General features: G+C 35.8%; 5 protein-coding genes and 1 pseudogene across 5 annotated transcripts; 5 read left to right on the forward strand and 1 right to left on the reverse strand.

Moving 5' to 3' along the window:
- Positions 1-4,182: 4,182 nt before the first annotated feature.
- Positions 4,183-5,112, reverse strand: LOC111149739 (olfactory receptor 4C46-like). The gene has a single exon (XM_022506982.1). It carries the CDS (start codon positions 5,110-5,112, stop codon positions 4,183-4,185), a length of 930 nt encoding a protein of 309 aa, XP_022362690.1.
- Positions 5,113-18,781: 13,669 nt separating this feature from the next.
- LOC111149890 (olfactory receptor 4P4-like) lies at positions 18,782-19,720 on the forward strand. The gene has a single exon (XM_022507188.1). It carries the CDS (start codon positions 18,782-18,784, stop codon positions 19,718-19,720), a length of 939 nt encoding a protein of 312 aa, XP_022362896.1.
- A 13,652-nt stretch (positions 19,721-33,372) lies between these two features.
- Positions 33,373-34,329, forward strand: LOC111149891 (olfactory receptor 4P4-like). Its single transcript, XM_022507189.1, has one exon. The coding sequence runs from the start codon at positions 33,373-33,375 to the stop codon at positions 34,327-34,329; it is 957 nt and encodes a 318-aa protein (XP_022362897.1).
- Positions 34,330-41,751: 7,422 nt separating this feature from the next.
- On the forward strand, positions 41,752-42,586 carry LOC111149892 (annotated as a pseudogene).
- Positions 42,587-46,240: 3,654 nt separating this feature from the next.
- LOC111149894 (olfactory receptor 4P4-like) lies at positions 46,241-47,233 on the forward strand. The gene is given in 1 exon segment (XM_022507190.1): positions 46,241-47,233. A coding segment is annotated over 1 exon segment (993 nt).
- Positions 47,234-59,399: 12,166 nt separating this feature from the next.
- On the forward strand, positions 59,400-60,335 carry LOC111150051 (olfactory receptor 4P4-like). The gene has a single exon (XM_022507377.1). It carries the CDS (start codon positions 59,400-59,402, stop codon positions 60,333-60,335), a length of 936 nt encoding a protein of 311 aa, XP_022363085.1.
- Positions 60,336-66,381: the final 6,046 nt, after the last annotated feature.

Here is a 66,381-nt window from a genome sequence, read left to right on the forward strand (position 1 = left end):
TGAGTCATTCAGAGCAATGTATCTAATGACAATGCAGATAAGGTATGAAACAATAATAAGGGGGTAACTTTCAATTGCAAATATATGCTAGTTTAGAAACATTGTTAATAAAAAGTAAAAGGAAATCAAAATAGAAATTAGAGAATAATTAAAAATAAAGTTAATACAAACACTATTTATCAAAAAAATATGCCAATGCTTAAAGGTAAATCCTTAGCTTGTGTTCAAACACAAAATACATTATTACATCAATAGAACATTTGTTACCATCTAATTGTTACTGCACTTGAGATTAGCCAGAGCAAGAGGTGTTGAATATCAGTGCTAGATCATTAAATTCTCCACCTGAAACTAATATTACACTGCATGTTAACTAACTAGAATTTTAATAAAAACTTGAAAAAAAACACTTAACTTTAAAAATGCTGAAAATATTCCCTATAAATAAATAAATAAATAAATAATAAATACATTTTTAAAAAGTGACTGAAATGTCAGTTGTTGAGGTTGCGGAGAAATGGGATCATACATTGCTGGTGGAAATGTAACATAGCACCATTATTTTTGAAAACCCTTTGTCAGTTTCCTAAAATGCTAGCATACACTTATCTTGTAACACAGCAATTCCACTCCTAGGTATCAAGCCAAGAGAAATGATAATTTATGTCTACCGTACGTCTTCTACATGAGTGTTCACAGCAGCATAATTCACTGTGGTCCTTACGTGGACACAATTCAAATGTCCATCAGCTAGTGAATAAGTATACAAAAATGTGGTAGACCCATACAGTGGGATACTATTCTTTCTAAGGGGGAACAAACTACTAATAATACAATGTGATAAACCTCTAAAACAGTGCAGTAAAGGAAGAAGATAGTATCATCTCTTTAAAATATTGTTTTTAAAAGTCTATTTCTCTCCTGGTTATGTTATGTGGTATCATAAATGGATCAATGAAAAATTGAGGTGTCCTTGAGATTCCCTAGATCTCTGACCAAAACTCTGCAGATTCATTATGTCCCAACAGTAGCTGTCAATGTGCATAATACCCAGAAATGAAAATTTTCATGGTAAATGTATCAATTTCCACTCAACTCAGCTGTTTACCCTCCATTTTTATTTTATTTATTTTTTAAAAATATGTATTTATTTTATAATATAAAATATACATAAAATAAATAAATATAAAATAATAATTTTTAATAATATAAATATAATTAATTAATATAAAATAATAATTAATAATAATATAAATATACAAGTAAATAAAATATATGAAATATAAAATAAATACGTATAAAATATGTATTTATTTATATAAAATATATATTTATGTATTTATTTGTCAGCAAGAGAGACAGCAAGAGAGAGGACTCAAGCAGGGGAAGTGGGAGAGGAAGAAGCAGGCTTCTGGCCAAGCAGGGAGCCCAATGCAAGGCTTGATCCCAGGACGCTGGGATCATGACTTGAGCCAAAGGCAAACCCTTAATGATTGAGTCACCCAGGTCCCCTTACCCAACATTTTTAATCTCATCCCCTCTACTTCTTCTTCCCTTAGTAGCTGTCCAGTCTCTTCAGAGATGATTCTGTATTCCATCTTTGCTACCTTATCACGTAGGAAGATGTGATTGTTATGTCACTTCTTCCCACCCACAAAACTGGCATTCACATTTCTCTCTGAATGGTAATAGGTTTACTTGTGAAATGTGAGTCCTTAGACTTGAAGATCAAAAGAAACAGTATTCTAACAGACAATTCTGATTCCATTACTCACACCTCAGTAACTTTGGGTAATGACCCAGTGTCCTTGGAATCATCTAACTTTACGTAAGCATTTGTTGTATGTAGAATTCATCATAAATTGACCAGAGACACTTTTTTGATTTTAGAATTCACAGTGATAGATGGGACTCCATATCTTTATGTCAGGTCAAACATGCAAGCCATAGATTCTGAACCTGTCATATTTTGATTTTGAGGTTTATACCAATTGGCTTCAAGTCCACGGGCCTTCTTGAATTACTTAATCTGAACATTTTTAATAAGAAAATGACTCAAAGGAGGTTTTTTAGCAATACATCCATTAGGATGGCCAAAATATGGGACATCATCACCAACAGATGCTGGTGAGGATGTGGAACAAGAACTCATATTTATTGCTGATGGGAAAGCAAAATGGTGCCGCCGTTAGGATAACACTTTGTCAGTTTTTTTTATAGAACTTAAAGAATTTAGCAATCCCACTCCTTGGCATTTACCCAAAGAAGTTAAAAACTTATATCTACAAAAATCCCTGCACACACGTGTTTAACAGCATCTTTATTCACAATTGTCCATACAACTGAGAACAGCCAAGATGTCCTTCAGTAGATGAGGATAGATAAACTGCAACATCAGACAGTAGGGTATTATTCATTGACAAGAGAAATGAGCTACAGGCCATGAAAAGGTATGAAGACCCTTCGAATGTGTTCCCTATGATACTTGGCATTCAGCTCTATCACAGATATGAGACTTTTCTTGATCTTCACTGTCACTAACTTTCTGGTCTCATGTCTTACTAAGTAGACTTTTAGGAGCTCAGGGTTCAGCTTATAACCCAACACATAGAAGAAGCTCAATAATTAATTACTGAATGAATAGAAGAGCCAATAGCCACAGCATATTGAAATGATTGTGTTTTCTGCATACTCTTTTTCACCCTTGGTCTTTGTTATGCAACAAAGGGAATATTCTCATCCTAACACATGTCTATTCACTCTCATGATTCTCTTTCCTCCTTTGTGCCCATTTTTGATGTTTTCATCTAGGAAATCTTTCTGACCCCCTGGTCTTTGTTGTGTGTCCCTCAAACATGCTTTCATTGTCCTCCTGTGCTGCCACTACCCTCCCATTTATAACATGGTCTTATCATATTCTGCTCCCCACTGGGTATCTCTCAGTGGATCTGAAGCTTTTTGATTGCAAGACCTTTGTTCTATTCTATTCAGCACTGAAAGCCCAGCAACCATCAATGTGTCTGATATATTTTCTGCTAGAAATATCTATTGATTAATGAATGGGGAATATTATACACACACACACACACACACACACACAGAGATATATAAATGGAATATATTTTTCCTAAAGTTGTTTTGTGTATAGATGGAACCACTTATTTTTTAAAACTTTTCATAATGAAATGTTACCTAGAAATAAGATAGTTAACAGAGAAAAATGGCATGAACAGCTCACATTCGTATGATGATGAAATCTTCCTGAAAGCAGGGAAAATATCAATGTAAGATATTTGCTCCTTCATTGAGAATCTCAGTTTCAATCTTTGTAAATACATAGTTTAATCAGGAGTTCAAAAAATTATCATTTCTCAAAGAAATCTCCCTCGAAATATGAGTCTGAATCAGATAAAAGCAGGAAAAAAAGTCCCTTGTCTCCACTAATAGGTCTTTGGTCTAAATTTTCTTGACGTTATTCAACTTCCTTCATGCCATTATTCACTCATTCAATATTTATTGTGCCCTAGACATTGTGCTGACTTGTAGAAATGATTCTTAACAAATACTCAAGTACTCTATGGAGTGTGACTTTATTTAATCGAAATTCCTCTCAGATAATAAGATGTTCATTAATTTGAGTCATGATTCATTGTAACGGGTTAGCAGCCTAAGATGGGTAACATGAACAATACAATATGACTCTGAAGTCTACAAGGGAGTTTGGAAAGTTGGGGTAATCTTCATTACCCCTCATAGGTTAAAGGGCTCTTCACTTTTACAATGCTATAGTCATTTTATACTCTAATTTTATAGGAAGCATGTCATCATCAATACTGTGATATAAAAATGAGCAGAATTCTTAATAAAATATGTTAGATTTTATAGATAGTGAATATATAGATAGTGAATATTCATAGTGAATATGAATATATATATGCCAATATTACATGCTGTATATATACATATCTATCTATCTATATGTATATATATGTGTATGTATATATGTAAAAAGCTATGGTAATTTTTTTCTTTCTTGCACACATTTCTGCTCTACTCAGTTCAGAAGTTAGCATTCATAATAGTTTATTATTTCTTTATTTGGTAGGGATTCCTTTCTGAGAACTTCCAAAATGTCCTTTTGACCTTTGTTTTCATTGAATCAGTGTTGAGCTCTAGGCATATTTATTTCTCACTTGAAATAGCTTTTCTACTACACAATATCCTAATGGCGTTTTTCATCTGGTCATTTCTTAAGGTATAGATTAAGGGGTTTAACATTGGTGTTATCATAGTGTAGAACACTGTGACTGCTTTATCAATAGATAAAGTAGTCACAGGTCTCATGTACTCAAAAATGCAAGGCACAAAGAATAGGATAACTACTGTGATGTGGGAGACACAGGTGGAGAGGGCTTTACGCTTTGCCTCCGAGCTGTGCTTCCTTAGGGAGTACAGAATGACCACATAGGAGATGACTAAGAGGAGGAAGAGGAAGACACAGATGAAACCACTGTTGGCAGCAACAAAGATCCCTAGAGTGTGGGTATCAGTGCAAGCAAGGTTGAGCAAAGGGTTCAGATCACACATAAAGTGATCTATGACATTAGGGCCACAGAAGGGTAAAGGGATGATAAAGAGGATCTGTATGGCTCCATGAAGAAAGCCTCCCACCCACACCCCTCCCATTAACAGGCCACACACATGCCGATTCATGATGGTCGTGTAGTGCAATGGCTTGCAGATGGCCACATAGCGGTCATAGGCCATCACAGTAAGTAGGATGATATCAGCACCTCCAAAGAAATGTTCTCCAAAGATTTGGATTATACATGCATTGAATGTGGTGGTCTTCTTTTCACGGAGTGAATCTATGATCAGTTTAGGGGTAATAACAGAAGTATAACAGGCATCAATGAAAGAGAGATAGGCCAGGAAATAGTACATGGGAGACCCCAATAATGGGCTGGCAGTGATAGTGACCACGGTGAGCATATTTCCTACCTCAGAGATTATGTAAATCACCAAAAAGACAACAAATATGATTTTCTGCATCTTCGGATTCTCTGTGAGCCCCAGTAGAACAAACTCTGTCACGTTGTTTCTATTCTCCATTATTTCATATTATGAATAATTGCATTACCTGAAAAAAATTACTTGTTATTACTGTAACCTTGAACGTATTAAGCTTTTTCATCTAGTAAGTAATACATACCTAGATTCTATTGAATTGTGGATTCTCATGTGGTTTTCTGAGATAGAAAATAAATTATGAATTCTTTATGATTATGTAAATTATTTATTCATTGAAATTTCTGTTGAGTATGGCCATAGGGAGCTTTGTAAACACACAGGCAGGAGATCATTTGTGCACACTTCATCATCTGAGGTGATTAGTCATGTAATAGGAAGTAGTCAATTGAATACATTAAGTAAGAAAAGGGAGGTGGTTTATGATGTAAAAGCTTTGAGTGCAATGTTAGGAATTTTTCCTTTATCCTTAGGAAATGGGAAACCATGAGAAGACAGTGAGAATATACAAGGAAAAGTGAAGAGGAATTTGAGGAAGAGATAATAAGGGATAAATTTTTTTTAAGATTTTTTTATTTATTCATTTGACAGATAGAGATCACAAGTAGGTAGAGAGACAGGCAGAGAGAGAGGAGGAAGCAGGCTCCCCGCCGAGCAGAGAGCCCGATGCGGGGCTCGATCCCAGGACCCTGGGATCATGACCTGAGCCTAAGGCAGCGGCTTAACCCACTGAGCCACCCAGGTGCCCCATAAGGGATAAAATTTTAATAAAGATCTTCATGTGTCTTGGATGAAGTGGGGTAAGGTTCAGTAAGAGTTTGGAAGCCAGAGATAGAAACCCCGGTTAAGAGATTATTTATTATAGTTGACATAGTATTAACAGGGTGTTGATTGTCGGTATGTAAAGTATACAAAAGCTACTATAAAAATAATTAATAATGTTTATTTTTATATACAATAATATTATATTTGCTAATGATATATATATATATAGAGAGAGAGAGAGAGAGAAACGGAGAGAGAGTTTAATAATTGATTAATATGTTCGTGTATGATAGCAAATGTTGTATAGATAGGATCTCATTAAATACTGATAACATCCCATTTGTTTGGTATTATTCCATCCATTTTGAGATGAGGAATCAGTGTCAGAGAATTAGGTTGATGGTAAGAGTAACAATAACAATGTTTACTAAAAGTGAGTATTTAGTGGCCTTCAGTGTTTTTGCAGATGTTTATTGAATTAATCCCCACCACAAACCTGTAAGATAATTCCAGCTCTTGTTTTGAAAATTATTTTATATTTTAAGTATAGAAACATAGAGGAGGTAAAGATTCTGCCAAGATCAAGATGCTAATTAAGAGCAAGAACTAAGATTAGTTCAGAATATACTTCTTCATGGTTTTCTTCCAAATTATTACCCATGCCCTATATTGTTATAATTAACAACATTGAACCAATTATATTTTTCTTATATGACCACAATAATTGTAATCGCTTTATTACTACTTTGGAGGCCAGTGTCTATAACACAATTTCATTAGGAGACACACACACACACACACACACACACACACACACACACACACAGAAATGCTTGAACTCCCAACTATCAAGTACAAAAAAATAAAAAATGAAAAAGTCAAATAAAAATAAAAAACATGGTACTATGTTTATTGAAAGCTCTTTCTGTCTTGACTTCTCCCTCAGACTTAGTTCTCCCTATTATAATCCATCTCCAAAGCAAACCATCTGTTTTTTTTTTTTTTTTTGGTTTTAGGTTTTGGGTTTTTGGGTGTTTATTTTTAGTTTTCTGTCAAGCTTTCAAACCATCTGTTAAATGTTGTAAAGGATTTCCACTGTGGTTAAGTGTTTTGGTTTGAAAATCAAAAAGACAAGATTAGAATTTGGATTTTTCCACTTGCATCTTCTTTTATCTGGAGTACCTTCCTAGCACATTACATCCTTGTTTCCTCATGTATAAAGCAAGATTAATCATATCCACATGAAAGATTTTCATGAGAATTGTTTAAGGAGACCTACTTGAACAAATCACCACCGTGTTGTATGCACAGAGAACTTTCATCTATTTTGTAACTGTGTAGGCACCTAGGATATAGGGATTATTGACATTTTGAGTGATAATTATGCAATCACTTAACTGTGCAAGAAGTTCAGGAAGAATCCTCTCCAATTTTACTTTTAAAGAAGGTACACAGACTCAATTATCTGTAGCCTTTGTTACAAAAAAGAATTCTCCATTCATGCTTGGATAACACAGCTGATGCTATGTGTCCTTTATTATTCATACTATGCCTCTTCTATGTGAGAAGTGTATTTCCATTGTGTTTTCACACTCATGATTCATCTAGATTATTAAACTAGCTGTCTCATTACAAAAGCATGCTGTTTGGTGACAAAGAGCAGGGTCCAATAATTGGCTTCAATTCCTTGAGTATCAAATTTTTTTCTGTCAGTTTAGGTGAATGATATTTACCAACCATCCTTTGAAGAAATGGGGTGTGGATGGAGTACTTGAATACTATATTTGAAGGGACTGAAACAATGATTAATATATATGGGAGGCAACAATATTTAAGATGCATCAGCCATTTTGAACACTTACCTTACAGACTTAGAAGATCTTAATGATGTTTGGAGGTGTTCAGAAATAATCCCATCTTCAAAGTGACCTCCTCTCAGATAGGTAACTTTCAATATGAAAGATAAGACACACCCAGTAAGAGACTCGTCAAATAATTTGATACCAAATCAAGTTTTTAAGAATGTGTTTTTATCAATCAAAAGCTTCCCTTCTAGCCTAAAGCCTCAAAAAGTTTTTACAGAACACTTGGGATTTCAATTTAGAACGGATTATTTTAGAAAAAATATGGAGACGTCATCCACAAATGGCTCTGGTCCCATAGGCAAGAAGCAAGATATATGGAGTAAGCACATTCAAATGAGTCATTCTGAGCATATGAATCTTGCTCTGCAAATGGAATCAACAAAAATCATATTCACCTTACAGTGCATGCATATTTAAAGAGTTTTCCATAGGTTCAAGGACCTTGTCATGGTGTTGTTACTTTTTCCCCCAGGAATTAATTATCTCCTTTGACAGAAATGATTTGTCTTAGAAACCATGCTGAAGAGAGATGTTTAACAAACATCCAGTTTTGAATAGGGAGTTGCATGCCCCATACTTGGAATCCAAACACATAGGAATATCCTTTCTCTAAATGGACCTGAGCTTCTAAGAATGCAGAATGTTAGGCAAGTAGAAAAATGGCATAATTCCAGTGTGGTGACCTGTGATGTAGCTAACCTATTGATTCATGTCACAGAGAGAACTTCTGCCTCCTCAGCAATAACACAACTTCTCTGGAACCTGCTACAGATTGCTTGAGAGCTAGAGCAGTGAGGGCATGAAATCAATGGCTAGAATTCTAAGGTTCTTGACTCCAAAAGCTGTTTTTGTTTGTTTTCTCAATCACTAGAAGACACGAAGTAAAAACAAACTCTAAGAAGCTCCCAACTAGTTATCTTTGGGATTCATGGTTTGTTCAGCATGGAATACTAGGCACCATTAAAATTGTGGAGGCAGATCAAAACACAAGATGATTCCCAATTGTTCTACAACTTTGTCACTTAGTACTGTTGTTTCCTTTGAGTAATTCTAGGAGACCTGTGGTGATTGATGTATTGTTGTGGTTTTAATTTGCCTTCCCTGATGACTAATGGCGGTGAGATTTTGTTTTTCATCTTATTGTTAGACTTTTGTATACTTTTGTTCAAGTCCTTTGCATAATTTAAACGTAAGGGTTCTAGTTTTCTTATTACTAAGTTTTAAATGTTTTTTACATATAATACAGGTGTTTGTCATATAGATGTTACGTTTATCTACAAAACGTTCACCTAATCCGTGGATTGCCTCTTCATTTTTATTAATGGTGTTACCCGATAAGCACTGAATTTTAAAACTTTGACAAATTCCAATTTTAAATTTGTTCTTAAGGTTTATGATTATTTTGTATCTAATAAATATTGGTCTCCTCCCGAGGTCAAAAGATTTCTTTGGCAGTTTCTAAAGATTTAGCTTTAACATGTGACCTCACACTCATTTTGAGTTCATTTTTGTGTATGGTATGAGATGAGTTTGTGGTTTAGATTTTTTTTTTCCCCTCATAGATCTGGTATAATTTGTGGAAAAGTCTATATTTTCCCCATTGAATTACTTGACATCTTTGTAAAAATTCATGTATTTAGGCCTATTTCTGTGCATTCTATTGGTTTCAAGTCTCAGTGTTAAACTTTGTGCCAATGCCACACAGCATTGATTATGGGAGCTTAATAGCAATTCTTGAATTTCAATAGAGTAAGCATCCAAACTACATTTTGTGTGTGTGTGTGTGTGTGTGTGTGTGTGTGTGAATCTTTGAGATTCCTTTGAATTTGTGTGTTTCTATATAAATCCGAATGGAATTGTTAATTTCTTTAAAAAAATACTATTGAGATTGTTATTGGAATTGTATTGAAAACATAGAATGATGTGGTAAAAGTGGAATACTTTTTTAATTTCATCATTTATTAAAGTCTTTAAATCACAACTATCAATTGAAATTTATCAAATAATTTTACATTAATCCAAATAGACTTGTGATACTCCTTCATTCTGTTAACTTAGTGAATTACACTGATTTTTAAATGCTCAATCAGCCCTTTAGTCCTAGAATAAATTCCACATCACCATGGCCAATTATTTTTTAAGAAACATTGATGGGTTTTTTGTTTACTTGTATTCTGTGTAACATCTTTGAGTGTGGATTCAAAAGGGATATTTGACATATATATATGTATATATATATACATATATATGTATATTTTCTGCATATAATGTGACTTGGCATTTAGGCAATGCTGCCTTCATATAATTAATTGTGTAGTATTCTCTCAATTTTCTGGAAGACTTTGTGTAGAATTTGTATTATTTTTGTTCAGGGTTCCATGAAGTGCTATATAAACTTTAGGAACAACTTTCCCTCTAACAAAAATAAAAATGACACAAAACAAACAAAGAAACAAACAAAGGCTATTGATAGCTTCAAAGGGATTGCAGGGCATCTGTAGATCACTTGAGGAATATTGCCATCTTAATGATATTATAGTCCTCTAATCCATGAATATAAACTATGTTTCTCCTTCATTACGTCTTCCTTTATTTCATGTAAAAGTCTCTCATTCTTCCATTGCAGAATTATATATACAAAATCTAAGATATGGAAACAATCTTATTGTCCATCGATGGAGAATGAATAAAGAAAAAGCTCATTTACCATTCTGAAAAATCTGTGGCTCTTAAGAATTATGCTAAATCTACTTTGCTTATGTTCTCTAAGTAGAAGAGCAAAGGCTGTATGACAGCACATCTGTTTGCAACATGGTTTTCTGAATATTTTAAACCTACTCTTGGGACCTGATATTCAGGAAAAAAAAGAATATGCCTTTCCAAATATGACTGCTCATTAACAATGCACCTGGTCATCCAAGAGCTCTGATGGAGACATCCAAGATTTACATTTTCATGCCTGCAAACATAACGTCCATTTTTCAGCACATGGATCAAGGAGTAGTTTAGACTTTCAAATCTTATTATTTAAAAAATGTATTTTTGTAAGGCTGTAGCTACTATAAATAGGGGTTTCTTTGATGGATCTGGGCAAAGTAAACTGAAAACCTCAAAAGAATTCACCCCCTCAGATGCCATTAAGAACATTTGTAATTAAGATATTAAAATATTGATATTGATAAGAGTTTGGAAAGAAGTTGATTTTAACTCTCATGAATGACTGAGGGGTTCAAGAGTTCAGTTTTGTAAGTCACTACAGATGTGGTGGAAATAGCAAGAGAAGGAAAGCCAGAATGGAGCCTGAAGATGTGATTAAATTACCATAATCTCATGATCAAATTTTAACATATGAGGAGTTGCTTTTTATGGAAGAACAAAGAAAGTGGCTCTTGAGACAGAATCTACTCCTGGTAAACATGCTATGAAGATTGTTGAAATGACAATAAAGGATTTAGAATAGTGAATACAATTGATAGATAAAGCTCTAGCAGGTTTTAAGAGGATTGACTCCAGTTTTGAAAGAAGGTTCACTGTGTAAAATGCTATCAAACAGAATCTTTGTGAAAGGAAGACTCAATCAAACAAAACTCATTTGCAGTGAAACTCATTGTTATTTTAAGAAATTTCCACAGCCACCCCAACCTTCAGTAACCACTACCTTCATCATTCAGCAGCCATTAACATGATGGTGACAAACTCCACCAGCAATGATATTAAAACTCTCTGAATGCTCAAATGATGATTAGCAGTATTTAGCAATATAGAATTTTATATTAAAAAAACATTATATTTTAATCTGCTATTGCACACTTTATGGACTGCAGTATAGTGTAAATATAGCTTTGATATACACTGGGAAACCCAATATTTATTGATTCACTTTATTGTGATATTCACTTTATTGCAGTGGTCTGAAAATGAATCAGCAATACCTGAGGCAGGCCTGTGCTTTACCAGGCTCTTTAGAACTCTGCCTTAGCCTTCACTTCCTGCTTGCATGGAGCCTACAGGTCATGGAGTAGTGATCATCCTAGTGTCTCCTTGAACTCTTCTGAGTGTGCATCCAGCCTTGAGCTTGTACAGATGGTCCTCTAGATTCCCTGCTATATACACAGGTGGTTCTCGCAGCTGTTGTTCTCACATTATCTCCTTTCCAAGCCTCATTCTTTCCAGAGTTTTCAGTCTATCTGTCATTTTCATGATCTTATACCTTGCATCAGGCACCTGTGATGAGAGTATTTGCCTCAAATGAGTTTGGTAAAATCTACCCTGCAGACCTCCCTAGCCCTGGGAAGTCTTCCAGGCAGATAAAACAAAATCAAGCCAGTGAGGCAATTCTTGGTGGAGTCACCAAAAATGCAAAACATACCACCAGGATCATTTGAGATCAAGATCTGTACACCTCTGATACCAGCAAGCCCCATGAGGAATGTGGGCCACCATCCTCACGGCTGCCATTGCTGAGAAGTAGGAAATGGTGGGTAGGTTAAAATTCCACCATGTTTTCCCCCAAAATGTATCAGCTTCTTTCTTCATTAATCATTCCACTGGTTGTTGTCTCTTTTCCATTAGGCTTAATAGTTACTAAATTTTGGGAAATGGCTCAGCAGTAATTTAAATAGCTAAACAGACACCTAACATATGGCCCAGACACTCTACTGGTATTTGTGCAAGAGTAATAAAAGCACATGTACATACAAAGAGTTTACAAGAATGCTACCAACAGCTTTAATGTAATAGCCAAAAATTGTAAATCATCTCAAAGTTTACTGGTAGGTAAATGAGTGAGCAAATTGTGGCACGGCCAAGCAACAACACTACACAGCAAATTAAAGAAAATTTTGGTTACTTGATATTCCATTATCTAATACTAGCATAAATTATGTCTATTTTAATTATATATTTACTCAATATTGTAAATTATTCTCATGATCAGGCACTAAGCAGCTCTGCTATTTCTAATATCTATAGAATCTTTGGATTTTATATGTGAATGATCATGTTATCTGAAATTTTATCAGCTTTATTTCCTCCTGTCTAGTTCTTACAGATCAGATTTTTGTCTCATTGTACTGCACTGCAGGGTTATATAGAATTGGTGAAAAAGATCAGCAATTTGTCTCATTCTTGATGTTAAAGAGAATATATCTAATTTAATCCCTTTATGATAATGTTTAAGGAGGGCTTTTTTTTTAAAGATTTTATTTATTTATTTGACAGACAGAGATCACAGGTAGGTAGAGAGACAGGCAGGCAAAGAGAGGGAAGCAGGCTCCCCACCGAGCAGAAAACCCGATGCGGAGATCATTCCCAGGACCCTGGGATCACGACCTGAGCCGAAGGCAGAGGCTTTAACCCACTGAGCCACCCAGGCACACCTAAGTAGGGCTTTTAAGAAATATTATTTTTAGTGCTAAGCAAGTTCCTTTATATTTTAATATGTTCTTTAGTTTTGATGTTGGTAAACATTTATATAATGAACATATAAATTTATCACATACTTTTTCTGAGTCTATTGAAATAATTTTTTTTCACTTTTAATTTCCAGTTTGGTGGACATGTTCATCAGGTTTCTAATAATAAACTATTGAAGGATATCTGGGATAAAAATTGGTAATGGAATGTTAATTTTTATGCAAAATTAAAGTAATTTAATATTTTGTTAAGACGTTCTAGAGTCAATTTCAGAGAGGGAAGTTTCAGTGATTATATTTCCTTGTAATAATAGTCTAGCAAAATGAATTAATGATGGTTTGATTTTTACTCCTCTATGAGAAATTATAAAAGACTGGGAGAGTCTATTTTGGAAAACTTTGGTAAAATGTTTTAAATCCTCAGGTGCCTGGGTGGCTCAGTTGGTCAAATATCTGTCTTCAGCTCAGGTCATGATCCCAGGATCCTGAGATCAAGCCCCACATCTGGCTTCTTGCTAGGCAGGGGACAGACTCCCTGCTTTTCCCTCTCTCTTCACCCCTCCCCCAGCTTTGCTCACTCTCTCTCTCAAATAAATATAAAAAATCTTTTTAAAAAATGTTATGAATTCATTTGAAGCTCATATTTCTTTTACAGTGTTATTTTTAATTAATTCTAAGTTTACCAGCTATAGACTACTTATCTTTTGTAATTTTTCTGGAGTTCTGTATAGTATTTTGTAGAAACGTCTGTTTCAGCTTACACATTCAAAATTATTGGCATTTAGTTGTTGATAATATTTTATATTTTTCCTCTCCCTTTTCATCATTAGTTATATTATTATTCACTAATATTACATAATTATCTTTTTTTTCTTCTGTATTGACTCATATTGCCAAAACTTTGACTATTTTGAAAGGTTTCTCAAAGATCCAATGTGAAAATTAGTTGCTCTTTCTTTTTTATTTCTTGCTTCTTTTTAATTTTCATTTTGATTTACCTTATGTTTTCTCATATTACTTTTTGATGTGCTTCTGTCTTATAAAACTAAAATCCTTTTCAGATTTTCTTTTTTTCTAGTGAAAATATTAATGTTATCATTTTCTTTCAAAGTATCATTCTCCCTGTATCCTACAAACTCTGACAGGTAGTATGTTCCTTATATTTCAAGAATAGGTAGATTTTTAAATTTCTAGTATGATTTCTTAATGAATTAACTATGTTTCATAGAATAATTTTAATTTTTAATAATGTATCTGTGTATGTATTTATATTCATATCTACCTAGATCTAGATGTAGATCTACTTATAAATTTTACTGAGCTCAGATTTCTATAGAACATTACCTTTTTAAAAACATGGTGATGCTTTTTAAAATAATTTTTAGCTATTTTTATGTATACTCCTTCTATACATACAAAAATACATATTCCTTGTTAGATGTATGCTTTTATATGCACCTCCATAAACTTTTAATTTCTGTTGTTCAGATCTTTTATACCCTCTGGATTTAATGCCTTCTTTAGTCATCCATCATTGAAAAAGGAACATTGAAATCTTCCACTGTGAAGGTGGATTCATATTTTTCTTCATGTGGATTTATCTAAACTTTGGAGACTAGACTGCTAAGTGTATGCCTGAGGCATACTAAGGCATACACACTAAGTGTATGCCTCCATGTCTGCAGGGTCGTGCAGCAAGAAGACAGAGTCAAACATCATAATTTACAGATAGTATTGTAAGAGGGTTGTAAGATGTGGACAGTTGTAGGAAAATCACAAGAAATGTGTAATATCCTGGGGCTAGTGGAGCTGAGTCCAATCGAGTACAGTGGGTGCACAGTAGTGGGAAGCAGTAGTAGAAATGAGCAATGCAGAAAAAAAATTAAAGTAAAATTAGACTTACATGGACTTAGCACGGACCCAGGAGGATTGCTGCTATGAACGGAGGACTCCAATTTACTCAACCTGATTTACTCAAAGTAAAACAAAATCACACTAAAATAAGGAAAATAACTAATTATGCATTGTGGCATTTCCTAATTCTGAGACCCTTATATTCGATGTTACCTAGTGACAAAGAACAATGTATATGGCTTCTAAGATTCCAAGGGTTGTAATTAGCCATTGAGAATTATTTCAAAATCTTCATGCTAATGACAATGACTCTATGTTGATGAGTAAATATTAATACTTTTCTATACTTCCTTTGCATATTTAGCTCTTTACATGATGTGAGGAATTAAAAATATATGTGTATATATAATATACATCTCCAGTTTTTGAAGAAATTATTCTAGGAGAAGATGGAGAGAATAATACATGTTACATTACATCAGTGCTAGAGGAATACAAAAGTATTGAATCATTCAGCTAATCACCCTTAAGAGATACATCAAGGGGAGCCTGGGTGGCTCAGTCAGTTAAGCAACCAACTCTGAATTTCAGCTTGGGTCATGCTATCTGGGTCCTGGGATCCAGCTGGAGTTGGGTTCTGTGCTCAGCAGGGAGTCTGCTTCAGGATTCTCTTTCTGCTTCTGACTCTCCTCATGCTATTCCCGTCTCTCTCAGATAAAGCAATAAGCAAACAAACAAACAAATATATAAATCTTTAAAAATTATATAAATCAAATAAGCCTCAAGGCCACCTATACTACCACTATAATAATATGGGCTTTATTTTTCAAATTATAATCACACACACATTGGTTGATGTAAAATGCCTGTGGGAGGTTTTCCCTGAGGATGTGCACATGCTTTAATTCATGTTATTTCCAAAAATGTTTTCCTGAAATGTTCTTTGGATGAAAGATAAAAAGGAGGGTAAGAGGTGCTCCATGTCTGTTTACTATTACATAGTACATATACAAAAAGTAAAAGGAACCAACTGAAGGATCACCTTGATATAATATATACAAAAACATTTTATATATGTATGGATATATAGGATAAAGAGAAAATAATTGTAATTTCTATAGGTTTTCATTTTATACAGAATTTGATCTCCTAATTTAAATTTTTAAGTTTCTCTGTAATAATTGTGTTGGTAGATATTTTTAAGAGAAGGCATTCAGGAATATCTGGCATGCAATTGATGAAGGTTTTATGCCTTCATTTGTATTTGGGAAAAGGCATCTAAGCACAATGAAAAAAAAAAAAGTATGAGCTTGCAAATCGTATGGAATAAACTGGTGATTTAGATGTAGATCTTCCTCTTAGTACTTGTGCAACCTTGGATTCAAGATTCCTTATTTGCAAAACAAGGACAATAATACAGTAGTCCTTTTTATCCATGTTTCAAGTTGCATGGTTTCAGTTACCTGTTGTCAACCATGGAGCAGAAGCAGATGATCCCCATTTGATGTGTTGTGAGAAGGTCAACAGCAGCCCAAGCCTATTTCACAATGCCTGCCTCGTTCACCTCACTTCATCTCATCTTGTAGGCATTTTATCATCTCACATCATCAGAAGAAGATAGGTGAGTACAATAAGGGTGACTACACTGTGATATATTGAAAGAGAGGGGGGAAGGGGAAAAGCAAGGAAAAGGGAAAGAAAGAAAAGAGGAAAAGGGAGGTTTTATAGATTCCGTCCCCCCCAACGGAATTCCCAGAAGAAAGTTTATAGGAGCTGCTATAGATCTTTTTCTTTTTCTTTTTTTTTTTAAAGATTTTATTTATTTATTTGACAGAGAGAGATCACAAGCAGGCAGAGAGGCAGGCAGAGAGAGAGGAGGAAGCAGGCTCCCTGCTGAGCAGAGAGTCCGATGCAGGGCTCGATCCCAGGGCCCTGAGATCATGACCTGCACCGAAGGCAGAGGCCTTAACCCACTGAGCTACCCAGGCGCCCCTATAGATCTTTTTCCATATCAATTTTTATTTTCACAGCTTGTTTTTAAGCACTGTAGGTTGAACAGCAACCTACAGCAACCTACCTTACCACTAAGTGGTAAGAGATGTTCAGGCTTGCACCAGTGTTCAGAACACACTCTAAACCAAGAGTTGCATTTCCTACAGTTTAGATTCTCTAGTTTTTGTTCTCTGATTTTACTGAAAAGCTACCCTGGGATTTATATATGTCCTTTAACTGATCCTATTCTTCCACATAAAGTTTAGGCTTGGATCTTCTCAACTAATACATAAAGAAGTATTTTGCCAAGCTCTATGTTGAAACCAGAACAAATTTATACCAATGCCAAAGTTTTTTTCCTTATCCTGAATGTATGTCTAGCATAAAATCTTCAACCCACCCCATATGGCAGAATACAAAGTCAATAGGTAAAACCGATTAATTGATGAAGAACATCCTGCTTTCTATTTTCTTACACAACTGTGTGTTCCTCTCCACACATTTTTGGGAGTACTCTTCTATGGACTTGACAAGTTAGAACCATGAGACCTTCCATTTTATATTCTCCAATGAACTCCATTTTGCTCTCAGAATAAGACAAATGGATCCAGTATTTTTACTTCCACTTACCAACCAGGGAGGGAGGATGAGAGAGAATGAATTTCTCAGTGTTAACAAGAAAAAGGTAATAAGACATAGGACCCTGAATGCTCCCCTTCATGAGCAATAGATGAGAGATTATTCACCTCAACACACTGTTCCCCTCTGGTACCATGAAAATAATGAATTGACATTAACAGTCTTTTAGGAAAATCATAATTTTGCTGTGGTAGACACTTGGTAATGGGTAAAATGTGTTGGCTCAACATATTCTTTCTCTTCTCCTAGATCAACTGCATCTAAGTGGCTATGTTGCTTAAATGCATGATTAAACCTGCAGGACGTTCTTTAATCACTCTGGGTTCTTCAACATGTCAATAGAAAACAACTGGCTCTCTGCAGTGTTTCTAGCATTTTAAACAGCAACCTCTAAGATGTGTCCTCGGAATGATTTTGGAAAATGGAAGGCTTTTATATAAAAATAACACCATGTTCCTATATCCAGATGCCCAGATTGTGCCTCTGGTTTTCCATTTCCTGCCTCTCCTGAATCGTGACAAAATCTGGTTCAAACTGAACCTCGACAAAACTACCAAGAAGGTGAGTCACTGAATTTGTGATCAACTAATTCAGTTTATTTATCTGCTACGATTAAGAATCTTGATTGTGATTTTATATCTTGAATAAATATTTACTTCTCCTGAATGTATGGAATATGGTGTTGGATTGGGGCTTTGTAAGTTATTGTCAGTAGCATATGGAAGGGAGGAGAATTGCTTAGGTTTATCTGAGTGTTAATGGCAGAGACAGGAGGTGGAAAACAGATCAAAGTCCTTTTGGTCAGTGGATAATGTGATAATGCATTTGAAATATGCATAATAATGCATTTGAAAAAGGTTCATATCTTAGGTTACTGTTTACTATCTGAATGAATTGCTGTTATTGTCTGAACCCATCCAGTTGTGTTCCCCCATATATAAAAATCAGCAGAGTCACTCCTGGGTTATTATGAGTTAAATGCATGCAAAATGTTCATTAAATTCCCAGGATTTAGTATGCTGTCACTAAACATCGTTTGAATAATGATATCTGTCTTACACCAGAAAGACTGTAAACATTAAGTGCAAAAATTCCTCTGTGATCTACGTATTTTTTCATATAAAAATACTCCAAATATTTACAGTGCTACAAAAAATGTCATATGTTCCATATCATTTCAGGTGAATTAAGTTTCTGTTGTGTCTCTGGACTCACCTCAGCCTCATGGAAAATCAGAATAATGTCACAGAATTTGTTTTCATGGGACTATGGGAAAATAAGCAACTAGAGTTACTCTTTTTTCTCTTGTTCCTGCTCTGCTACCTGGCTGTCTTAATGGGAAACTTCATCATCTTACTCACCATCACCTGCAGCCATCTAATCGAACAACCAATGTACTATTTTCTCTGTCACCTTTCCCTCATGGATCTCTGCTACACCTCCACTGTGGTTCCCAGGCTAATCAGGGACTTAGGCGCAGCAAGAAAAAACATTTCCTATAACAACTGTATGGCCCAGCTCTTCACTGCCCACTTGCTGGCGGGTGTGGAGATACTCATCTTGGTGTCCATGGCTTTAGACCGCTACGTTGCCATTGTCAAGCCCCTGCACTACATGGTCCTCATGAACCGGCGGAGGTGTAACATGTTGGTCTTCATGGTTTGGGGTCTGGGGTTTTGGCACTCTGTTGCTCTATTGCTCATGGTACTCAGCTTACCTTTCTGTGGTCCTAATCAGATCGATCACTACATATGTGATGTGAAGCCTCTTTTGAAACTGGTCTGCAAAGACATTCATGTTGTTAGTATCTTAGTGATTGCAAATTCAGGAATGGTGGTGGTTGTCATTTTTCTTGTCCTGGTGGCTTCTTACATTGTCATATTATGGAATCTTAGGACATACTCCTCCATAGGGAGACGCAAAGCTCTCTCCACCTGCAGCTCTCACATAATGGTGGTGGTTTTATTCTCTGTGCCCTGTATCTATACTTATGTTCTACCTGCTGGGAGTGAGAACAAGGATAAGGAAGTCTCTGTGTTTTACACTGTGATTGCCCCCATGCTGAATCCTCTCATCTATACCCTGAGAAACATGGAGATGAAAATCGCCATGGGGAAGGTGTGGTCTAAAATGGCACATTCAGAATTCAAGTCAGGAGGCTGATTTTCATTGTGCTTTCATTCAATCTGTTGTCCCCAGACCATTGACCACTTGTGATGTTATAAAAGCATATAAGCTCTCTTTAGGGAGCTGGACTAAAGAACCTCTCAAGTTAGTATGAGCCAAAGAAGCAAGTCATTGTAATTCAGATTGCAATCTGCACTTTAAAGAGTCCAGTTAGGGGGCGCCTGGGTGGCTCAGTGGATTGGGCCACTGCCTTTGGCTCGGGTTGTGATCCCAGGGTCCTGGGATCAGGCCGCATCCGGGCTCTCTGCTCTGTGGGGAGCCTGCTTCCTCCACTCTCTCTGCCTGCCTCTCGCTGACTTGTGATCTCTGTCTGTCAAATAAATAAATAAATAAAATAAATCTTAAAAAAAAAAAAAAAGAGTCCAGTTAGTTCCAGGTGTGAACACTTGGATTTAAGGAATTCAAGAAATGCCCTTCCACAGCTCATCTCTGATCAAATCATTCATCTCCTCAAAAAAATCTATTTCCTTGGAATAAAATCCAACCTTCTCATTTTTTATCATAAATGTCCCTAAATTGGTTTAGTTCTAACTGGTACTATCAGAGGTCAACACACTGGAAGAAAGTATGGTGTTACAATGACAGACTTTGGGGTCAGGGAGAGCTGAGTGACATAAGTTTTTATCTCTGGGTTTTGGCAATTTGATTTAATTGTGCGTGTGTCTATGAAATGGGGTAATATTATAGCTCATGAAGATATACTATCACTAGGACTAACACATGTGAAGTTTTAACACAGCTTAAGGCACATTGAAAAGCCAAGTTATGTAATTCCCTCTTTCCCTGTCTTTGCTCCTCTGCATCCCTTCTCCTGGATGCTTTCACTCAGCTTCGCTGGGTCCGTCTACGTTCTCCAAGCACACTCTACTATCTGTCAGCTTTATGGTTGTATTTCAGCTATCTCCTCTGCTTAGGATTCCCCACGCCACGTTTGAGGGTCCATGTCTTAACTATAATTCACACTGCTCATGTTTTCCTATTCAGGAAGATTTGGCAGATCCAACAGACTAGAAGTCATTCTGATTCCTGCCCTGTTCTTTTGTTGCTATTCAGCGGTATGTTTTCTCCACTTGAAATAACCCTATGTTCTATGTAAGTGCTTCTTCTTATGAACTGTGCTTTCACTAGTTTGTCTGAGAAGGAGGAGTATGTGGAATAGCTTTATTTTTCTTATCTTTCTTTTTTTCTAAAAATAAACTTGGCACAAATTAATATGTAAACAAATAGTAGCTGAATTAAATTCTATGATAATACTTTCTTTTTTATATGACTATATGCATTATTTTTACATATTTAGAACTTGTCCTTGTGTCATGAACAATCATGCATTAACCATAAGATAAGTGATGTCAAAAAGGCTAAGAATTTAACGTATAATCCCATGTGCCTATAAAGGATGTAATAAAATTAGCAGACCACCAGATGCTTAGAATAGTTTTATTTTATTTTATTTTATTTTTATTTTCTGCATTCAGGCGACACTACTCACTTAATCATTGGTTACCTCTTTGTCCATGGACTCACAATACCCAATCTCAGCTCTGTGCTCCATTCATATTCATTTTCACATTTGTCTCTGCCTAGAAATTTGTCTTTTCTCTGCAAAATGTTTACATTGCTTCCACACAAACTTTGGCTTGATTCAGTTACTTCTATCCCTAGAGCCTATGTCATGGAGGTAGTAGTGGTTGCCTAGTGCCTGACACCACTCATTTGATGTTTCAACTCTTAGAATCTTTCATATTGGGGCACCTGTGTGTCTCAGATGGTTGAGTGTCTGCCTTCAGCTCAGGTCATGATCCTGGGGTCTTGGGATCAAGTCCCACATTGGTCTCCCTGCTCAAGGGGAGCCTGCTTCTCCCTCTGCCTCTCTCTGTCTCTCATGAATAAATAAATAAAATCTTTTAAAAAAAGAAACTTTCATATATGTAACTAATGTTGTTTTTTTTTTCTAGATTCATGCAAGCCTCTGGAACATGATGGGAAAACATTTTGACTGTACAAAGGACATAGTTTGACAAGTTATTCAGAGTTCTGTTTGATGGCTTAATAGAGACTCTTTCCAAAATGTTCTGGATATTTTTTTAAGTATATAAAGTCCATGTACCCTTGTGTTTATATGAAGTGGGTATGTCTGAGCATGTATTGTTTGGGGACTCTTGGGACTCTTGGAATTTTTCAGGAAAAATCAGGAAAAGTCGCACCACATTGGAAAGAATGCCTGCAATGAAATTAAAAAAAAAATCATTTACTCTCATATTTTCTTCTTCCAAGGGACCACAATATTTTATTGGCAAAATTGGATGACATTGTATGAAAAGCTGACAAATAAAATATAACAAACTAAATTACTTATCAATTTGTTGGTAGATTCTGGCCATCTATATAGGAATTAATTTTTTTAAGGATTTTATTTATTTATTTTTTAGAGAGAGAGAGGGAAAGGGAGAACACAAGCAGAGGGAGCAACAGGCAGAAGCAGGTTATATGCTGAGCAAGAAGCCTGATGCAGGACTAATCCTCAGGACCCTGGGATCATGACCTGAGCTGAAGGCAGATGCTTAACAAGCTGAGCCCCCAGGTGTCCCACTCTGTATAGGAATTTATTGCTAACTTAAAATCTCATTTTTAGTTAAAGGAATACCTCTCATCTGCTAAGAAATCTGTTACACAGTTTCTTTCTTTATGCCCCAGAGTTATCAGAAAACACCAGGCTGGATGAAGCTTAGATATCTTGCCAGGGGCCTAAGGGGAAGACCAGAGTCCCAAACTGGCTGTGGCTGTTAAGAGTTTTAAGTGACTCCCTGCCCCAGCCCCCTCTCCTAATCCTTCAACTGTACTCAACCCTATATTGGTCTGCAGGCATTCATTGTGAGGGCTGATTCAGATATTGACCCTAAATCATCCACCAAGAGATATTAGTAAAATCAAAATGCTCTCAAAAAGTTGACGATTTAGGTACAGAGTAAAGGCTGAAGTATTTACAATTGATTGCTTTGAAATATCTACTTTATGTGACACCATAATCATGGGGGGTCTCTGGTGATGATGAGAAAATCAGAAGAGATGAAATAAACCCTCAGAATGGGCTGTCAGAGCAGGATGGAAGGCCTGTCTTCAACTCTGTACCTCCCCATTTCTGTGTAGTTCATATAATGGAGCCTCCATGGTTAGAGTAAGTTCTCACATGCAGGTAATTCTGAGGGGATATGGTATGCCAGATGCATTATGGTGGCCAGGAACTTAAGATCTCAGTTAGGAAGTCTTGGTTAGGACCAGCTAGCTGTGTGATTTTGAGCATAGCTGGCATGACAAACCTAGTTAAATTCTTGGTGTATGGTAAATATCCTTTAAGTGATTGGAACAGTTATCTTTGTTTTAGGATTTTAGAATTTAAGGATTTTGTTTGGAGGTGTTAAATAGTATTGCCAATAAGAGGTTGTATCCAGGCTCTCTGAGTGTGCAGTTTCATGTTTTTAAAAACTGTGTTCCTTACCTGTCTATTAACAGCAACAAAAGTTCTATTCTTATTCATTAAGTTAGAAAATGAAACACTGATGCTTTTTGCTTCTCCTTCCAGCTGGGGCTACCCACTAATGAGGGAGGTAGGTAGCAAATGTTGGTGATTTTACTATACAGGTAACTATTGGCTTGACCAGAACTTGTTTCCTGAGGAGCAAGTGTCCCCTCACTTTGCTTTTTCCTTTGAAGGAAGGAAAAACCTTGGAAGCTTTTGAATGGCCTGCCTCTATGTACTAAACAGCCTGAAGATTGGCCATTGGTCTCTTTTTGTGTGGGCAAGGTTTTCTGATTGGATTCTCAAGCACTGTTAACATATTATTCTCCTCAAATTCTTTATCTTCTATGTTTTGCTTTCAGGAATATTATTTAGTCCTATCCCTCCTATATAAAAAATTGTATGATAAATTGTGAGATAACATATGTATAATGCTTTTGCTATTCCTTTTACATAGCATAAGTTTTACTGAAACATTGTTCTTTTCTTCTGAGAAAGTTTCCTCACTGTTTTAAGACTTTCTTCAGAGCTCCTTCTTTGCTCATAATTCTTTGATGAGCTGCTTCTTGTGCATCATGCAAATATGCTTTCCTCAGGCTCTTCTTTCAATTCATCCAAATAAGCAAACTATAATTGAATTTAGTTCTGGATCCAACTAGAGAGGTTTCACACCATAACCAACAGGACAGTTAAAAATAGGTTTCAGTCCCTTGTGACTCCTGGATTGCTTGACCTTTCCATTTTGCTGAAATTCTTTCCCATGTGTCCCATCCAACTGGGTACATGTTGGAAGAAGTCTGGCCTTAGAGCTTTTGGTTTTTGACTTTAAAATAACTCTATAATAATATCACTTGAAGTGCACCTAAGATCATTTTCCCTAATTGAGCTTAATTTTGTGATTGGCTTTTTGAAATTTATTACAAACAGGGTTTTGTGCTTTCCCTGTGAGTCATATGCTCATGCAGTATACTGCTTCCCAAGACCAGGTATGAATCCATAACTAATGATGCTTTATCTACATCTAATTCACAATAACTTGGAGTTATTCATGCAGTTTTATGGTATTGCAAATAAATATCTAGAGGTAGAATTGCTAGAGAATAGGTCACTAAATATTTTATTTATTTATTTATTTAAGAGAGAGAGAGAGAGAATGGATAGGTGGGGGGAGCAGAGAGAAAGGGAGAGAAGGAGACCCTGTGCAGAGCAGAACCTGATGTGGGTTCAGTTCCACGATCCTGAGATCATGACCTGAGCTGAAACTAAGAGTGAGATGCTCAACTGACTGAATTATCCAGGTGCCCCTAGAAAATAGCTTATAACTCGCTTGAGTAGATATCATCAACCTGGATTTCAAGTTTTTATACAAGGGAACACTAGTTTTCAGCAATGCATGTGATCCATTCCTCATATTGGTAATTTGTGGGTTTTTTCTCTCTCTTTTCTGTTGATCGATCTTGATGATGTTTTCTGAGTCTTATTAATTCTTTTGGAGAATTAACCTTAAGTTTTTCTTTTTCTCCATTTAAGAGGCCAGTTATGTCAGTTATTTCTTTCCTTAGTTTATTATATCATCGTCTATATTTTGTTTGTATTTTTTAATTTTATTTTTTTCAGTGTTCCAAAATTCATTGCTTCTGTACCATACCCAGTGCTCCATGCAATATGTGCCCTCCATAATACTACCACCTGACTCACCCAACTCCACCCCCCCTCCCCTCCAAAACCCTCAGTTTGTGTCTCAGAGTCCACAGTCTCTCATGGTTTGTCCCCCAACTCTGATTTCTCCCAAATCACTTTTGAAATATCACCTTACACCAGTTAGAATGGCCAAAATTAATAAGACAGTAAACAACATGTGTTGGAGAAGATGTGGAGAAAGGGGAACCCTCTTACACTGTTGATGGGAATGCAAGTTGGTGTAGCCACTTTGGAAAACACTGTGGAGATTCCTCAAAAAATTAAAAATAGAGCTTCTCTATGACCCTGCAATTGTACTACTGAGTATTTACTCCAAAGATACAGATGTAGTGAAAAGAAGGGCCATCTGTACCCCAATGTTCATAGCAGCATGGCCACAGTGGCCAAACTGTGGAAAGAACTAAGATGCCCTCCAGTGGATGAATGGATAAGGAAGATATGGTCTATATATACAATGGAGTATTATGCCTCCGTCAGAAAGAACGAATACCCAACTTTTGTATCAACATGGACAGGACTGGTTTCATTTTGTTTCTATTTTAATTTGGTTTTAGTTTCTGGATGTTGATGCCTTATATGCTTAAAACTCATTGATTACTACACATAGCTGCTTTCAATAATAGAATTTATATCACTACACATTCTACAGATTTTTAAAATAAAAATAAAAGATAGAGTGTTCATATTAGAGCCAATAAATTCAACACTTTAGACTGAATGAAAAATTCTTCAAATGATATAAATTACCCAAGGTCCTGAAATTTCAAGATACATATTCTCAATGGCAATTGATTTGCATCTTAAAGTGACTTAATTTATTGCCTTGTCCTCATACCCCTCCTTGTGCAGCTAGATTTGGTGTGAATTCTACCCAACAATAGAGAAAAATTTTTTCTATTCTACACAAATGCTCACAAAAATGAAACAGAAGTGAACACATCTAAACTCATTTCATCAGCCCAGCATTTCTTTGGTACTTTTAAATTATATTAGGTTTTCTAACATTCCCTAGAATTTTCTTTACAGACAATTGTGCCTTGGTGACAACTGCTGGTTCTACCAAACTCTTATTCAATATGAGAGACTTTCTTTTTTTATGTGAGTTTAGCATGGTTGTGCCATACAAGATCAATATATAACATCAGTTGCATACTTTGTACTGGAAACTACAAAACAGAAAGTGGATTTTAAAATTCAATTTCCAATAGCATCAAATACACAATATACTTAAGGAAAAATATGACAAGATAGGGGCAAGACATACACTGAAAATGTTATAAAAATTCTGTTGAGAATATAGGAAGAACTTAATAAATAGAAACAAATATTGTGCTCCTGGGCCAGATAACTCAATACTCTTTGGATGTGAATTATCCCCAAATATGTTTTAGATTCAAGGAATCTCATAAAAATATGAATGGGCACAAGTTTATTATTTTCCAAAGTGATCTAAAATGTATACAGCAATGTAAAGAAACTCCATTAGGTTACACAACTTTAAAAAGAACAAAGCTGGGAACTTATATTATCTCACTTCAAGGTCTATTATAAAGCTGCTGTATTCAAAACAGTGTGTTGTTCTCATGAAGTTAGACAAGCAGTTCAATGGGCCAGCCTAGAGAGTCAGAAACAGACTGCATGCATCGGTCAACTAATTCTCAACAGGGGTCTGTAGGCAATTTAGTGGAGAAAACATTGTCTTCACAACATAGGGCAGTAGAAGTGTTAGACATTGGTATGAACCAACAGCAACACCACAAAAATCCATTCATCACAACTTGTACAAATTCAATTCCAAATGGAACATAGACCAACACGTAAAAAAAGGAATGCATAATCCATTTAGAATAAAACAAGACAAGATCTTTGTGACCTTGGATTAGAAAAATAATTTTAAACATAATAGCAATGGTGTGGCCCATATTAAAAAAAAAAAAAAGATAAAATGCACTTCATTAAAATTAAAACTTTTTCAGCAGAACAAGTTTATAATAAGGGGCAAAGTCAAGATTTGAAGATGTTGATGGGACACCTATATATGTCTCTAAGGGGAGTCCTAGAGTGTCTGTCAGGGGAGGATATACAAGATATGACTGGCTCTCTTCTCTGTGGATTGATACAGACTAGATTGGGTAAAGCTTGGTCAACATCGGGCATGGTATTGAAATGGACAAACTGTAAAATCATCAAGCTTTGATAGCCTCTGTGCTGAAGGGCTATGTAGGAGAGGAAAGCTTTTCCCTTTTTCCTTTTTCTGTTCTTTGGCTCACCTAACAATTAAATTGACATAAGACAGGTTAACAGAAGGAAAAACAAACAAACAAACAAAAAACCTTCAATTTCATATGTATGGGAACCCCAAAGAAATGAAACTCCCTGATAGTCAGGCAACTGAAGTGTATATGCTCCCCTGAGCTAAGGAGAAAGGGTTAGGGATTCAATGGGTACAACAGGGAATTTGAACAAGCAAGCCCTGCAGAGATCCCCACAGTTTACCGTGCCCACCCCACACTCTGTAGTTTTCTCTGGTGGTACCTCTTTCTTGAACAAGGCCCTCTATCCCAATTTTTTAAGCAGTTAGTGGGGAAGATAAAAACTCTTCTTGAATCCATTGGTCTGATTTTTTTCAGCTCTGAACAATCCACATGTCAAAGTTGCACGTGGGACAGCCTGCCCTGAACCCCATCAGTTAGAATCCTTCATTTATTCAAGGGATACTAAATGTTCAAAGCCTGGAATCAAGCTTTAAATTCAGAAATATACATTTTCTTGCTTAATGGCTATTATTTATGGAGTCAAATTTAAATTTTATTTATTTATCTTATTTATATGTTCAAGTAGCCAACATATATTAAATCATTATTTTTGGTGTAGTGTTCAAAGAGTGATTAGTTGCTTATAATACCCAGTGCTCATCACATCAGCTGACCTCCTTAATAAACCATCACCCAGTTACCTCATTCCCCCATCCTCCTCCCTTCAGTAACACCGATTTGAGCTAGTTATTTAACCCCTAGAAACACCTGTGTTCTTACATCCATAATAGAGGAAATAATATTTATATCAAAATATGCATTCTTGTTAAATAATTTAATGAATTTAATTAAGATTTTATTTATCTAAGAGAAGGAAAGAATGAGTGGAGCAGAGGGCATAGGGAGAAGGAGAAGGAGACTCATTGTTGTTTTGGGGTTTGATCCTAGGACCCCAAGATCATCCAAGGACCCTGAGATCTGAGATATGACCCAAGCCAAAGTGAGATGTTTAACTGACATCTCAGTTAAACTGACCCAGGTTTCCACTTTTCTCTGAATTTTTTTCATCTGCTTTACTTTTCTTAACTCCCAAGTTCACACAGAAAGAATGTTTATTGTTTCATCATTCCTTTTCTTTTTCCCCATCCCCCAAACATCCATCCCAACAATGTTAGTCCCAAACCATGGATAGTTTTGCACCGGTTCTCATATTGCATGTCATTGGTTGTATTGATTTATCGACTCTACACACATCACATCTTGGTAATGGGGCATACTTGGATTATAAATGCTTGTGTGTCGTTCTCTTTGTTCTATCTCATCTCACATTTTCCTGATAGCTAACCAAACACTATTACAGACTGCACTGGTTTTCCTCTCATTCTTCAGAAAGCTGGATGAATCTACAGAACAGTCAAAATATCCTGAACCACTCTGACCGTGACCTTTTTGGGTCTCCAAAGAAACAAATAGTTCCTGAGGCAAACTAATCCAAGATAGAAAGCAATACCCTGGGCAACCAGAGACATCACTCTGGACAGTGGTTTAGCAACATTTGGCCAGGATCTCTCTAGAAATGCCTTTGGGAATGTAATTACTTACAGCTTTCAAAGAATTACTAATTTCTGTGTTGTCACCTAAGTTTATATTCTGTTGATCCCAACCAAATTCTCTTCAGGAATAGGCAGAATCTCAGTGATTTCCAGAACCTAAATACTCTTGTTACCTTTTGCAGGAATTAAGAAATACTTTTATTTATTTTTATTTTTAGTGAGCTAGCATTCAGACCTTAAATCAGCATTTGAAATTCCTAGCTTACTTTCCTGAGGCATAACAATGCCTTTCTTCATCACTGATAGGTTTAGTAAATATTTGAAGTCCACTTCCTTGTAAACCTGTAGAAGGTGTAAGTCACACTGAGATTTCCAAAACATTTATAAAGAATTAATATGGAAGCATGTGAATTACTGACTTATAATTCTCTTCATTTTATTCCAGATTTTGATGCTGGGGATGATTTGGCACAGTGAGTATCTGAGGGATGGAATTCTACCTGATGTAGCATAAAACTAACCTGGCAAACACTCGGATATTATGCTTAGTGAATTATCCTTGTCACCTTAGTTTGGGAAGGGTCCCACCAAGCATGAGCTTGACTAATTATATGGTCTTATTCCATATAACTTAATCCCAATACTATAAATTCTTTTGCAATATATGGTAATTCCATTCCTATAAAAATGTTTTACATATGTTAGTTTTAATTGTGTATTATTTGTAAGCAAATTTCCAGTTAATAGCAATGAAATTTAAGCATTTTCTAGTTGGCAGTGAATTTCATTGTGTCCCATTCTTGTACTTATGCACAAACCTCCATGTTACTGTTAAAAAATAGCCCTTTTTCTGCTGTTCAATATGTACAAAAATGAAGAATTTCCTATATTTCAGAGTAGTTGCCATCGTAGAATAGACTAGTTTCATCTGAGTCAACTAAGATAAGTTTATAGCATGCTATTCTGTTACACTAAGAGAAAATGCGAACGTGTGGTGGAAGTTTCATTTATTTTTTTATATATTTGAGAGAGAGAGAGAGCAAGAGTGTGGGGAAAGGCATAGGGAAAGAGAGAAGCAGACCTCTGCTGAGTAGAGAGTAGGATGCAGGGCTTGATTCCAGCATCCTGAGATCCTAACCTGAGCACAGGGCAGCCACTTAACTGACTGAGCCACCCAGGCACCCATGATGGAAGCTTTGATTTTTTTTTTTTAAAGATTTTATTTATTTTTTTGACAGACAGAGATCACAAGTAGGCAGAGAAGCAGGCAGAGAGAGAGGGAGGAAGCAGGCTTCCTGCTGAGCAGAGAGTCCGATGTGGGGCTCGATCCCAGGACCCTGGGATCATGACCTGAGCTGAAGGCAGAGGCCCAACCCACTGAGCCACCCAGGTGCCCCCCCTTTTTTAAAGATTTTATTTATTTTTTTGATGGACAGAGATCACAAGTAGGCAGAGAGGAAGCTTTGATTTAAACATAAGATCCTCTATTCTTATACTGGTAGTTCGACCAAAAGTGCAATTTTTATTTATTTTTATCAAGGAAGTAATCATTTGGGAATATTTTTATAGTGCAAAAATATATATATATATCATTCTAAGGATTAGGGGTAAACATTCCCTAAGAGGACCAACCGGCCATCCAACTCACCTAAATGTTTTCCTCAACATTTGTTGAAACTGAAGTTTACCTGATCACTTATGAAATGCATGCTATGAATTTTTTTTTCTTTAATTGCCACTGGCCTTGGTTGTGTGTGGGTGCATGACACTTTCTGTAGTTCTAAACTAATCCACTTTGAACCACACCTGTTTATGGGATGTTTCATATTACCTCATGTATTCCTCATTAAAATTCTGAATTTCATAATGATTTCTTCATTGTAAAAGGAGTAAAATGAAGTTTAGAGAGATGAAGGAATTCACTCAAGGACTGCACTGGTCGGTTTCCTTAAAACTCCTCAATGTTTCTACCTCTTCCTGTGTTGTGCTCTTCTAACCACTGGTTCAGTGGTTGCCTGATGTTCTTTATGCGTCAACTGTGACTTCAGTTTCTACCTAAGAGGGGTCCATAATATCTCTGCCATCAAAATGTTATTTCTATGACAGTAATTCTCCTCCCTTTTCCATTTTACATGGGCTCTCTGCAGCGATCATGTGTAATGACCCTCAGGTTACAGGGTGAGATAAATGGGAAACACTATTGTGGATTCAATCCCAATGATAGTCTAGAAACAAGGAAGAATCCTGATTTAAACAATTTACATGTTGGTAAAACTGAAGGAAAATTATTTAAAGTGTTTTAGAATGAGAAAAGTCCAGACAACATTAATGTTAAATAGTCCATATAACTTTATTTCCATAAATACTCGGGAAGATAGACTGGGTGTCTAGTCACCCATCATCTTGCATATTCTTTTCTATTCAGTTATGGATTTAGGATAGTTTTTCCATGCTTTCCTCATGACAACCATCACCATACCACTCAGCTCTCCTCCATAAAATTAGTCCCAAATTGAGGGGAAGTGAGGATTTCTGTCTCCCAACATTCACAGAGTATTACTTCCCCAACCTGAGAAAAGATTAGATTCTCTTGATCTGAGTTTCTTCTTTTTAAAATCAGAGATTTGGATTAGTCAAGTGAGTTCTGCTTTTAAATTGTTTGCAGACTTCTTATATAGTAATTCTTCTTAAACCAAATTATTTCAGGTAAAATATTGTATTTGAAAAATTAACATTATTTCTAGCTTGTTAACCAAGAATCAGCATCACTTGCAATAAAAAGAAAATAGGTCAATGAATTCTACCTCCTTAAAACTTTCCAATACTCTTTAAGTAAGGTTAACTTCTGAATACTCTGTAACTCATCATTGTCAAAAAAAAAAAGTAGGAACACACTAAAAATCACTCCTTTGTGAAGTTAGAATTTGAATAAAAATTTAAAGCAGAATTGTTATCCTACAGTATGGACCATTTTCTAAATGTCTCTCTCTTAACTCTCTCTCTGTATATATACATATATATAGATAGATTGTGTGTGTGTGTGTGTGTGTGTATACATAAATAGAGAGAGATATATCCTACATGTATATGTATACATGTATGTATTTACATACAATAGTCTCTAGGACTTTAATACATATATATTAATTTTCAGTAGATCTGATGGTTTCTATAGAATTTGGTATTAAAGCATTTTGTGTGTGTGTGTGTGTTTTTTTAATAGACATCTGGAAACTTAGATATGACTGTCCCAGCAGGTCCAAAGAAATATAGGAAGTGCACTAGCTGTTCAAACTCACTGGGGACAGATAATTCCTCATCATTGAGGAATAAAACTCCATGAAGTGCATTCTCTCTATTCTTAACTTATTTTTTATTAATTAAATAATGTCTTAAAATTACACATCAGGTACAAAAGATGCAAATACATGAATGTTGCATTTATTTTGTTTCAATAAATATCGCTGACTGCAACCTAACCACTAAGTTTGACTAATGCCACCTTTCATACACCCCCTTTTTTGACATTAGTTCCTTAGATTGTATATAAAATTCATGAAATTTGGGGGAAGAACATTGATATATGCACGGTTCAAACATACTTGATCAATTTAATAATTTTATCTATCCTTAAGGATGATCATCGCAATCTTCAATGACAGTATTTACATTTAAAAAATTCTCTTTGGGGCACCTGGGTGGCTCAGTGGGTTAAAGCCTCTGCCTTTGGCTCAGGTCATGATCCCAGGGTCCTGGGATCGAGCCCCGCATCAGACTCTCTGTTCAGCAGGGAGCCTGCTTCCTCCTCTCTCTCTCTGCCTGCCTCTCTGCCTACTTGTGATCTCTGTCTGTGAAATAAAATAAATAAAATCTTAAAAAAAAAATTCTCTTTAACACATGAAATGTAAATAGGAGAAATGAATGAAAGTGCTAATTTATTTCCACATTTTGGTCATGAATTGATATTCTTTATTTTGCTGTACACATTTTCACCATTCCTTGCTTTTTAAAAGAACAGCAATTCCATTGGTTTAGCATGCATGACCCATTGGCAACGTTTGGTCACATAACAAAAAAAGAGGGTGTTATGGTACTATATACAAATTAACCTTTAGCAGTTCAGACTGTACATTTGCATTTCCTGAGGAAATAATTCACAGAATTTGAACAGAAAATGTTAAAAATAGGAAATTTGTCCTTATGTATTAGCCACACACATTTAAGATATATACAAAAAAGAATTTTTGGACTCAGGAAAATTTTTTAAAAATTTTAGTTCTTATCAAAATAATATAACTGATAATAATGAATAGTTTTTAATTTTAAAAACTTCATTTAAATATTTAAAAATCTTTACCAGTAAAACTGAGTAACATAATCATTCCCATTATTCCAATTATAAAATTATTTCACAATACTTCTTCAGAATCAAAGACAATAAAACAAGAGAAAACAGTTAATTTAAGAAGTCGAGAATAATTAATATTAATATAATATTCATGTCAATCCACTCTTAGTAAATTTTATATCTATGTGTTCATACTATTAAGGTTTCACCAAATTTCTGTTTATTTCCTTCAGATACATACTCATTTGTGTGTAATGTACAGCAGACTCAAGTATACGGAGAAGCAGAGAAACATCTCAGAATTCATACTTCTAGGATTTTCGTATGACCAGAATATGCAAATATTTTGCTTTGTGCTCTTCTTATTCTGTTATGATACCCTGTTGGCAGGAAACTTCCTGATCCTTGTCTCCATTCGATGCAGTCCTCTTTTTCACCAACCCATGTACTACTTCCTCAGCCACTTATCTTCTATGGACATCTGCTATACTTCTACCGTCACTCCCAAATTCATTGGTGACCTCCTAGGGGGGACAAAAACCATCTCCTATGATAATTGCATGTTACAAGTCTTTGCCATGCATTTCTTTGGGAGTACTGAGGTTTTCATTCTCACAGTCATGGCCTTGGATCGCTACGTTGCCATCTGCAAACCTCTCCACTATGTGATTATCATGAACAGGACAAAGTGCTATCTCCTAGTCTTGGCTGCTTGGGCTGGTGGGGCTCTCCATTCTTTTCCTCAATTATTGATGGCAATCCAATTGCCGTTTTGTGGTCCTAATGAACTCGATCATTACTTTTGTGATATCTTCCCTCTGCTGAAAGTTGCCTGCACTGATACCTACATCACTGGTGTCCTTGTGGTTGCCAATTCAGGTATGGTCGCCTTAGTTACCTTTGTTGTCTTGTTTGTTTCTTATGTCATTATTTTGTTTAGTCTAAGACATCACTCAGCTGAGGGAAGACTCAAAGCCCTCTCCACTTGTGGGTCTCATATCACTGTGGTCATCTTATTTCTTGGGCCCTCAATCTTTGCCTACATTCGACCTCCAACCACTTTCCCTGAGGACAAAATATTTGCTCTATTTTACACCATTGTTGCTCCTATGTTCAATCCCTTAATCTACACACTGAGGAATACAGAGATGAAAAGTGCCATGAGGAAAGTTTTGTGTCAAACATTATTTTCAAAGGAAGTATGCAATTAACTTGAGCAACATATACCTAAGTAACTTTATTAAAAAAATGAGCTTGATGTGACTAAATGAGCTAAGAAATATTTGATTATCTTTATATTCAGTGTCTATCATGAGAGAAAGAGGAATTATAAAGAAATTTAAAGGGATAGCTTAATGAATCTAATTCCCACATACCAGAATTAATTGAAAACTTAGTTTTATGGAGTATTAAGGAAGTGTGATTAATGTCACGTATAGAAAAAACTGCCAAATCAAATAAAGCAACACTATTTGGCCAGTGAATTATAAAGCCAAAACAATTTTAATGATAATTCTATTAAAAATCCTGCACTTATATGCCAGTTCTCATAGTGATACACATTCTACACTAGTGACGAAGTTGAAATCTAAAATTAAAATAATGACTTTAAATCATCACATGTATCTTTATGATAGAACATTCATTTCTGGGGCACCTGGGTGGCTCAGTGGATTAAAGCCTCAGACTTTGGCTCAGGTCATGATCCCAGGGTCCTGGGATCCATCCCTGCATCGGGGGTGGGGGGGGTGTCTCTGCTCAGCAGGGAGCCTGCTTCCTCCTCTCTGTGCCTGCCTCTCTGCCTACATGTGATTTCTCTCTGTCAAATTAATAAATAAAATCTTAAATAAAAAAGAACATTCATTTCTGCTTCCTCTAGTGGCATTCAGAAATCAGCTGTACAATGAAGAAATCCGTATAAGAGAACCTGTTTTAAATCAGCTCCTGGTGATCAGTTCTCCTGAATTCATATTAAAAATAATACTAATACCTAGTTAAGACAGAGCAAGAGTCAATAATTCAGGATGCTAAAAACATAATTACTTGTTTTTTCACCATTGACCAGAATGTAAAACATTTTTCATAAAACCTAAGGGACTGAATAATTAATTGTAAATGTCAACAAATCCCTACCTACTTATAGTTGGTAAGTGGAAAGTTAATGGATCCAGAACTGAAGACTTTCTCTGCTATAAAGAGAGATAGAGGAGAAAAATAAATAAATAAAACCTAGCAAAAGACAGATTAAGATATGGTCAACCAACCAAAGCAAATTAAAGTACATTTTGCAAGCACATTTTGGCTGCATATAGATGTTTATAACTGCTTTATTTATAATTGTCAAACCTCAGAAACAACCAAGACCTCCCTCTACTGGTGAAGAGATAAATAAATTGTGATTTCTCTGGACAATGGAATATTATTCAGCGCTAAAAAGAAATGAGTTATCAAGCCACAAGATGATATGCAGGAAACTTAAATGTGTATTACTAAGCAAAAGAAGCCAATCTGAAAAGGCTACCTATTATGTGATTGCAACTATATGAATCCTGGAAAGGGTTAAACAATGGAGACCTTGACACCGTCAGTGTTTGCCAAGGGTCAGTGTGGAGGGTAGAATGAATAGAGCTCAGAGGATTTTTAGAGCAGGAAGCATGTCTGTATGTTAGTACAGTTGTGGATACATGTCATTATGCATATCAAAACTCATAAAATGTACTACACAAAGTATGAAGCCTAATGAAAAGAATATTTGGGGAGATAATCGTGTGTGAATGTAAGTTCCTTTGATAGTAACAAATGTATCACTCTGGTAGGGGAGGTTGTGTATGAGGACAGGGGAATTATGGGAAATCTTTGTACTTTGCTCAGTTTTGCTGTGAACCTAAAGCTGCTTTAAAAAGTAAAGTTTATTGATTAAAAATATACACTATGGCATGGAAGATATATCAAAGCTTGTAAGTGGAAGGAAAGAGACATCTGAAAAAGATTTTCTACAGGAAAAAAAAATGTAAGAAAGGCCTTTTTGCATGCTTGATTGGATTCGAAGAAAGGTTACTCAAGAAACACAGCAAATGTCATTACAGAGAAGATGTTAGATAGCAGGAATTTAATAAAAAGGAGATGGTAAAACAAGGAAAGTGTTTTAGAATATGTAAGCAAAATGCAAGAGTTGCAATCAGTCTGGAGGCACCGTCCAAACGGGTATAAAGAGCAGAAAAAAATAATGAGGATGGTGAAACTCACCAGAGCTGTTAGAGCAGGGAGGGAGTGCACAGATTGTCTCAGCAGTTACACACAAAGAAACAAAACTATTGCCAGATTAAACCTTTTCTCCTAAGCATTTCTTTAAAAGATTTTATTTATTTATTTGACAGACAGAGATCACAAGTAGGCAGAGAGTCAGGCAGAGAGAGAGGGGGAAGCAGGCTCCCCGCCGAGGAGGGAGCCCGATGCAGGGCTCAATCCTAGGACCCTGGAATCATGACCTGAGCTGAAGGCAGAGGCTTTAACCCAGGGAGCCACCCAGGCTCCCCCTCCTAAGCAGTTCTACCTGTTTCATTACTTAGCTGGATCAAAGAAAGCTATCTCTGAAAAGGAAGTAGAAATTCAGATATTTTAACAACAAATTCATTTTAAAGGCCTCTTTTAAATTGTTATCATTTGTTTTCATTATCAGGCTGTCTTCATAATGTAACTTTCTCTTTCAGAACATTATTAATAATCAAAATTATTATTTGCACACAATATTGACCTCGGGCTAATGACGTTTTCTGCCACAAATCTAGACACACATTCCAAGTTAATGAGACTTTAGCATTCTATAAAATCAACAACTTTCACAGAAATGACTTCGGACTTCTTACTGTGGCTTTCGTGTTTAGTAAGTTGAGAACATAGTCTTTTTCTTAATTGAGACAGAAATGATGTACGATGTTATATGTGTGATGATGTGTCTTGTATTTAACATAAGGTATTGAAAAACAGTCACTGTAATCAGTGTAGCTAACATCCGTCACCACACATAATTGCAAATTATTTTCTTGTGACAAGAACTTTTTGGATGCCAGACTTTCTCATTTTTATTGCACAAAATCCTGCCTGAGGATTTGAAGACATAGATTATAAAATTACTCCATATCAGAATCTAGGACACTTCTAAATATTTTAGTAGGGAAACCTAGCATATTTTGCTATTATTTGACACTTAAACTATTTCCAAAATATTTCCATTTTTGTGTTTATTGATGTGAAGATTTTGACAAGGGTTGCATGTTATAAGATAGAAAATATAAATGGAAAAGAAAAAGAGAAAAATATATCAACTTAAAAGTATTAAAGACTATCCTAAAAAGAGTCTGGAAGTTTTCCTTATGCTTCAATTTTTTGAAACAGTTTTGGGAGAATAGATAGTATTTCTTTCTTGAATGTTTGGTAGAATTCCCCAGGGAATCCTTCAGGTCCTGGGCTCTTGTTTTTTGGGAGGTTTTGATCACTGCTTCAATCTTGTTACTAGATATTGGTCTATTCAAGTTTTCGATTTCTTCCTGATTCAGTTTTGGAAGCTTATAAATTTCCAGGAATGCATCCATTTCATCTAGGTTGCTTAACTTATTGGCATATAACTGTTGATAGTAATTTCTGATGATTGTTTCTATTTCCTTGGTGTGAGTTGTGATCTCTCCCTTTCCATTCATAATTTTATTAATTTAGGTCCTCTCTCTTTTCTGTTGGTTTGGCCAGTGGTTTATCGATTTTATTGATTGTTTCAAAAAAACAGCTTCTAGTTTCATTGATGCGTTCTACTGTATCTCTAGTTTCTATCTCATTGATCTCTGCTCCAATCTTGATTATTTCCCTTCTTGTGTGTGGGGTTGCCTTAATTTGTTGTTGATTTTCCAGTTCTTTAAGGTGAAAAGAGAGCTGATGTATTCTGGATTTTTTTCATTTTTTTGAGTGAGGCTTGGATGACTATGTATTTCCCCCTTAGGACTGCCTTTGCCATATCCCTTAGGTTTTAGACTGATGTGTCTTCATTCTCATTAGTTTCCATGAATTGTTTAAGTTCTTCTTTGATTTCCTGGTTGATCCAAACATTTTTAAGCAGTATGATCTTTAGCTTCTAAGTGTTTGAATTATATATAGAGAGAGCTTCTATTCCTTTATGAACAGCATAATCCAAAAGATACACATAAGTTTATTCAACAATGCCAAAAATAAGTAATCACTTGAGTGCCTTTTGTAGAGAAGAAATTATTAGGCTAGTGATCAATGTTAAGAATCATGGTAAGATAACCAATTGATGACGACATTAATAGAGTTTCAGTTATAGATTTTATTTTATTTTTTTTTTAAAGATTTTATTTATTTATTTGACAGACAGAGATCACAAGTAGACAGAGAGGCAGGCAGAGAGAGAGAGGGAAGCAAGCTCCCTGCTGAGCAGAGAGCCCGATGCGGGACTCGATCCCAGGACCCTGAGATCATGACCTGAGCCGAAGGCAGTGGCTTAACCCACTGAGCCACCCAGGCGCCCCTCAGTTATAGATTTTAAATTGGAGTTTCCAATGATCACATTTGTTAAATCCCTCTTATGAATGTTCTTTCTTATTTCCTTTAATCCCCCATTGATTATGGGTGTGTGCACGCATGACAATCTGTGGTCCTAAAGGAATCACTCAGAAATGAAAGACTGTAAAAGAAAAATGACAGTTTTGAACCACACACATCACTGGCTATTTCACATTAGCTCATGTATTCCTCACTAAAAGTCTGAATTTTGGATTGATATCTTAGTTGTGAAATGAGAAACAGGAAGCCTAAAGAGATGAAGCCATTTGCTCAAGGATCACACTGGTCAGTTGATTTGAGATGCCTCAGCGTTTCTATCCCTTTCTGTGTTGCTGCTGTTTCAATCACTTGCTCAGTGGTTGCCTCAAGTTCTTTACCAATTGTGCCTTTAGTTTTTCCATGGGAGGGCTCCTCAGTATCACTGTATTGCTTAATGAGAGTAAGTCTCCTCAACTGACTTTTCCCTCTTCCCTTTTAGCTCTACTAACGACACTGATCATAGATCAACTTTCCTCTGAATATAGGCTGGGGTTTTGAGTTATTGGAGGTGAAATTCCAATGATGATGTGGAAAACAAGCAGCAATCCTGGTGAGGAACTGCATTTTTGTAAAACTGAACACAAATTATTTCAAGTGGTTTAGAATCAGCAAATTCTAGATTACATGTGTATATTAAATATTCTGTACCTCTTTACTTACATAAACACTCAAAGAGACAGAGGAGGTGTCAGTTAACCCATCATCTTGCATGTTCTTTTCTGTTCAGAGAAGGAATCAAAATAGTTTTTCCATACCGTCCTTCGTGACATCCTGAAGTTCTCTCCCATGAAAGACAGCCCCAGATTGAGGAAGAAACAGGATTTCTGTCTTTTAACATTAACAGCATGTTACTTTTCAATTCTGAGAAATTATTTAAATTCTATTAATATATTTCCTCTCTTTAGAATCAGAGATTTGCATTTGTCAAGTGATTCCACATGTATAATGTTCACATTCTACTTAGATAAAAGCTGCCTATAAATCAATTTGTTTTAGAAATTAGATATATCTAATAATTATTATTGTTTCTACCTCATTAACAAAGATTACTATCAGTTGCAATAAGTAGAAGATAGGTCAATGATCCTCACACTCCTAAAGCTTTTCAGTGCTCCTTATTTACAGTTAACTGCTGAACACTCTGTGACATAATTATTTTATTTTGTTATATAAAGGAGACTAGGGAGCCTTGTTAATGATCCTGAAATCAAAGCAACAAATCAGAAGGTTATAATTTTATGAGGTTATAATATTGTATAGTATTTTAAAACAGAATTGAGGGGCGTCTGGGTGGCTCAGTCAATTGGGCATCTGCCTTCAACTCAGGTCATGATCCCGGGGTCCAAGGATGGAGCCCTGCATTGGGCTCCCTGCTCAGAGGAAAACATGCTTCTCCCGATCCCTCTGCCTGCTGCTCTGACTACATGTGTCTCTATCTCTCTGTCAAATAAATAAATAAAAAATCTTTAAAAAAAAATAGAACTGATGTCTTTTGGTGCAGACCATTCTAAAACTGCCATAGGTGTTAACATATTGCCATCTAAACTCTTCTTGAAAACTTCAATAACATAAAATTTGTGAATCTCTATAGATGATGGTTACTAAATAATATTTAAAAAAAGGTATTTTGTATTATGTAAAGAGTATCCCTGGGCCCAGATATGTCTGTCACTTGAGATTCAGACTAAGGTAGAAAGTGTGCTAGTTTTTGCAAACCCACTAAAATCAGGTACTTCTTTCTTAGTGGATAAAATATCTCTTAGAAGTACTTTCTCTGTATCCTACACACATTTTGCACTGACTAAGTGATACCTTAACATATACATCAGAATGACACCTGGGTAGCTCAGTTGGTTAAGGAGCTGCCTTCAGCTCAGGTCATGATCTGAGGGTCCTGGGATCCAGTCCTTTTGGGTCCTTGTTCAGTGGGAAGCCTGCTTCTCCTCAGCCTGATGCTTCCTCTGCTCGTCCTCTCAGCCTGATAAATAAATAAATAAATAAATCTTAAAAAATGATGTATTAGATACAAAGATGCGAATTTCTGAATCTTTCATTTATTCACTTATGCAAAAAACTTCATAGAGTGCTTTCTCACCACAAGATTGTCTTCAAATTACTTTCAGTATCATCTCCTTTTTTTGGCACTTGATCTTTAGATTGTATCTAAAATATAAAATTTTCAACAAAAGCCGTGACATATGCATATTTCCAGTATGCTTAGGCAATTCAACAATCTTATGTTTCTTCTATAAATTGCTATCACAAGCATCAGACAGCATATATATTTTTAATTTTTTTAACTCATGAAATATAAAAATGGCAAATGAATAAGCTTCCTGAATATTATTTCAAGACTTAAGTCATTAATTGATATTCTTTCTTTTGATGTATTATTTTAACCAGTCTTTCCTTTTTAATGTCAGAGCAATTCCATTGGTTTAATGTGACCCATTGACAATGTCTGACCTGAAAGGAAAGTATAGTATGCTCTAACCCAAATTATAGTTCAGTAGTCCAAATAAATGTGCATTTCTTCAGGATTCATTCCCAGAAAATTAAGGGAACTTATTCAGATAATTTTAAAAGAAGGAAAGTAGATTTTACATGTAACTTATAAGAATTGGGAAATAAGGAAAAAATCTTTCCTTGTTTTAGACTAAATAATATAATCAACCATTCCTTAAATATATAATAGTAGTAAAATACATTTTAGAATAAATTTAAGTATTTTAAATAAGTACTAGTAATTTTGAGGATATATGTAATTATAAAGTTAAATCATGATAGATTTATAAAAGACAATAAAAAGCAGTTTAATTTAATAAATCAAGCATAATTATTCTTAACTCTATGTCAACGTGCATTTTAATAAATTTTATATTATTGTGTTCATACAGTTAATTTTCACCTAGAATTATGTTTTTTTTTTTCCTTTCAGAAATATAAGTTCTCTGGAAGCTTACACCAATGCCAAATATATGAAAAGCCAGAGAACTATCTCATAATACTTCTAGGACTTTTGTATGACCAGACATGCAAATATTTTCTTTGCACTCTTCTTAGTCTGTTATGTTGCCCCTTTGACAGGAAACCTTCTGATCCTTGTCGCCATTCACTGCAGTCCTCTTTTCAACAACCCATGTACTACTTCCTCATCTACATATCTTTTACAGACATTTGCTACACCTTAACGGTTACACCCAAGTTAATTGCAGACCTGCTAGTGGAAAGAAAAGCCATCTCCTATGGTAGTTGCATGTTATGGGTCTTAACAATGGACATTTAAGAGGCACTGAGATCTTCATTCTTACCACCATGACCTTTGATCACTATGCTGCCATGCACAAACCTCTCCACTATGTGATTATCATGAAAAGAACAAGGTGCCATCTCCTAGTCTTAGCTGCTTGGGCTGGTGGGGCCATCCATGCCTTTCCTCTGTTTTCTACTGCAATCAGTTCACCCTTCTGTGGTCCTAATGAAATTGATCACTACTATTGTGAAGTTTTTCCTTTGCTAAAGTTGGCCTGTGCTGGTACGTACATCACTGGTATTCCTGTGGGTGCTTTTTCAGGTATGATTTGCTTAGTAGCCTTCATCGTCTTATTTGTTTCTTAAGGGATACTATTGTTCATTTTAAGAAATCTCTCAGCTGAGGGAAGACACAAATCTCTCTCCATCTGTTAATCTCATATCACTGTGATCATCTTATTTTTAGAACTGCAATCTTTATTTACCTTAAACGACCTACTACTTTTCCTGAGGACAAAAAAAATTGCTCTATTTTAAACCATCATTGCTCCTATGTTCAATCCCCTAATCTATACTCCGAGAAATTCAGAGATGAAAAAAAAATGAGAAAGGTATGTTACCCACCATTATTTTCAAAGGAAACACATAGTTAATTTGAAGAAGTTTATTGGCTAAGCAAATCTTTCTCCCAGAAATTATTCTAGGAGAAGATGGAGAGAATAATAGATATTCACATTACATCAGTGCTAGAAGAATACAAAAGTATTGAATCATTCAGCTAATCACCCTCAAGAGATACATCAAGGGGTACCTAGGTGGCTCAGTCAGTTAAGCATCCAACTGTGAGTTTCAGCTTAGGTCATGCTATGTGGGTCCTGGGATCCAGCTGGAGTTGGGTTCTGTGCTCAGCAGGGAGTCTGCTTCAGGATTCTCTTTCTGCCTCTGACTCACCTTAGGCTATTCCCGTCCCTCTCAGATAAATCAATAAGCAAACAAACAAATATATAAATCTTCAAAAAAAGATATAAATCAAATAAACTTCAAGGCCATCAATATGATTACTATAATAATATGGGTGTTATTTTTCAAATTTTAATCACATACATGTTGGCTGATGTAAAATGCCTGTGAGAGGTTTCCTCTGAGGACATGCACATGCTTTAATTCATGTTACTCCCAACAATGTTTCCTGAAAGGTTCTTTGGATGAAAGATAAACAGGAGGGTCAGAGGTGCTCCATATCTGTTTGCTATTACATAGTAGAGATACAAAAAGTAAGAGCTACCACTTGAAGGATCACTTTGACATATATATTTCATATATATGTCATATATACATATGAAATATATATATTTCAGTTGTTTTCTGTTGACTTGTTGACATGTTGAAGAACCCAGGTGATTAAAGAACATCCTGCATGTTTAATCATGCATTTAAGCAGCATACCCACTTAGTTGCTGTAGATCTAGGAGAAGAGAAAGAATATGTTGAGCCATCACATTTTACCCATAACCAAGTGTCTATCACAGCAAAATCATGATTTATATATATATATATATATAATATTATATAAATTATATATATTATATAAATCATATATAATATTATAAATCATATATATTATGTAAATATATATAATATATAATATATTATATAAACCATATATAATATTATATAAACACACACACACACATATATATATATACCATATCCTATATATGAATATATAAGATAAAGAGAAAATAATTGTAATTTCCACAGTCTTCATTTTATGCAGAATTTGATCTCCTAATTTAAATTTTTAATTTCCTCTGTAATAATTGTGTTTGTAGATATTTTTAAGAGAAGGTATTCAGGAATATCTGGAGTGCAACTGATAAAAGTTTTATGCCTTCATTTGTATTTGGGAAAAGGCATCTAAGCACAATGAAAAAAAAGTATGAGCTTCCAAATCATATGGTATAAACTGGTGATTTAGATGTAGACCTCCCTCTTAGTACTTGTGCAACCTTGGATTCAAGATTTCTTATTTGCAAAACAAGGGCAATAATACAGTAGTCCTTTTTATCCATGTTTCAAGTTGCATGGTTTCACTTACCTGCTGTCAACCATGGTGCAGAAGAAGATGACTCCATTTGATATGCTGTGAGAAGGAAAATAGTAGCCTAAGGCTATTTCACGATGCCTACCTCATTCACCTCACTTCATCTCATCATGTAGGCATTTTATCTTCTCACATCATCATCAGAAGAAGGGTGAGTACAATAAGGGTGACTACACTGTGATATATTGAAAGAGAGAGGGGGAGAGAAAGAGCAAGAGCAAGGAAAAGGGAAAGAAAGGAAAGAGGCAAAGGGAGGTTCTATGGATTCCCCTCCCCCCCGGGGATTACCAACAGTAAGTTTATAAAAGCTGCTATACATCTTTTTCTATAAATTTGTATTTTCACAACTTATTTTTAAGCACTGTAGGTTGAGCAGCAATGGACTTAGTGGTAAGAGATGTTCAGGCTTGCACCAGTGTTCAGAACACACTCTAAACCAAGAGTTGCATTTCCTACAGTTTAGATTCTCTACTTTTTGTTCTCTGATTTTACTGAAAAGCTACCCTGGGATTTATATATGTCCTTTAACTGATCCTATTCTTCCACATAAAGTTTAGGCTTGGATCTTCTCAACTAATACATAAGGAAGTACTTTGCCAAGTTCTATGTTGAAACCAGAACAAATTTATACCAATGCCAATGTTTTTCCTTATCCTGAATGTATGTCTAGCATAAAATCTTCAACCCACCCCATATGGCAGAATACAAAGTCAATAGGTAAAACTGATTAATTGATGAAGAACATCCTGCTTTCTATTTTCTTATACAACTGTGTGTTCCTCTCCACACATTTTTGGGAGTACTCTTCTATGGACTTGACAAGTTAGAACCATAAGACCTTTCATTTATATTCTCCAATGAACTCCATTTTGCTCTCAGAACAAGACAAATGGATCTAGTATTTTTACTTCCACTTACCAACCAGGGAGGGAGGATGAGAGACAATGAATTTCTCAGTGTTAACAAGAAAAAGGTAACAAGACACAGGACCCTGGATGCTCCCCTTCATGAGCAGTAGATGAGAGATCTGTGCACCTCAAACACACTGTTCCCCTCTGGTACCATGAAATAATGAATTGACATTAATAGTCTTTTAGGAAAATCATGATTTTGCTGTGATAGACACTTGGTTATGGGTAAAATGTGATGGCTCAACATATTCTTTCTCTTCTCCTAGATCTACAGCATCTAAGTGGGTATGCTGCTTAAATGCATGATTAAACATGCAGGACGTTCTTTAATCACTCTGGGTTCTTCAACATGTCAATAGAAAACAACTGGCTCTCTGCAGTGTTTCTAACATTTTAAACAGCAACCTCTAAAATGTGTCTTCAGAATGATTTTGGAAAATGGAAGGCTTTTATATAAAAATAACACCATGTTCCTATATCCAGATGCCCAGATTGTGCCTCTGGTTTTCCATTTCCTGCCTCTCCTGATACTTGACAAAATCTGGTTGAAACTGAACCTTGATGAAACTACCAAGAAGGTGAGTCACTGAATTTGTGATCAACTAATTCAGTTTATTTATCTGCTATGATTAAGAATCTTGATTGTGATTTTATATCTTGAATAAATATTTACTTCTCCTGAATGTATAGAATATGGTGTTGGAATGGGGCTTTGTAAGTGATTATTGGTAGCATATGGAAGGGAGGAGAATTGCTTAGGTTTATCTGAGTATTAATGGCAGAGACAGGAGGTGGAAAACAGATCAAAGTCTTTTTGGTCAATGGATAATGTGGCATAACTCTCAAGAGCACAGAATTTGGCATTTGATACAGGTTCATATCTTAGGTTACTGTTTACTATCTGAATGAATAGATGTTATTGTCGGAACCCATCCAGTTGTTTTCCCCAATATATAAATAAGTATCAGCAGAGTCACTCTTGGGTTATTATGAGTTAAAAGCTGGCAATATGTTCATAAAAATTCCCAGGATTTAGTATGCTCTCACTAAACATCATTTGAATAATGATATCTGTCTTACACCAGAAAGACTGTAAACATTAAGTGCAAAAATTCCTCTGTGATCTCCATATTTTTTCATATAAAAATACTCCAAATATTTAAAGTACTACTAAAAATGTCATATGTTCCATATCGTTTCAGGTGAATTAAATTTCTGTTGTGTCTCTGGACTCACCTCAACCTCATGGAAAATCAGAACAATGTCACAGAATTTGTTTTCATGGGACTATGGGGAAATAAGCAACTAGAACTACTCTTCTTTCTCTTGTTCCTGCTCTGCTACCTGGCTGTCTTAATGGGAAACTTCATCATCTTACTCACCATCACCTGCAGCCATCTAATTGAACAACCAATGTACTAATTTCTCTGTCACCTTTCCCTCATGGATCTCTGCTACACCTCAACTGTGGTCGCCAGGCTAATCAGGGACTTAGGCACAGCAAGAAAAAACATTTCCTATAACAACTGTATGGCCCAGCTCTTCACTGCCCACTTGCTGGCGGGTGTGGAGATACTCATCTTGGTGTCCATGGCTTTAGACCGCTACGTTGCCATTGTCAAGCCCCTGCACTACATGGTCCTCATGAACCGGCGGAGGTGTAACATGTTGGTCTTCATGGTTTGGGGTCTGGGGTTTTGGCACTCTGTTGCTCTATTGCTCATGGTACTCAGCTTACCTTTCTGTGGTCCTAATCAGATCGATCACTACATATGTGATGTGAAGCCTCTTTTGAAACTGGTCTGCAAAGACATTCATGTTGTTAGTATCTTAGTGATTGCAAATTCAGGAATGGTGGTGGTTGTCATTTTTCTTGTCCTGGTGGCTTCTTATATTGTCATATTATGGAATCTTAGGACATACTCCTCCATAGGGAGACGCAAAGTTCTCTCCACCTGCAGCTCTCACATAATGGTGGTGGTTTTATTCTCTGTGCCCTGTATCTATACTTATGTTCTACCTGCTGGGAGTGAGAACAAGGATAAGGAAGTCTCTGTGTTTTACACTGTGATTGCCCCCATGCTGAATCCTCTCATCTATACCCTGAGAAACATGGAGATGAAAATCGCCATGGGGAAGGTGTGGTCTAAAATGGCACATTCAGAATTCAAGTCAAGAGGCTTATTTTTATTGTGCTTTCATTCAATCCGTTGTCCCCAGACCATTGACCACTTGTGATGTTATAAAAGCATATAAGCTCTCTTTGCAGAGCTGGACTAAAGAGTCTCTGAAGTAGTATGAGCCAAAGAAGCAAGTCATTCTAATTCAGATTGCAATCCACACTTTAAAGAGTCCAATTAGTTCCAGGTGTGAGCACTTGGATTTGAGGAAATCAAGAAATACCCTTCCACAGCTCATCTCTGATCAAATCAATTGTCTCTCAAAAAAATCTATGTGGATCCATGTTTTCCTTGGAACAAAATCCAACCTTCTCATTTGTTTATCATAAATGACCCCAAATTGGTTCAGGGTTCAGCTCTAACTGGTACTATCAGAGGTCAACACACTGGAAGAAAGTATGGTGTTACAATGACGGGCTGTGGGGTAAAGGAGAGCTGGGTGACATAGTGACTCTAAGTTTTTATCTCTGGGTTTTGGCAATTTGATTTATTAATGTGTGTTTCTATGAAATGGGGTGATATTATAGCTCATGAAGATATACTATCACTTGGACAAACACATGTGAAATTTTAAAACAGCATAAGGCACATTGAAAAGCCAAGTTATGCGGCACCTGGGTCTCTGCCTATTTGTGATCTCTGTCAAATAAAAAAATAAAATCTTAAAAAAATAAAAAGAAAAAAAAAAGAAAAGCCAAGTTAAAAAGTTAAAAAAAGAAAGCCTCTTTCCCTGTCTTTCCTCCTGTGTGTCCCATTTCCTGGATACTTTTTTTAAAAATTAATTAATTTATTTGACAGACAGAGTTCACCAGCAGGCAGAAAGGCAGGCGGAGAGAGAGGAGGAAGCAGGCTCCCCGTCAAGCAGAGAACCTGATGTGGGGCTCAATCCCAGGATCCCAAGATCACGACCTGAGCCGAAGTCAGGGGCCCAACCCACTGAGCAACCCAGGCGCCCCTCCCGGATACTTTCATCCAGCTACACTGGGTCCATCTACATTCTCCAAACACACTCTACAATCTATCAGCTTAATGGTTATATAACAGCTATCTCCTCTGCTTAGGATTCCCCACACCATGCTTGAGGGTCCATGTCTTAACTATAATTCACACTGCTCATGTTTTCCTATTCAGGAAGACTTGGCAGATCCAACAGACTAGAAGTCATTCTGATTCCTGCCCTGTTCTTTTGTTGCTATTCAGCAGTATGTTTTCTCCACTTGAAATAATCCTATATCCTACCTAAGTGCTTCTTCTTGTGAACTGTGCTTTCACTAGTTTGTCTGAGAAGGAGGAGTATGTGGTATATCTTTATTTTTCTTTTTATCTTTCTTTTTTTTCTATCAATAAACTGAGGACAAATTAAGATGTAAACAAATAGTAGCTGAATTAAATTCTATGATAATACTTTATTTTTTATGTGACTATATGCATTGTTCTTACATATCTAGAATTTGTCCTTGTGTCATGATCATGCATTAACCGTAAGATAAGTGATGTCAAAAGGCTAAGAATTTATCATATAATCCCATGTGCCTATAAAGGATATAATGAAATTAGCAGACCACCAGATGCTTAGAATAGTTTTATTTTTATTTTTTTCTGCATTAAGGCGGCACTACTCTCTCAGTTATTGGTTACCTCTTTGTCCATTGATCATGTAACCTAATCTCAGCTCTGTGCTTCCAATCATTTCCAGTTTCTCTCTGCCCAGAATTTGTCTTTTCTCAGCAGAATGATTACATTGCTTCCACACAAACTTAGCTTGATTCAGTTACTTCTTCCCCAGAGTCAAGGCAAAAATCAAAGATATTATAAATCATGGAGGTGGTAGGTATTATCTTAGTGTCTGGCACCAGTTTTTTGATGTTTCAAATCTTAGGAACTTTTACATATATAACTAATATTTTCTTTTTTCCTACTAGACCCATGAAAGCCTCCAGAATATGATAGGAAAATATTTTGTCTGTCCTATAGGAAATTGGCTTTGACAGCTTATTCATCTCTCTGTTTGATGGCTTAATGTAGACTTTGGCAAAAGTGTTTTGGAATTTTTTTTTTTAAGTATACAAATGCCATGTGCCTCTGTGTGTGTGTGTGTGTGTGTGTGTGTGTGTAATGACTGTGCCTGTCCATGTGTTGTTTTGGGACTCTTGGGGCTCTTGGAATATTTTAGCACAGGTCAGGGAAATTTTTATCCCATTAGAAAGAAAGCTTTGCAACAAAATTTAAGTATATGTAAGTATATAAATATATGTGTATATATATAAATATGTGTGTGTGTGTGTGTATATATATATATATATTTATACACATATATATTTTTTCTATTCTTTTTCCAAGGGTCCAAAGGTTTTATTGGCAAAAAATGGATGACATTGTATTTAAAGCTGACAAATAAAATATAACAAATTAAATCACTTATCAATTTATTAATATATTCCATTCACCTACATAGGAATTTACTGCTTATTTAAAATCTCATTTTTAATTAAAAGAATATCTGTCATCAATGAAGAAATCTGTTACACAGTTTCTTTCTTTATGCCCCAGAGTTATCAGAAAACACCAGGCTGGATGAAGCTTAGATATCTTGCCAGGGGCCTAAGGGGAAGACCAGAGTCCCAAACTGGCTGTGGCTGTAAGAGTTTTAAGTGACTCCCTACCCCAGCTCCCTTTCCTAATCCTTCAACTGTGCTCAACCCTATATTTGTCTGCAGGCACCCATTGTGAGGGCTGATTCAGATACTTTACCTAAATCATCCACTAAGAGATATTTAGTAAAGTCAAAATGGTCTCAAAAGGTTGATGGTTTAGGTCGAGTGGAAGATGAAGTATTTAGAATTAATTGCTTTGAAATATCTATTTTATGTGACACCATATTCATGGGGGTCTCTGGTGATGACGAGAATACCGGAAGAGCTGAAATCAGCCCTCAGGATGGGCTGTCAGAGCAGGATGGAAGCCCTGTCTTCAGCTCTGGACCTCCCCAATTCTGTGTAGTTCATATAATAGAGCCTCCATGGTTAGAGTAAGTTCTCACATGCAGGCGATTCTGAGGGGATATGGTGTGCCAGGTGCATTATGGTGGCCAGGAATTTAAGGTCTCAGTTAGGAAGTCTTTGTTAGGACCCATAAGCTGTGTGATTTTGAACATAGTTGGCATGACATTCATAGTTGAATTCAGGATTTTAGAATTTAAGGACTTTGTTTAGAGGTGTTAAATAGTATGGCCAGTAAGAGGTTGTATCCAGGCTCTCTGAGATTGACGTCTCAAGTTTTGAAAACTGTGTTCCTTACCAGTCTATTAACAGCAGCAAAAATTCTAATTCATTATGTTAGTTAAAAAAGCACTGATGCTTCTTGGTTCCTTCTATCTGAGGCTACCCACTGATGAGGAAGGGAGGTGGTGATGCTGGTGATTTTCTCTGTGTGGGTAACTATTCACTTGACTAGAACTTGTTTCCTGGGGAGCAAGGGTGGCCCCTCACTGCACTTTTTCCTTTGAAAGAAGGAAAAACCTTGGAAGATTTTGAATGGTTGCCTCTATTTACTAAACATCCTCAAAGACAGCCATTGGTCTCTTTCTGCTGCTACAAGGTTTTCTGATTGGATTCTCAAGCACTGTTAACATATTACGCTCCTCAAATTCTTTATCTTCAGCATTTTGCCTTCAGTATTATTTAGTTTTGTCCACCCTTATTATAAATTCTATGATAAATTTGTGAGAGAATATTCATATAATGCTTTCACTGTACCTTTTACATATGGTTTACTGAAACCTGTTTTTTTTTTCTTTCAACTGAGTAAGTTTCCTTATTATTTTGAGACTATCTTTAGAGCTCTTTCTTTGCTTATAATTCTTCATCAACTTGCGCTTTATTCCTCATGCAAATATGCTTTCCTCGGGCTCTTCCTTCAGCTCACCCAAATAAGCAAACTGTAATGGAATCCGCTCTGAATCCAACTGGAAATGTCTCACACAATAACCATCAAGGCAATTAAAAGTAGGCTTCTGTCCCTTGAGACTCCCAGAATGCTTGACCTGCCCATTTTGCTGAGATTCCTGCCCTATCTGTCCCATCCAAGTAGGTACATGTTGTAAGAATTCTGGCCTCAGAGTTTTTGGTTTTTGATTCTGAAATGCTCTGTAATCTCAATTTAAGTGAAAGTAAGATTTAGTTTTGCCTATGTAAGCTTGGAGTAGGGAGGTGCAGAGGTAAAGGGAGGGAAGCAGAGGCAAAAAGCAAAGACTGATGTGGGGCTCGATCCCACAACCCTGAGATCATGACCTGAGCTAAAACCAAGAGTGGGATGCTCAACCAAATGAGCCACCCAGGTTCCCCTAGAAAATAGCTCGTGATTAGCTTGAATAGATATCATCAGCTGGATATTAAATATTTTGTAAAAATGAACATTACTTTTCATCAACATATGAGTTCCATTCCTTCTATTAGTAATTTGCAGGTTTTTTTCTTTCTCTTTTCTCTTGATTGATCTCAATGACATTTTTGGAATTTTCTTAATTCTTCTGGAGGATTAACCTTTCTCTATTTAAGAATGTTGGTTATCTTTTTTTTTTTTTTTTAAAGATTTTATTTATTTGATAGAGAGAGAAAGAGAGAGAGAGAGAACACAACCAGGGGGACCAGCAGGCAGAGGGTGATGGAGAAGCAGGCTTCCTGCTGAGCAAGGAGCTCATGGGGCTCCATCCAAGGAACCTGTCTCCATCCAAGGAGACATGGGGCTCCATCCCAGGAACCTGAGATCATGACCTGAGCCGAAGACAGACACTTAACCAACTGAGACACCCAGGCACCCAGGTGCCACCCCAAGAATGTTAGTTATGTCAGCCATTTCATTCCTTAGTTTGTTACATCATTACCTCTATTTTGTTTGGATTTTACTTTGGTATAGTTTCTGGGATCTTGATTCCTGAGATACATATAACTCATTCATTACTAAACATAGCTGTTTTTAATAATAGATGTCATATTACTATACATTCTACACATGTTTAAAATAATAACAAAATATATAGTGTTCATACTAAGGCCAATAAATTCAACACCTTAGACTGGACAAAAAAGTATTTTAATGATATAAACTACACAAGCTCCTGAAAGTTAAAGATACATATTATCAGTGGTCTTTATTTACATCTTAAAGTAATTGAATTTATTACATTGTCTTCACACCCCCTGTCTGGATAGCTCTGGTAGTGAATTTTACCCAACATTAGAGAAAAAATAATTTCTATTCTATACAAAACTCATAATAATAAAACAGAAGTGAATTCATCTTATCTCATTTCATTGGTCCAGCATTTCTTTGAATCTTCTAAATAGTGTGAGGTTTTCTATACATTCCTTAGAATTTTCTCTACAATCGTGTCATGGTGAAAACTGCCGATTCTGCCCAAATTCTTGTTCAAGATGACCTTTTTTTTTTTTTTCTTATGTGAGTTTAGAATGGTTGTGCCATACAAGATCAATATATAATATTAGTTGTATAGTTTGTATCGGAACTACAAAACAGAAATTGGATTTTTAAATTCCATTTCCAATAGCATCAAATACACAATAGACCTAAGGAAAAATATGACAAGACAGGGACAAGACATACACTGAAAATGTTATAAAAACTCTGTTGAGAATATATGAAGAACTTAATAAATAGAAACAAATATTGTGCTCCTGGGACAGATAACTCAATACTCTTTGGATGTGAATTATCCTCAAATATGTGTTTAGATTCAAGGAATCTCATAAAAATATGAATGGGCACAAGTTTATTATTTTCCAAAGTGATCTAAATAGTATAGAGAAGGGCACCTGGGTGGCTCAGTGGGTTAAAGCCTCTGCCTTCGGCTTGTGTCATGGTTCCAGGGTCCTGGGATCGAGCCCCGCATTGGGTTCTCTGCTCAGCAGAGAGCCTGCTTCCCTTCCTCTCTCTCTGCCTGCTGCTCTGACTACTTATGATCTCTGTCGGTCAAATAAACAAATAAAATCTTTAAAAAAATAAAAAATAAAATGTATAAAGCAATGTAAAGAAACTTCATTAAGTCACACAACTTTAAAAAGAACAAAGCTGGGAACTTACATTATCTCATTTCAAGGTCTATTATAAAGCTGCTGTATTCAAAACAGTGTGTTGTTCTAATGAAGCTGGAAAAACAGATCAATGGGCCAGCCTAGAGAGTCCAGAAACAGACCTGCGTGCATTGGTCAACTAATTCTCAACAGGGGTCTGTAGGCAATTTAGTGGAGAAAACATCGTCTTCACAATGAATGACAGTAGGAATGTTAGATATTGATATGTACCAACAGCAAGAACACCACAAATATCCATTCATCACAGCTTGTACAAATTCAATTCCAAATGTAATGTAGACCAATATATAAAATGGAGATGCATAAACCATTTAGAATAAAACAGAGGCAAAATCTTTGTGACCTTGGATTAGAAAAATAATTTTAAACATAATAACAATGGTGTGGTCCATATAAAAAAAGATAAAATGCACTTCATTAAGATTAAAACTTTTTCAGCAGAACAAGTTTATGATAAGGGGCAAAGTCAAGATTTGAAGATGTTGATGGGACACCTGTAAATGTCTCTAAGGGGAGTCCTAGAGTGTCTGTTAGGGGAAGATACACAAGATATGACTGGCTCTCTTCTCTGTGGATTGATACAGGCTAGATTGGGTAAAGCTTGGTCAACATCGGGCATGGTATTGAAATGGACAAACTGTAAAATCATCAAGCTTTGATATCCTCTGTGCCGAAGGACTATGTAGGGGAGGAAAGCTTTTCCCTTTTTCCTTTTTCTATTCTTTGGCTCACCTAACAATTAAATTCACATAAGACAGGTTAACCGAGGGGAAAAAAATAAAAATAAAAATAAAAACAAAAAACAAAAAAAACTTCGTTTCATATATATGGGAACCCCCCAAAAATGAAACTCCCTGATAGTCAGGCAACTGAAGTGTATATGTTTTCCTGAGCTAAGAAGAAGGGGGTAGGGATTCAATGGGCACAGAGGGGAATTTGAACAAGCAAGCCCTGCAGAGACCCCCAAGTTTGCCATGCCCACCCCACACTCTTTGTAGTTTTCCTGGTGGTATCTCTCTTCCTAGACCAGGCCCTCTGTCTAAATTCTTTTGGAAGTTACTGGGGAAGAAAAAAACTCCTCTTGAACTCTTTGGGCCTGATTGTTTTCAGCTCAAAACAATCCACATATCTAAGTGGCACACTGAGACAGCCTGCCCTGAACCCCATCAGATAGACTCCTTCATTTACTCAGGGTTACAAAACTTTCAAAGCCTTGAAACAGCATTAGATTTAGAAATATCCACTTTCTTACTTTTGCCTATGCAAATTAGTTATTTAAACTCTAAAACCTTTTATGTTCTTCTATGCATAATAGAGGTAATAATACTTATGTCAAAATATGCAAAATTTTAAGTTTTAAATCATCCAATGAATTTTCTTAAGATTTTATTTATTTATCTTAGAGAGAGAGAGAGAGAGAGAGAAGCAGTGGGGCATAAGGGCATCAGGAGAAGGAGAAGCAGACTCCATGATGATGAGGGGTTCCATCATTCCTGGGCACTGAGATCTCACCTAAGCCAAAGTTAGAGGTTTCAAAGATTGAGCCATCAAGGTGCCCACTTCCTCTTAAATTTTTCATCTTTCTTATTTCTCCTACCTTCCATGTTCATGGGGAAAGAATGTTTATTGTTTTATCGTTCCTTTTCTTTTTCTCCTATCCCGCAACCATCCGTTCCAGCGAAGTTAGTCCCGAACCATGGATAGTTCTGCACCCGTTCTCATATTGCAGATTGTTGACTGTATTGATTTATCGACTCTACACACATCGCATCTTGGTAATGGGGCATACTTGGACTGTCAATGCTCATGTGTGGTTCTCTTTGTTTTATCTCATCTCACATTTTCCTTGTAGCTAACCAGTTACTATTACAGACTACACTGCTTTCCCTCTCATTATTCAGAAAGCTGGATGAATCTACAGAACATTGAAAATTTCTTGACCTGCTCTGACTATGGCCTTTCTGGGTCTCCAGAGAAGTAGTGCCTGAGGCACGCTAATGCAAAGGAGGAAAGCAACACCCAGGGCAAACAGGGGCATCACTCTGGGCAGTGGTTTAGCACATTGTCCAGGATCTCTCTAGAAATGCCTTTGGGAATACAATTACTTACAGCTTTCAAAGAACTATTAATTTCTGTGTTGTCACTTAAAGTTTATATTTCATTGGTCTCAACCAAATTTTCTTCAGGAGTAGGCAGAAGCTCGATGATTTCCGGGACCTAAATACTCTTGTTATCTTTTGCAGGAATTAAAAAATACTTTTATTTTTTTAGTGGTCTAGCATTCAGATGTTAAATCAGCATTTGAAATTCCTAGTCTACTTTCCTGGGTGATAACAATGCCTTTCTTCATGTCTGATAGATTCAGTAAATATTTGAAGTCCACTTCCCTTGTGAAACTGTAGAAGGAGTGAGTCACATTGAGATTTCCAAAATATTTGTAGAGAATTAATCTGGAAGTCTGTGAATTACTGACTTATAATTCTCTTCATTTTGTTGCAGATTTTGATGCTGGGGATGATTTGGCACAGTGAGTATCTGCGGGATGAAATGTAGCCTAAAACTAACCTGCCAGACTCCTGGATCTTATGCTTAGTGAATTATCCTTGTCATCTTGGTTTGGGAAGGGTTCCACCAAGCACAGTCTAGACTAATTATATGGTCTTAGTGCACATGATTTGATTCCAATACTATAACTTCATTTACAATATATGCTAAGTCCATTCCTATAAAGATGCTTTACATATGTTAGTTTTAATTGTGTATTATTCATTGAATTTCATTGACTGAATTTCATCGTGTCCCATTCTTGTACTTATGTACAAACCTCCATATTGCTGTTAAGAAATAGCCTTGTTTATGCTTGAATATGTATAGTGATCAGAAATTCCTATATTTCAAGCACTTGTCATCCTAGAATAGTTTCATCTGAGTCAACTAATTTAAGTTTATAGCATGCTCTTCTGCTACACTAAGGGAAAACATGAACATGTGATGGAAGCTCTCATATATATATATTTAAGATATATTTGAGAGAGGGGGAGAGAGCATGAGTGAGGGTTGAGCACGGAGTGGGGAGAGACACAGGGAGTGAGAGAAGCATACTCCCTGCTGAGCAGGTAACAGGATGCAAGGCTTGATTCCAGGACCCTGAGATCAGGATCTGAACCAAGGACAGCAGCTTAACTGACTCAACCACCCAGGCACCCATGATGGAAGCTTTAATTTAAACATAAAAGCTTCTATTCTTATATGATAGTTTAACTAAAAGCACACTCAGAATTTTTATTTAGAATAACCAAGGAAGTAAAGTAATCAGTTAGCTATATTTTATAGTGAAAAAAAAAATCACTCTAAGCTTTAAGTTAAGCATTCCCTAAGAGGACCAATCAGGCATCCAACTAACCTAAATGTTTTCCCCAACAGATTGTTGAAACTTAAGTTTACCTAAACAGTTATGAAGTCCATGTTATGATATTCTTTTTCCTTTATTTTCCCACTGGCCTTGGTTGTGTGGAGGTGCATGATGTTTTCTGTGGTTCTAAACTAATCTGATTTGAACCAAAGTGTCACGAGCTATTTCTTATTAGCTCATGTATTCCTCATTAAAATTCTGAATTTCGTAATGATATCTTCATTGTAAAAGGAGTAAGATGGAGTTTAGAGAGATGAAGGAATTCACTCAAGGACCGTACTGGTCGGTTTCCTTAAGACGCCTCAATGTTTCTCCCTCTTCCTGTGTTGTGTTCTTCTAACCACTTGTTCAGTGGTTGTCTTACATTTTTTACACATCAACTATAACTTCAGTTTTTAACCTAAGAGGTGTCTATAATATCTCTTCCATCAAAATGTTATTTTTATAGCAATAAATCTCCTCCTTTTTTTCCCTTTTACGTCTGCTTTCTGCAGCGATCATGTGTAATGACCCTCAGGTTACAGGGTGAGATGGGTAAGTAGCCCTATTGTGGATTCAGTGCCAATGATGGTCTAGAAACAAGGAAGAATCCTGATTTAAGCAATCTACATATTGGTAAAACTGAAGGAAAATTATTTAATTTTTTTTAAAAATGAGGGAATGCCAGACAAGATTTATGTTAAGTAGTCCATATATCTTTATCTCCATAAATACTCAGGAAGACAGACTCGTCTGTTCACCCATCGTCTTGCATATTCTTTTCTATTCGGGTTATGGATTCAGGATAGTCTTTCATGCATTTCTCATGACACCCATCATCCTCCCACTCAGCTTTCTTCCCTGAAATTAGTCCCAGATTGAGGGAGAATCAGGATTTCTGTCTCCAGACATTCACAGAGTATTACTCCTGCATCGTGAGAAATGATTAGATTCTCTTGATCTGAGTTTCTTCTTTTTAAAATCAGAGATCTGGATTATTCAAGTGAATTCTGCCTTTAAATTGTTTGTAGTCTTCTTGAGTAATAATTCTTCTTAAACCAAATTGTTTTAGGCAAATAACTGTTCCTGAAAAATTAACATTTCCCACCTCATTAACAAAGAGTAAACATCACTTGCAATGAGTAGAAAATAGGTCAATGAATTCTACCTCCCTAAAACTTTTCAACTAAAGAGTAGTTAAGGTTAGATGCTGAATACTCTGTAGCTCAGTATTATTTTCAAAAAATGTAGAAAAACACTAAAAATTACTCCTTTTTGAAGTTAGAATTTAGAATAATAATTCAAAACAGAATTGCTCTCCTACCTTATGGTCCATTTCCTGAATGCTTTTCTGTTAACTCTCTCTATATATGATATATAATGTAATTTTATATCAGATCATATCATATATAGATAGTATATATAAAATATATAGAGATATAATACATATATGTATATAGATGTATTATCTATATACATAGTCTCTAGGACTATATAACACATAAATATTAATTTTGAGATTCCCTACTATTGATGATTTCTATATAACTTTGCTACAAATGCATTCTGAGTTTTTTAGAAATAGACATCTGGAGGCCTACATATGACTGTCCCAGCAGGTCCAGAGAAATATAGGAAGTGCACTAGCTGTTCAAACCCACTAGGGACAGATAATTCCTCATCATTGAGGAAAGTAACTACTCCAAGTGCATTCTCTCTATTCTTAACTTATTTTGTATCAATTAAATAATGTCTTTAAATTACACATCAGATACAAAAGATGCAAATACATGAATGTTGCATTTATTTTGTTTCAGTAAATATCGCTGAGTGCAGCCTGACCACTAAGTTTGACTAATGTTACCTTGTGTATCATCCTCTTTTTTGACCCTAGTTCCTTAGATTGTATACAAACACAGGAAATTTTTGATAACAGCATGACATAGGCACTATTGAAACATACTTGAGCAACTTAATGTTTTTATCTATCCTTTAATGATTGTCATCGCGGCCATCAGTCACAGATTTACACTTTTAAAATTCTCTTTAACACATGAAATGTAACTAGTAAAAATGAATGAAATGGCTAATTTATTTCCACAATTTCCGTCATTAATAGACATTCTCTATTTGCTGTATAGTTTTTTCCCCACTCTTCGCTCTATAAAATAACAGTGATTCCATTGGTTTAGCATGACCCATTGGCAATATTTGGTCACATAGCAAAAAAAAGTGTGCGCTTTATACAAATTAAGCATTAGCAGTTCAGACTGGCATGTTTGCTTTTCCTGAGATTCCAGTGCCAGATAATTCATGGAATTTGACCAGAAAAGGGTGAAAATAGGAAAGTTGACCTCATGTATTAGCCACACACATTTAAGATATATACAACAAAGTATTTTTTGACTTGGCAGAATTTTTATAAACTTTCTTTCTTATCTAAATAATATAATTAATAATAATGAATCGTCTTAATTTTCAAAATATCATTTAAATATTTAAAAATCATTATCAGTAAAACTGAGTAACATACATAATCATTCTCATTATAAAATTATTCTACAATACTTCTATAGACTCAAACACAATAAAACAGGAGAAAACAGCTTAATTTAAGAATTCAAGAATAATTACTATTCATACTATTAAGTTTTCACCAAATTTCTGTTTATTTCCTTCAGATACATACTCATTTGTGTGGAACATATAGAAAACACAAGTATATGGAGAAGCAGAGAAACATCTCAGAATTCATACTTCTAGGACTTTCATATGACCAGAATGTAGAAATATTTTGCTTTGTGCTCTTCTTATTCACTTATATTGCCCTGTTGACAGGAAACCTTCTGATCCTTGTCTCCATTCAATGTAGTCCTCTTTTTCACCAACCGATGTACTACTTCCTCAGCCACTTATCCTCTATGGACATCTGCTATACCTCTAGCATTACACCCAAATTAATTAGTGACCTACTAGGAGGGACAAAATCCATCTCCTACAGTAATTGCATGTTACAACTATTTGCTGTGCACTTCTTTGGAGGCATTGAGATCTTCATTCTTACCGCCATGGCCTTTGATCGCTATGCTGCCATCTGCAAACCTCTCCACTACCTGCTTATCATGAACAGGACAAGGTGCCATCTCCTAGTTTTGGCTGCTTGGGCTGGTGGGGCTCTCCATTCTTTTCCTCAATTATTGATGGCAATCCAGTTGCCATTTTGTGGTCCTAATGAACTTGATCATTACTTTTGTGATATCTTCCCTCTGCTGAAAGTTGCCTGCACTGATACCTACATCACTGGGATCCTTGTGGTTGCCAATTCAGGTATAGTTGCCTTAGTTACCTTTGTTGTCTTGTTTGTTTCTTATGTCATTATTTTGTTTAGTCTAAGACATCACTCAGCTGAGGGAAGACGCAAAGCCCTCTCCACCTGTGGGTCTCATATCACTGTGGTCAGCTTATTTTTTGGCCCTTCGATCTTTGTCTACCTTCGACCTCCAGCCAGTTTTCCTGAGGACAAAGTATTTGCTCTATTTTATACCATCGTTGCTCCTATGTTCAATCCCTTAATCTATACTCTGAGAAATACAGAGATGAAAAATGCCATGAGGAAAGTTTTGTGTCAAACATTATTTTCAAAAGAAGTACACAATTAATTTGAGCAAACATATACCTAAGCAAGTTTATTTAAAAAATGAGCTTGATGTGACTAAACGAGCTAAAAAATATTTCATTATCTTTATATTCAGTGTCTATTGAGAATGGAATTCATGAAAGAAAGAGGAATTATAAAGAAATTTAAAGGGATAGCTAAATGAATCCTAATTCCCACATACCAGAATTAATTGGAAAACTTAATTTTATGGAGTATTAAGGAAGTGTGATTAGTGTCACCAATAGAAAAAACTGCCAAATCAAATAAAGTGACACTATTTGATCAGTGAATTATAAAGACAAAACAATTTTAATGATAACTCTATTAAAAATCCTGGGCTTATATGCCAGTTCTCATAGTGATACACATTCTGCACTAGTAATGAGGTTGAAATCTAAAATTAAAATAATGACTTTAAATCATCACAAGTACCTTTATGATAGCACATTCATTTCTACTTCCTCTATGGGCATTCAGAAATCAGCTGTACAATGAAGAAATCTGTATAAAAGAACCTGTTTTAAATCAGCTCCTGAACTGATCAGGTGATCAGTTCTCCTGAATTCATATTAAAATAATAGTAATACGTAGTTAAGACAGAGCAAGAGTCAATAATTCAGGCTGCTAAAAACATAATTACTTGTTTTTCCACCATTGACCAGAATATAAAACATTTCTCATAAAACCTAAGGGACTGAATAATAAATGTAAATGTTGACAAACCCTACCTGCCTCCAGTTGATAAGGGGAACGTTAATGAATCCAGTACTAAAGACTTTCTCTGCTATAAAGAGAGAGAGAGGAAAAAAATAAAATAAAATGAAGGCTAGCAAAAGACAGATTAAGATATGGTCAACCAACCAAAGCAAATTAAAGTACATTTTGCAAGCACATTTTGGCTGCATATAGATGTTTATAACTGCTTTATTTATAATTGTCAAACCTCAGAAGCAACCAAGACCTCCCTCCACTGGTGAATAGATAAATAAATTGTGATTTCTCTGGACAATGGACTATTCAGCACTAAAAAAATGAGGTATCAAGCCACAAGATGATATGCTGGAAAATTAAATGTGTATTACTAAGCAAAAGAAGGCAATCTGAAAAGGGTGCTTATTATGTGATTTGCAACTATATGGATCCTGGAAAGGCAAAACAATGGAGACCTTGACACCACCAGTGTTTGCCCAGGGTCAGTGTGGAGGGTAGAATGAATAGATAGAACTCAGAAGATTTTTAGAGCAGGAAGCACATCTGTATGTTAGTATAGTTGTGGATACATGTCCTTATGCATATTGAAACCCATAAAATGTACTACATCAAGGGTGAAGCCTAATGAAAAGAATATTTGGGGAGATAATAACTTGTGAGAGTAGCTTCCTTTGATGGTAACAGATGTATCACTCTGGAGGGAGAGGCTGTCTGTGTGTGAGGACGGGTATTATGGGAAATCTTCGTACTTTCTGCTCAGTTTTGCTGTGAACCTAATGCTGCTTTAAAAAATAAATTATATTAATTACTAATATACATTATGACATTACAAATATACCAGAATTTGCAAGTGAAATGAACAAGAGACATCTGAAAAAGATTTTCTACAGAAAAAAAAATATATATATATATATATATATATATATATATATATACCTTTCTTGCATGTGATAGGATTTAAATAAAGGTTGCTTAAGAAACACAGCAAATGTCATTATAGAGAAGATATTTCATAGTAGGATTTTATTAAAAGGGAGATGCTAAAAACATGGAAAATGTTTTAGAATATGTAAGTAAAATGCAAGAGCTGCAATCAGTCTGTAGGCCCAGAATAACCAGGTATAAAGAGCAGAAATAAAAAAAAAAAAAATAATGAGGAAGGTGAAATTGACCAGAGCTGTTAGAGCAGGGAGGAAGTGGACAAATGGCCTCTGCAGTTATATACAAAGAAACATAACTGTTGCCAGATTAAACTTTTTCTCCTAGGCATGTTATACACTGTTTCATTACCTAGCTGGACCTAAGAAAGCTGTCTCTGAACATGAAATAGTAGTTCAAAAAATTAAACAACAGATTCATTTAAAGACCTCTTTTGTATAGTGGTTATTATTTGTTTCCATTATCATCCTTTCTTAATAATATGAATTTTTCTTTTAGAACATTATTAGTGATTGAAACTATTATTTGAACACAATGTTGACCTATGGCTAAGGACATTTTCTGCTGCAAATCTAGACACACATTTCAAATTAACCAGGCTTTAACATTCTATAAAATCAACAACTTTCACGGAAACGACTTCAGACTTCTTACTGTGGCTTTCATGTTTAATAAGTTGAGAATATAGTCTTTATTTTAATTGAGATATAAATGATGTATAACATTATATTAGTTTCTTGTATGTAACATAATGATTTGATACGAGTATATATTGAAAAATAGTCACTGCAATAAGTCTAGCTAACTTCCATCACCACACATACTTACAAATTATTTTCTTGTAACAATAACTTCTTAGATGCCAATCATTTTTATTACACAAAATCCTGTCTGAGGATATGAAGATGTAGATTACAGAATTACTCCATATCAGAATCTAAAATACATATAGATATTTTAATGGGAAAAACAAGCATATTTTGCTATTAGTTGACAAACTATTTTCAAAAATTATATGCAATTCAGCATATATGTTTATTGATGTGAAAATGTTGAGAAAGTTTGCATGTTATAAGAAACAGAAACATAATGGAAGATTAAAAAGCATACAAACTTCAAAATATTAAAGACTATCCTGTGTAATGTAGCTAATGTCTTTTGCTGCAAATTCTTCATGAGGTATAACAGCATTAAAATTCATGCTTGCAATGTTAGAATATCTCAATTTTAAAGAAGTAACCACAGATAATATAATATTTTATATTCACTAATAAGATTAGCATAGCATACAAGCATAATCTGTAAAGGATTTCGGAGCATCAATATGTGTGGCTCATATAACTAATTTGTTTAAAAATTCAAATAAAATATTTTTAAGCACTGTAATGGCAGAATGGCACATTCTCACTAACATGTTTTTTAATAGATTTTATTTTTTAAAGCAGATTTAGATTTGCAGGAACATTACACAAAAAGTACAGTGATTTTCCATATACATTCTATGCTCCTCACAATTTCTGTTCTCTGACATCTTGCAGTGGGGTCGTACATTTCTCACCACTACTGAGTAGTGGGTACAGTATTCTTAAGGGTACAGTATTCTTAAGGTCCACAGCTTACATTAGGATTTACTCTTGGTGTTACCAAGTTTTATGGATTTTGACATATGCATTATGTCATGTATCCTCCATTACAGTATCATACAGAGTAGTTTCCCTTCCCTAAAATATCTCATGTTTTGCCTATTTACCCCTTCTCCTTTATCCTTGAATTTCTGCAAACCAGTGATTTTTTTTTTACAATGTCATGTTTTTCTTTATCAGGAAAAGGAATTTATAATTCATGTCTGTGATGTAAATATTTCTGTTTCAAGGGCTAAATATCATCCTTGGGACTATCTTATTATTTTAGTAATTAATATTCTAATATTCACTATTATCTACTTCTTATCCACTCTACTTCTGTTGCATAAATATATCATCCTTAATTTGGGTCATCTAAGCTATAATTATAATAATTAATATTATAGACAAATTATTATCATTGGTATGATTAAAAAAAAACCTAGCACCCCCAAAATTAGAAGGGACCAATATAGGAGTATAAAGTAGATTTTACCAAAAGAATACTACTAGGTATATAAACCCAACCACTAAGGCCTTCTTAATATCAAAGAACTACCTCAGAAACATGAATTTTCTCACCAAGTTCAGTTTCTGTTCTAGAAGAATGTAGGTAAACATATCATAAGATTTCAGAAAATAAGGGTGCCTGGGTGGCTCAGTCAGTTGAGTATCTGACACTCGATTTCAGCTCAGATCATGATCTCAGTGACAAGGGATCCCCATCTCAGGCTCCACGATCAGTGGGAGTCTGCTTGAGAGTCTCCCTCTGTCCCACTCCTGCTCATGAGATTTCTATCTCTCTCTCTCTCTTTCTCTGTCTTTCTAAAATTAAAAAAAAAAAAATCTTTAAAAGAAGGGATTTCAGAATATAACTCCAAGAATTGGAATGGAGATTATTAGATTACATAGTGTTTTTTACAACATAAAACTCTTATAATTATTTGAATCTGATACTTTCTACTAAGTCAGGAAGAACAACTACATTGAAGGTTCATGGTCAGCTGCAATGACACAGAAGTGCCTAATAATGGAAACTGGAAGAGCAAAAGCCTCCAGTTTGTGGATGCAAACATTCAGGGTGGTACAGAGCAGCAGAGAACACCAGGAGGCCACATGAAGAGGGACAGGGCAAGGTCTAGATCAAAACCACAAGCGATAGGGCAGGCAAGACAGGCAGAGACAGAATGGTAGAGCACATCTAAGGCTATAGACCTTACAAACCTGTTTGTACCTCATGCTGTCTATTCCTCTACATAAAACTGACTTAAGCCCCACCAGTGTGTGTGTCCATATTGATATTTTCCTGAAGAAAGTAGTGCTCATGTCCAAAGACAGGATTCTATTAGCTCTACCACATTAAGATCATATTCTTTTTTTTTTTTTAAGATTCTATTTATTTATTTGACAGGCAGAGATCACAAGTAGGCAGAGAGGCAGGCAGAGAGAGAGGGGGGGAAGCAGGCTCCCTGCTGAGCAGAGAGCCAGATGTAGGGCTCGATCCCAGGACCCTGAGATCATGAGCTGAGCCCAAGGCAGAGGCTTAACTCACTGAGCCACCTAGGCACCCCTAAGATCATATTCTTTATGGACTTCTAGGTAAATCCAAACTATGAAGAAAAGATTTGAAACTTCCTTTCATCTTTAGTCATCTGAAATCCACTTCTTGCTGCATAATTTTCTATGATAGCTTTCCCTTCTGCATTCCTCAGAGTGTCAGAGTGTTGAGCAAGCTGTTCCAAGTGTATAAAACACTGCTATCATCTTATCCATGGGGGAGGTGGTTGCAGGACATGTGTATATAAATATACAGGATGACCACAGTGAAGTGGAAGAGGGCTTTTCTCCTCCCTTCAGCACTGTGGTGTTCAGTGAATGCAAGATGGTAACATAGGAGCATATCAGCGGACAGAACTCAATGGGTAAATGGCCCCAATTTGGACACCAGGAGTAGGTTGATCACATAGGTGTCTGCTCAGGCAAGATTCAACAAGGACTGCAAAGTCACAAAAACTTTGGTCAATGGTACCACAAAAGGGTAAACTCAAGGCCAGAAACATCTGAGCTAAAGAATGCACAGAGGACTCCACCCAGGCCATAGCCACCAGCACAGCACAGACTTGCTTCATGATGGTTGTGTAGTGCAGGGGCTTACAGATGGACACATAATGGTCAGCAGCCATGAGGATAAGGATGAAGATCCCCAGGCAGCCAAAGAAATGAAATGAAAAGACATGTACCAAGCACTCACTGAAAGCAATAGTGGTCTTCTTGAAAAAGGCATCCACAATCATTTTAGGGGCTATGGAAGTACAGAAGCAGATGTCAGATTAGGATAGGTGGGAAAGGAAGAAGTATATTGGACTCCCGAGTATCCAGCTGTTCTTGACAGTAGTAATAATCAGAAAGTTACTCAACATCATCCCCAAATAGAAGTACAAGAAAGTTACAAACACTATTTCCTTCCTAACAGGATCCTGGATCAACCCAAGCAGAAAAATGTATTCATATTATTCAGCTGCGTGATCATGAATGAGGAGAAGGAAAGGTGTGAAAAGATTTATCCCCAAAAAATAGTAATTAATTTACAATGTTCTATGCAATGTTATGGAATAATTTAAGCAAATAAATTCATGGTACTATGTGATATAGTGGCATATTTTAGCAAAAATAAATATCCCTCATCAGCTACATTCTGTGTGTTTTTGTTTTTGTTTTTTTTCATGTCACTGAAATATTGTGTTATCAATTCTTTTTTTTTTTTTTTTTACAGAG

This window comes from Enhydra lutris, unplaced genomic scaffold (assembly GCF_002288905.1).
Source record: "Enhydra lutris kenyoni isolate GAN:26980312 unplaced genomic scaffold, ASM228890v2 scaffoldscaffold22, whole genome shotgun sequence".
NCBI lineage: Eukaryota > Metazoa > Chordata > Mammalia > Carnivora > Mustelidae > Enhydra > Enhydra lutris.

Excerpts from the sequence above, each read along its gene's own strand:
- LOC111149739 (XM_022506982.1), bottom strand. The coding sequence starts at position 5,112 with ATGGAGAATAGAAACAACGTGACAGAGTTTGTTCTACTGGGGCTCACA.
- LOC111149890 (XM_022507188.1), top strand. The coding sequence starts at position 18,782 with ATGGAAAATCAGAATAATGTCACAGAATTTGTTTTCATGGGACTATGG.
- LOC111149891 (XM_022507189.1), top strand. The coding sequence starts at position 33,373 with ATGTACAGCAGACTCAAGTATACGGAGAAGCAGAGAAACATCTCAGAA.
- LOC111150051 (XM_022507377.1), top strand. The coding sequence starts at position 59,400 with ATGGAGAAGCAGAGAAACATCTCAGAATTCATACTTCTAGGACTTTCA.